General features: G+C 39.6%; 1 protein-coding gene across 1 annotated transcript; it reads right to left on the reverse strand.

Moving 5' to 3' along the window:
- Positions 1-28,085: 28,085 nt before the first annotated feature.
- On the reverse strand, positions 28,086-54,426 carry LOC124719819 (serine/threonine-protein phosphatase 6 regulatory ankyrin repeat subunit B-like). The gene is made up of 2 exons (XM_047245008.1): positions 54,308-54,426; positions 28,086-28,536 (listed from the first exon to the last, which is right to left on the reverse strand). The coding sequence occupies exons 1-2, from the start codon at positions 54,424-54,426 to the stop codon at positions 28,086-28,088; spliced, it is 570 nt and encodes a 189-aa protein (XP_047100964.1).
- Between the last annotated feature and the right edge of the window lie 17,663 nt (positions 54,427-72,089).

Raw genomic sequence — 72,089 nt, forward strand, 5'->3', positions numbered from 1 at the left:
TTTAAAACTGATACTAATCACACTTGGCTGCCCGTGACTCGAATAATACACTAGCCGGAAGGCAGAGGACGCGCCATCCGAGTAGGACTCACCAGGTAACTGCAGTCACAGATCTGCTCTTGTTTCTGCTATGGCCTTCACAAAAAGGAGCATGTCAGAGATTAAATGCGTCTGTAAAATATGCAAGATAGTTAGTGATTTCGTGTTACAAGTTTAACATCAAGATGCACATTTACATTACTGGTACGAAATTACATCGGCGTCTCAAACAAAAAGAAACTCCCATTTGCGTTATGAAGGGTCGTAAATGCCCACCTGTCTGCTGTAACAAACGTTCGAAGTCGGTGGTGCAGAGAATTGTGGACAGGTTTGAGGTATTTTACATTCCGCAACAACGCGATGTTTTAAATCATTCTGGGTTATCAGAACTTGCGCATAGACTTCTTCTTTGAGTTCGGTTCGTTGGTTAACTACCACGATTTGAATTAGGATAGTTTTTGTAAAAAACTCTTGGACCTTGTAAGCAGCTGAAATGCTCTGCAGCGCCGGCCGGAGTGGCCGTGCGGTTCTAGGCGCTTCATGCTGGAACCGCGTGACCGCTACGGTCGCAGGTTCGAATCATGCCTCCGGCATGGGTGTGTGAGATGTCCTTAGGTTAGTTAGGTTTAACTAGTTCTAAGTTCTAGGGGAGTGATGACCACAGATGTTTAAGTCCCATAGTGCTCAGAGCCATTTGAGCCATTGCTCTACAGCATCTCCCATTGTAATCAGTAAATATGATTGTGATCAACATACTGCCTTTCCTGAATATAAACTCACATAGCGAAAGTCTACTCTACTCTCATGAAAACGTAATGACTCCGAATGTAACGTGACCCAACAACACCTTGCTGATTAAATGCAACTAGATGACATCGGTCTTTCTGTCAACATTAATTAAATGCGGAAATTTTCGCTTGATGAAGAACTACAGTTTCAAATATTGAAATGTATTCCGAAAGTTTAACTGTAATAGTGTCTGTGACGAAAATGGCAACGACAGTCTACGAATTCTCGTTGTCTTGATTCTAAAAATCTTCCTGGGAATCACGAGATGTGCGGGTATGGGAAAATGGATTAATAATTTATGAAGCATGGACTTTGCCATAGGTGGGGTGGCTCACATGCCTCAGCAACAACATCATCAGAGGGACATCAACTGAGAGGCCAGACAAAAGTGGTGTTCTAGAAGACGAGCTGCAGTCTTTTCAATAGTTTCAGGGGCAACAATCTGGACGATTGACTGATCTGGTCTTGTAACGCTAACCAAAATTGCCTTGCTGTGCTGGTGCTGCGAACTGATTAAAACAAGGGCAATCTACAGCCGTAATTTTTTACCAGGGCATGCAGCACTGTGGTAAAATTATGACGCCGTCCTCTTGGGTAAAATATTTCAGAGGTAAAAAAGTTCCCATTTGGATCTCCAGATGGGGATAACTCAGGAGGGTGTCGTCATCAGGAGAAATAAAATTTGCGTTCTACCGATCGTAGCTTGCAATATTGAATCACTTAGACAATTTAAAAAGGGAAGGGGATAACTTGAAGTTAGATACAGCAGTAATTACTGAAGTTCGGCGGCAGGATGAAAACAAGAAGTTTTAATAATAAATATGAAAACAAGAATGCAGAGAGGCAAATATGAATAGCATAGTGACTGCATTATTGTAGGCAAGATAGATATCAAGCCCACACCCACCACAACAGTACAAGTTTCAGTGCCACCTAGATCCGAAGATGAAGAGACTGAAGAAATGTATGACATAACAAATTCTTGATATAGTGGCAGACGATAATTTAATTGTTGTGAAGGACTGGAATTAGACAGTAGGAAAAGGAACTGAAGGAGAAATAGTAGGTGATTATGGACTGGGAGAAAAGAATGAAAGAGGATGTCACCTTGTACAACCATAAACAGAGCCTAATTTAATTATCAGTAATTCTTGGTTTAAGACTCATGAAAGAAGGTTGTATGTGTAGAAGAGATCTGAAAACACCAAAAGGTTTCAGACTGGTTATATAATGGACAGACAGAGATTTTAGAACCAGTTTTTGAATTGTAAGAGATTTCCAGGTACAGATGTAGATTCTGACAACAATTTATTGGTAATGAACTCTAGAATAAAACTGAAGAACTTGCAAAAAGGTAGGAAATTAAGGAGAAGGAACCTGGACAATTTGAAAGACCCAGAAGTTGTTCAGATTTTCAGAGGGAATATTATGTGACAATTGATTAGAACAGGTGAAAGGGATACAGTAGATCACTGGGTTATTTTCAGAGATGAAATAGTGAAATCAGCAAAGGATCAAATAGGTAAAATGACGAGGCCTAGTAGAAATCCTTGTATAACACAAGAGATATTGTATTTAACTGATGGAAGGAGAAAATATAAAATGCAGCAAATGAAGCAGGCAAAAGGTTATACATACGTGTAAAAATTGATATTGACAGGAAGGGTAAAATGACTAACCAGGAATGACTAGAGGACAAATATAAGGATTTAGAACCACATTTCACTCAGGGGAAAACTCAAGACACTTTTGAAGAAAACAGAAGCAGCTGTATGAATATGAGGTCAGACAGAAAACCACTGGAATCTGAAAGGAGAATAGGATGTATAGAGGTCTATATAAGTGGGATGAACTTGACAGCAAATGGAAGAGGATGTAGATGGACATCAGAACAACAATAAGAATAATAATATTAACATAAACAAAAAACAATACTCAAGTTAGCAATATCAATAGTAATGGTTTGAGTGACATAAAAGCTGAAGAACAACAACTTATTCAAATGATTCACCCTATGAGTAAGAATTTAAATTTTTACCAATTACCAGGTGTTCATTTTACAACTGAAACATATGGAGATACCATTCTTGATTATATTAAACAGGAAAATCCATTTACTGAATTTGATTGGACATGTGTATCAAACAAAGATATATTATATGAAATTTTATAAGAGAATTTGATAAATTAGATTAGAATAATATATCAACATATCAAAAATTATCTGAAGTTTCGGTGAGAGAATTTCAGGATAAAGTATATATAGTATATAACCAGAGTATCAGAGATTTTCTGACGATTTTATGAGAGAATTTCAAAACAAAATAAATTGGAATAGTGCACCATGACCAAAAATTTGAGAAGTCTTGAAAGATAATAATTTGCATCAATTTCAGGAAAAAGTTAACTTGGAACATACATCTAAATTTACATTTATACTCCGCAAGCCACCCAACGGTGTGCAGCGGAGGGCACTTTACGTGCCACTGTCATTACCTCCCTTTTCTGTTCCAGTTGCGTATGGCTCGCTGGAAGAACGACTGTCTGAAAGCCTCCGTGCGTGCTCGACTCTCTCTAATTTTACATTTGTGATCTCCTCAGGAGGTACAAGTAGGGGCAAGCAATATATTTGATACCTCATCCAGAAAGGCACACTATCGAAACGTGGCGAGCAAGCTACACCACGATGCAGAGCGCCTCTCTTGCAGAGTCTGCCACTTGAGTTTGCTAAACATCTCCGTAACGCTATCACGCTTACCAAATAACCCTGTGACGAAACGCGCCGCTCTTCTTTGGATCTTCTCTATCTCCTCCGTCAACCTGATCTGATACGGATCCCACACTGATGAGCAATACTCGAGTATAGGTCGAACGAGTGTTTTGTAAGCCGCCACCTTTGTTGATGGACTACATTTTCTAAGGACTCTCCCAATGAATCTCAACCTGGTACCCGCCTCACCAACAATTAATTTTATATGATCATTCCACTTCAAATCGTTGCGCATGCATACTCCCAGATATTTTATAGAAGTAACTGCTACCAGTGTTTGTTCCGCTATCATATAATCATACAATAAAGGATCCTTCTTTCTATGTATTCGCAATACATTACATTTGTCTATGTTAAAGGGACAGTTGCCACTCCCTGCACCAAGTGCCTTATCACTGCAGATCTTCCTGCATTTCGCCACAATTTTCTAATGCAGCAACTTCTCTGTATACTACAGCATCATCCGCGAAAAGCCACATGGAACTTCCGACACTACCTACTAGGTCATTTATATATATTGTTAAAAGCAATGGTCCCATAACACTCCCCTGTGGCACACCAGAGGTTACTTTAACGTCTGCAGACGTCTCTCCATTGATAACAACATGCTGTGTTCTGTTTGCTAAAAACTCTTCAATCCAGCCACACAGCTAGTCTGATATTCCGTAGGCTCTTACTTTGTTTATCAGGCAACAGTGCGGAACTGCATCGAACGCCTTTCGGAAGTCAAGGAAAATAGCATCTACCTGGGAGCCTGTATCTAACATTTTCTACGTCTCATGAACAAATAAAGCGAGTTGGGTCTCACACGATCGCTGTTTCCGGAATCCATGTTGATTCCTACAGAGCAGATTCTGGGTTTCCAGAAATGACATGATACGTGAGCAAAAAACATGTTCTAAAATTCTACAACAGATCGACGTCAGACATATAGGTCTATAGTTTTGCGCATCTGCTCGACGACCCTTCTTGAAGACTTGGACTACCTGTGCTCTTTTCCAATCATTTGGAACCTTCCGTTACTCTAGAGACTTGTGGAACATGGCTGTTAGAAGGGGGGCAAGTTCTTTCGCGTACTCTGTGTAGAATCGAAATGGTATCCCGTTATGTCCAGTGGACTTTCCTCTGTTGAGTGATTCCAGTTGCTTTTCTATTCCTTGGACACTTATTTCGATGTCAGCCATTTTTTCGTTTGTGCGAGGATTTATAGAAGGAACTGCAGTGTGGTCTTCCTCTGTGAAACAGCTTTGGAAAAAGGTGTTTAGTATTTCAGCTTCACGCGTGTCATCCTCTATTTCAATGCCATCAGCATCCCGGAGTGTCTGGATATGCTGTTTTGAGCCACTTACTGATTTAACGTAAGACAAGAACTTCCTAGGATTTTCTGTCAAGTCGGTACATAGAATTTTACTTTCGAATTCACTGAACGCTTCACGCATTGCCCTCCTTACGCTAACTTTGACATCACTTAGCTTCTGTTTCTCTGAGAGGTTTTGGCTGCGTTTACACTTGGAGTGAAGCTCTCTTTGCTTTCGCAGTAGTTTCCTAACTTTGTTGTTGAACCATGGTGGGTTTTACCCATCCCTCACAGTTTTACTCGGCACGTGTTTCATCAAGTGAACACATATCAGAAAATTTTATAAGAGAATTTAAAGACAAAATAATTGTCATCAATTATCAGCAAGACAAACACTATATGAAAATTTTAGGAGAGAATTTCAAAGCAGAATAAATTGGGAGAATATATCACTGTTTCAGAATATATGTGAAGATTTATGCGAGTATTTCAAGAAGATATATATTGGGATAGTGTATCAAATGGTCAAGTATTGTTTCAAGATTGTAATTTAGGGATAATTTGACTGGAAAAAATTTTAACTCTCAAAATTTATCTGAATCATTCACACAAAAAACAATAAAAGTTATGAAATAATGTATCAGACTAAACAACAGAATTATTCTATATGTATAAATGATAAAGATTATCAAATTGTAAAAAATTAAATTCATAATTTTCATATAGAATATACTGGTAAATGGTTAGAACAACATTCTTCTTGTACACATTGTAGATTTTGTAGAAGTGTTGCTAAAGAGCTGGTAGGGTGAGAAGTATTGCACCTGTTGAAGACTAATTATATAATTAGTCAACAGCTCTTTTGTGTAACCCTTTAAAACCCTGAAATAATTTAGTCATTAATCAGTTCTTAAAGTAGCTTTCATTCTTTGAAATAAATGTACTGAATTAAATTTATGAGTAACTCAACATTTCTTCACTATTTGGATGTCTAAGGTTCTATACAACTCTAAAATTTTCTACCTTGTATTCTAGACGCACAAAAATTGTATTCAGTTTTCATCAAATAATTTTAAAAGAACAAACGTTGGTCTTAAATTTTCATAGAATGTTTGAGGTTCAATAGAGGTAATAATATACAACTTTCTCTGTTTCTTTCTTCTACTATTTCCGAAGTATTACCAGTTATTTCATGCAACTTTTGTATATGGTCTTCCTGAATTTTTTATTAAATGATTAATGAATATTGACCAAGTTCATTCATAAAACTTGTAAAATGGGTAAAGAGAATCATTTATGTTATTTAAGTTAACAAACAATACTGAGATAAACAGTGAACTCAATGATCTTTAAACTTTACGAATAGAGCCAGATATGATGTAAAAGAATATAAATAATGATGATAGAGCCAGCATGTGTAGTCTGAATAAGAAAATTACAAAATGGTATTATAAAACTGTGACTAGAAAGGTATAACAAGCAACAAACGCTGTATTTCATTTGTGGCGAAAGTATATTGACATCCAGATTCATCAAGATAACAATAATTGTGATGTTCGAGTTATAAATTAAGCTCATCATCATCTAAATCTAAGACTGATTATGCCTTTCAGCGTTCAGTCTGGAGCGTAGACCCCCTTATATAATTCCTCCATGATCCTTTATTCAGTGCAAACATTGGTGCCGCTTCTGATGTTAAGCCTATTACTTCAAAATCATTCTTAACTGCATCCAGGTACCTTCTCCTTGGTCTACCCCGACTCATCCTACCCTCTACTGCTGAACCCACGAGTCTCTTGGGTAACTTGACTTCTCTCATGCCTGTAACATGCCCCCACCATCTAAGCCTGTTCGCCCTGGCTGCTACATATATAGAGTTCATTCTCAGTTTTTCTTTTATTTCCTCATTGTGGACACCCTCCTGCCATTACTCCCATCTTCTAGCACCTGCAATCAACCTAGCTACTTTCATATCCTTAACCTCAACCTTATTGATAAGGTAACCTCAATCCACCCAGATTTCGATCCCATACAACAAAGTTGGTTGAAAGATTGAATGATGCACAGATACCTTAGTCTTGGTACACACTTCCTTCCTGCATAAGAGAGTAGATCGTTGCTGAGCGCTCACTGCATTAGGTTTGCTACACCTCTCTTCCTGTTCTTTCACTATGTTGCCATCCTGTGAGAATATTCATCCTAAGTACTCGGAACCGTCCACCTGTTCTATCTTTGTTCATCCTATTTGGTTCTGAATCCGTTTTATCTCTTTCCCACTGACATTACTTTCGTTTTGGAGATGCTAATCTTCTTACAATTACTCCTTACGTTTCTGATCTAGCTCTGAAATATTACTTTGCAAACTTTCAATCAAATCTGCCATCAAAATTAAGTCATTCGCATATGCAAGACTGCTTATTTTGTGTTCACCTATCTTAATCTCACCCAGCCAGTTTATTGTTTTCAACATATGATCCATAAATAATATGAACAACAGTGGAGACAGGTTGCAGCCTTGTCTTACCCCTGAAACTACTCTGAACCATGAACTCAATTTACTGTCAACTCTAACTGCTGTCTATCTATGTAAATACCTTTAATTGCTTGCAAAAGTTTGCTTCCTATTCCATAATCTCGTAGAACAGACAATAACTTCCTCCTATGAACCCGGTCATAAGCCTTTTCTAGTTCTATAAGGCATAGATACAATTCCCTGTTTCACTCATAACTCTTCTCCATTATTTGCCATAAGCTAAAGATCTCTTCTTGACAACCTCTAAGAGGCCTAAACCCACACTGATTTTCATCCAACTTGTCCTCAACTTATACTCGCAGTTTCCTTTCAGCAATACCTAAAATAAAATCACAGCATAAATTAAGGTGAGTGCATAATTTTGAAAGATATGGTTGTCGTTGTCCAAAGGATCAAGATGGAATTGAGAATGAGTCAGGTCATCCGTTCTTTACCAAATATGAATAATGATCAAGTGGAGATCCACATGGAGCTGTGGTACTTCGATGGGAATACACCAAAAGATAAAACGAATTTATTTGAAGTTCTATTTCATAGGATTGGTCAGGCATCATGTCTGGAGCACACTAATGTCTGCAGATCACTAACGTATCCCTACAGTAATAGCTGATATTTAGAACTATCTTAAGATAAGTCTGATACTATTCAAAGTTTGTAAAAAAAAAAGGTTAACAAAAGCACAGCCAATCTGGACCAAAAAATTCCAGCTGTTTCATCTGAACCAATTGAATGATTAAGTCAGGTTAATAACTCTGATCACATATTTTTGAGTATCCAAATATCTTTATCAGAAGTGGGTGTTGATAGATAGTAATGTGAGATCACAGTTAATAACTAATTGGTTAACCTTTTGACCACAAGACTTACAAAAAAATAGATGCAGTGCATCAAAGATCACGTAGTGAATCAGTGATATTTGTTGACAATATAATATACATGATAAATATACAAACACTGCAGTTATTCCCATGACAACACATAGCATTAAATAGTGTAGTAAACATTACCAGGTAGAAAGTTTTTATTCTTCAGGAATTTTCTGTGCGGAATTGGATGAATTTGATTTAAAATGTAAAGTACATGGAGCAGAACATTTTCGATATTTTCTGCAGGAATAAATTCAGACTTGAGGTACATTAATGGATTTTTGTATTTTTTCACAATTCATACTTTCTATGAATATAATGAATTTACAAATGAAGTAGTTAGAGCTGGTACAACTGATTTATCCTTATTTGGCATTGATTTAATAAAATCATCAGCACTGGTCCCTAAGGCAATAAATATATATCAGAAGCACATTACAAAAAGTAGAATATTTTTCTTTTTGGTAATAAAAATTTATTCTATATACAAGGAAGTCATCCAATGTAAACAGCGTAAATTCTCTAAAACTGGGAAGTCAATTGATAATTATACATAACAAAAACATACAACAGATACGCAATGTGTATACATGAATATATAAGAGTACACAATAGTAAATGAATTCCTTGCACACATGGAAAAAAGTTCTATATATTATTATTCAATTTCCAACTAATTCCAACTGAAGAACACTTGTCAATGAAAAATTATGAACAACGAACCTGAGACCAATAACACACAGACAAAATGTTGAATCTCAAGAAATTAAAGATTTAGATTGCTTTTACCTAAGTCGATTGTGTAAAGACAAACATAGAAGTGGATATAAAAAATGTATTGGAGAGTACATCAAAAATAGCAATCTGGCTGAGCCTTTAAAAATTCCTTAATAAAAATTTTGTGTACTAAATAATAGACTCAAATGATCAATTCACGATTGACCAGCTTCATGATTATTGTAAAAACACATTAAGCTAAGACGAATTCATATATTTTATTATATCCCATGATTCACCTTTTCATAGGACTGTCAATATCCTGACTGTAATTAAACTCAAAACTAGTGCTACCAATCTTGGTGCTACAGACTACAATAAATTAAAGAAACTATAATTAATTGATTCAGTTATTTTAGAAGATTTTCCATTTTATCAATAATTATTCGAGTAGACTGAAGCAATACCAAAATTTGTACCTAGTATATATTAGTTTTAAAGATTTGACGACGATATATTGGAAAATAAAATAATTTGTTTGAGTTTAAGGAAACAAAATCTAAATTTAATGAAAAATTTAAGGTTTGGTATGTTGACTATACAAGTGTCTAGCGACGCTACTATTAATATACTCGATACAGTTAGTGAGAAAATAGATTATGTAACAAGAGCAATTAATTCTGTGGTGGAAGTAGCTAAAAAGAGAAATTTTAGCGAAGGTAAGTTGAATATAACAACATAAAATCCAAAAATCTTTTGTCCAAATTCTATAGGATGTAAACTGCCAGATAATACTAAACTATCAGTTCAAATTTTGTGTAATAATATCGAATATACTCTTATTTTGACATCTTGTGAGTCTATTGATGTAGCAAATACTACATTTAAGATTCAAATGTTATCCAATTCCCGAAGGTAGAAAGGATAATAAACAATAAATTTAGCTGATGTAAAAAGACTAAATGATGCATTATTAGATGTAATAACAGTTATAACCTAAGTTGTCAAACTGGAATAATATACTGACACCAAAAAAGCTGGAATAGGCATGCATATTCAAATACAGAGAGATGTCAACAGGCAGAATAGGACACTGCAGTCGGCAACACCTATATAAGTGCCTGGCGCAGTTCAATGCTTCGTTACTGCTGCTACAATAGTTGGTTAACATTTCAGTGAGTCTGAACGTAGTGCTATAGTTGGCGCACGAATGATGGGACACAGCTTTTCCGAGGTAGCGATGCAGTGTTGATTTTCCCGTACAACCGATTAACAAGTGGACTGCCATATGAAGAATCCATGGAACATCAAATGTCTGACATCACTGTGACCAGAAAAAGATCCTGCAAGAACGGGACCAATGACGACTGAAAACAATCGTTCAACGTGACAGAAGCGCAACCCTTCCGCAAATTGCTGCAAATTTCAATGCTGGGCCGTCAACAAGTGTCAGAGTGCGAACCATTCAACGAAACATTATCGATATGGGCTTTTGGAGCCAAGAGCACACACCTGTATCTTCGACGACTGCACAATGAAATGCTTTACGCCTCACCTGGGTCTGTCAACACCGAAAATGTATTGTTGAATACTGGAAACTTGTTGGCAGTCTCATTTCTAATTGTATTGGGTGGATGGATACAACCTCATGAATCCATGAACATGTCAGCATTGGACTGTTCGAACTGGAGGAGACTGTGTAATGGTATGCAGCTGTAGTGGTATGGGACCCCTGATACGTCTAGATAGGGCTCTGGCAGGTGACGTGTGTGTAAGCATCCTGTCTGATCATCTGCATCCTGTCACGGCCATTGCCCATTCCGACGAACTTTGGCAATTCCAGCAGGACAATGCGAAACTCCACACGTCCAGAATAGCTACTGAGTGGCTTTTCGACATACTTCTGAGTTTAAACCCTTCCGTTTGCCACTAAATTCCCAATACATTAACGTTACTGAGTATATATGGGATGCCTTGCAACATGCTATTCAGAACAGATCTCCACCCCCTCATACTCATACGGATTTATGGACAGCTCTGCAGGATTCATGTTGTCAATTCCCTCCAGCACTACTGCAGAAAGTAGTTGAGTCCATGCCGCGTCATGTTGAGACACTTTGCATGCTTGTGGAAGCCCTGCACGATATTAGGCAGGGCTACCATTCCTTTGGCTGGCTCGTCAGTGCAGTTGTATTAACATATCACATGGATTTTTATCTTAGGCACAGAACTACTGGTGAAATTAACAAAATTAGAGGAAATAAATATAAATTTCAAAATGAGTTAATCAGTATGATATGATCAATTAAATTCAAATGAACTACCACTTAGGTTTAGCTTCATAAGAAGTGCTCTAGTCTCACTGTGCCTCTCTTGTTGTCTCACTGTTTCCAATTTTCATCTACTTACGTTTCACACAACATGATTACATGGAGTAGTAACTCATTCGAGCACCCCGCTTGATGGAACGCTCGCCTTGGTGTGGAGACATTCGTTGCTGACAACAGAAAGGTAGGTGATTGGCACTGGGCAACCGACAGGACGCAGTTGGCTACAGCAGCCACAGACCAGCCAGTTAGCGGCTTCAGGAAACTTACTTCGCTGATAGGCTGACACTCATGAGGAATGTTCGTGATATCACTCTCTCACACTAGCCTACGTTGTAAGTGGTGGATTCGAATAAGTGCTATGTGTATTATCTGACTATCACTAAGAAAGACTTTGTACCCACACTTCAGGACAATGCATGAAGTACAGCCAAATACAGAAGATACAGTCAAGCGTCCAAAGGACGATTGCTGTGTTTTGGCAAGTTTTAAAGTGCGTGTGCAGCAAAAATGAGACAGGATTGCAGTCATTGGACAATAAGTAACTTCATACAATAGTTAATGATGTGAACACATCGAACGAAGTTAGAAATTGTCTCCCCACAGCTGGCTATGGAAACTGCTAATAACTTTCTGATAAAATTATCAGGTGTCATTCTTTTTGTGCCTACAGTTTTTCGACGCAATTTCCAACTGAAAATTCCGTCCAGTGCATGTGTATAAATATTTTGTAATAACTACATATTCTCAAAATAATTGCTCTCGCCACTGGTGTAACAATCATTCTAATCCATGATTCTTAAACTTTATTCCTGGTGGCCACGAACTACATACTAACTGTATTCGGTATTTCGCATTGATCGAATGAATGTGACCGCCACTGTTCAAAGTGCCATCAATGCGAACAAGAGGTGACAGACGTGTAACCAATGGCACCCCATACCATCACGCCAGATAATACGGCAGTATGGCGATGACGAATACATGCTTCCAATGTGCATTCACCAGGACGTCGCCAAACATGGATGCGCCCATCATGATGCTGTAAACAGAACCTGGATTTATCCGAAAAAGATTACATTTTGCCATTCGTGTACCCAGGCTCGTCGTTGAGTACACCACTCCAGGCACTCGTGTCTGTGATGCAGCGTCAACGCTAACCGCAGCCATGGTCTCCGAGCTGATAGTCCATGCTGCTGCAAACGTCGAACTGTTCGCGCAGATGGTTGTTGTCTTGCAAATGTCCCCATCTGTTGGCTTAGGGATCGTGACGTGGCTGCACGATCCGTTACAGTCATGCAGATAAGACACCTGTCTTATCGACTGCTAGTGATACGAGGCCGATGGGATCCAGCACGGCGTTCCATGTTACCCTCCTGAACCCACCGATTCCATATTCTGCTAACAGTCATTGGATCTCGACCAACGCGAGCAGCAATGTCGCGATACAAAAAACCGCAATCGCGATAGCCTACAATCCGACTTTTGTCGGAAACGTGATGGTACGCCTTTCTCCTCCTTACACAAGGCATCACAACAACGTTTCACCAGGCAACGCCGGTCAACTGCTATTTGTGTATGAGAAATCGGTTGGAAACTTTCCTCACGTGAGCACGTTGTAGGTGTCGACACCGGCGCCAACCTTGTGTGAATGCTCTGAAAAGCTAATCTTTTGCATATCACAGCATCATCTTCCTGTCTATTAAATTCTGCGTGTGTAGCATGTCATCATCGCAGTGTAACAATTTTAATGGCCAGTAGTGTATTTTGATTGTCCTGTTGGTGATCAAGATAAAAATTTTGCACCTCATATTGCCTGCATAACCTGTACTACAACCTTAACCGAGTGGTTGAAAGGAAAACGCCGTGTCATGCCATTCGCTGTTCTGACCGTGTGGTGTGAGCCTAATGACAATTATTCAGACTGTTGCTTCTGTCTTAGAAATATTTCGGGACAGTCAAGCCAAATTAGACATAAAATTAAGCAGCCAAATGTGTTTTCAGTGTATTTGCCTGTGCCCCTGTCTGCAACTTGCAAAGTCACAGAAGCAGACACTATGTCAAGTGAATCATAAAGTATTGAACATATAGGTGAGTACTGCCCTCAGTATCGTGGCACTTCGCCTCAGCTCTTTGATCAGAAGGAACTGTACGATTTGCTTTGCGATCTAAGACTTCCAAAACAGCAAGCTGAACTCTTGGGGTCGAGACTGCACCAACGGAACCTTCTAGCTGAAGGGACCAAAATTTTCTGTTTCAGATCAAGAGGTGCTTACTTCACTCAGTATTCCGATATGCAGAATATAATGTGTGTATATGGAGATGTCAATGGTCTGATGATGCAGCTAGGTGGACAACATAATCCCAAGAGTGGCGACTATTTATTGACTCCAGTAAAACCAGCTTCAAAGCAGTGCTACTGCATAATGGCAATTCATTTCCATCGGTACCTTTGGCTTATGCAGTAGACATGAAACTTACGAAACCATGGCTTTGCTGCCAGAGGCAATCAAATATAAGGATCATGAATGGGAGCTTGGCTGTGATTTAAAAGTTGTTGCACTCCTTACAGGTTTACAGCCTGAATACAGGAAATTCTGCTACTTTTTGTGCCTTTGGGATAGCCGTGACACCAAGACCCATTATACAGTCAAGGACTGGCCTATAAGGAAGTCATATGTTCCTGGAAACGTAAACAATACCCCATTGGTTGAGCGCGATAAAATCAATTTGCCTCACCTTCATATCAAGTTAGGGCTTATCAGGAATTATGTAAAGGCTCTGGATAAAGGTGGTGAGGCCTTCAGTCAGTTAAAATAAAAGTTTCCCAAATTAAGTGAGGTACAGCTGAAAGAGGGTATATTTGTTGGAACACAAATAAGAAAATTGCTGAAAGATCCAACCTTTGATACCAAACTCACGGATATCCAATTAGCTGCATGGTCTTCTTTTAAAGCAATTGTGAAGTACTTTTTGGGTAACAGGAAAAACAAAAATTATGTTACCATTGTGAATGACCTGTTGCACAACTATAAGAAGATGAGGTGTAGAATGTCGCTTAAAATTCGCTTTCTACATTCTCATCTTGATTGATGGTGTTAGGACAGCAACCAGCCACAAATTTACTTTCAGTTCCTCTATTTAAAGGCTATCGTTACCAGTTTTGAATCATTGTTATTCATCCTCAGACGGTTTATATGCTTTCTTTATGACATGTTGTGTGTTTTAACAGATTAATTGTCCTAAAATATAAATAATACGTAATTATAAACACGTCACACAGACGGTTGCTTTACGGATTTTCGTTGCATGTGACTTACGTGAAACGTCGGTTTAGAGTGTTTGTTTTCATAAAATTCGTCCAGCAGATGTAAATCCATCCCACTGCATTCTTATTGTTGCACACACAAATTGTTCTCACTAAACACTTAAGATTTTTCACTGAGATGATTTCTACCACGCACCACATGTTTTGATACATACAAAGAGCTTACATACATGAGTATCACAGATGCTATGATATATCTTAACATTTGACGATGATGTCCTATGTTTGGGAAGGATCATGTTTTCATTTACATAACTGTAATGCCTTTTACACTAGTACAGACACATTGAAATTTTTTTTAGTTGATATTGCTAAAATAATTAGAAAGTTATATAGGTAAAATAGCATATTAATTGATTATATTTAGCGTCATGAGAATTATAGTAACATATAAATTTGCTACTTGATCTGCAGATAGGTGTACTAGTATTATTTGCTTTGGAGGCTGGAAAGTAATTTTGGGAAATTTTTCAGCAAAGGGGTGTTAGCTAACTCTGTTTGTTCATTAAGGATATGGTCTGGGGTGTTGTTTCTCTGTGTGTGTATTTCTATTTCTTCTAATATATTCATAGTGGCTCCTTTTACTGCTAGATGCGAAATTTTTAAGTTGTCCCCAATGTTTCCCACTGAATGGTTTTCTTCAGCAATATGGGCTGCAAATGCTGATTTGTTCAAGTTACCGAGAGCATCAATGTTCTTTGTATCTAATTTCGAAACTTCTCCAGAGCAAATAATATTAATACACCTATCTGCAGATCAAGTAGCAAATTTATATGTTACTATAATTCTCATAACGCTAAATATAATTAAATAATATACTATTTTACCTATACAGTTCTAAAAATATAAACTTTATAATTACTTTATCAATATAAACTAAAAAACAATTCAATGTCTCTGTACTAGTGTAGAAAAAATTCAATGTCTCTGTACTAGTGTAGAAAAAATTCAATGTGTCTGTACTAGTGTAGAAAAAATTCAATGTGTCTGTACTAGTGCAGAAAAATTCAATGTGTCTGTACTAACACACAATGTGTGTGGCGTGTTTATAATTATGTATTATTTATATTTTAGGACAATTAATCTGTAACAAACACACAACATGTCATAAAGAAAGCATATAAACCGTCTGAGGATGAATCACAATGATTCGAAACCAGTAACGGTAGCCTTTAAATAAAGGAACTGAAAGTAAATTTGTGGCTGATTGCTGTCCTAATACCAACATTTATCTTCAAACAACAGCCACGGTGTCCATCATGTTATATGACAAAACTGCACTCACCTTGACTTCTTCATGGAAAATTTGGGAGCCTTAAGCTATGAGCATGGTGAACGCTTCCACAAAGACATACAGAACACCGTTACCAAGGCCACTGGAACCCTTCGATGATGGGTGACTACTGCTGGAGTCATCTTACGGAGTGTGATGAAATGGCAAACAAAGAAAAAGCTTTGTCATCACATTTCTTAAAACCAAACACGATTATAGATGAAAATATCTTCTGAACCAATTCGGACCTTTTATTGGCATCATGCCTAAATATACATACAAAATAGTATTTATTTCAAACGTTCTGAATATGTATTTTTGTTTGACATAATTGTTTCTATTTTCGCTGTTACCACTTTTTATTCTGCTGATTATCTAGTAAATGTGATGCCATAGAGAAAAACTGTTTTACCAGTGCATTCAGCATCCCAATATTAGGTAAATCCACCCATTTACAAAGTAGATGCAGAAAAAAGTTTAAGTTAGTTAAATAGTGTTACTAGTTAAATTGTGGGTGAAATTATAGTGTCAGTACTTTGTTTATTATTTTGAAACTTGGTACCTACATTGCCTGTGGTACACTGCAAATTAGGTACAGCAGAATTGTCACTATCATTGTCACTATTACATTCAATACTGTTCTTGTTAAATGGTAAATTATCCATGGCAGTATTGTCATAAGTCAAATTTCATTTTTGATTTGTAGTAACACTGCACAGCATCATAAATGAAATGCAAAGCACAAATCCAAAGACAAAAAATATTGAACAAACAAATCAATGGAACACAAAGCGGAACACAAGGGTGCTATTTAACTGTGGAAGAAATTTTGTACAAGTTACAGTGTTGTGTTGCACCAAAAAATCTAACACCTACTAGCGCTAGAGTGGTTGAGAGAACACAATATATATCTGTCCATTTTAGTATCTGAGATTTCACAAGGCGAACGACTGGCAGAGCTGTCACCAAGTGTACTGTCCTGTATATAATTTTTCTTCTTATTTTGTACCACATTGGATGAATGCATTTGCATACAAATATTTATATGGTCTTACCTCTAAAGCAGCAACTATCGATCGCGGTATATTCTGATCTCGCATAAAAAAATATAAATATGTTAGCTATAGGCTCACATAGCAATGTACAATGCTGGCCATAACACTGAAATGTACATGAAATTCTTTTGGCCGATAAATGACAACATTATTAAAAATCCAAGTTCTTTGAAAAATGTATGGCAGGTACAGGAAGATGGCACTAATTGTGGTGAATTACTAACACTGCTTTTCATTTGTGCAGGTTATGTTTGGCTTTCAGAAACGTTTACCAGTTGAAGTTGGTCATAAAAATTCATCACGTTTACTAACTGATCGACAAACAATGATTTAATAAGCAAGTATTATCTACCCTCACTAAACCAGCATACATGCAAATCATCAAATTAAATATAACCCTGTTAGCAAATCTTAGTTGTTACTGAGGTCTTCAGTCCAGAGACTGGTTTGATGCAACTCTCCATGCTATAATACAGTGAAGCTGCTTGCCCTCAGGAAAAATTATGGCTGTAGTTTCCCCAAACATTACAAAAGAGAAGTATCTAATTACCCTTTTTATCAAATCAGTTTATATACATTCTGGGGTTGCTCAACAATTGACAATTATCAGCCAAATTCATCTACAGTAACGTGCTGGCAAAACCAAAATCATGATTATATAACATCTTTACCTAGTTTGTGACAAGACTTCTGCTTACATGTTCTCCTAGTTCCTACATTCATCTAACACTTTGTGACTTCACAAAGCACACCATAAATACTGCCTACACTATCCTCTTTCACTCACAGACTTACTACTGTGTATGTAGCACTCTTTCATTGTAGCACTATCTCAGACGAGAAGCAGTATCTTTAGCTCTGTCATCATGCACTGTAGCGATCTGCCTTATAAATCCTGTCAGATACATACATTGTTTATAAAATTGTAGTTCTATTTTGGTTTACGTTAATATTATCATCATATTCGGTTGCCACATACAAGTGTACCCTAGTAGACTCCTTTCAGTATTTAAAATCCAGTACTAAAGTTACTGTGATTCTTTAAGGTTGCTACATTTAGTTAGCTCACTACCATGAATCAGTTGTATGCGAAGTAAATGTTATGTACTGTTCTCTGATGTGCATGCACAGTACAGTGTCCATAGGTTTCTACCAGAAAATGTGCATAGTAATAAATTTTCTGGTAAATACATTACCAAGTGATGCTCTTCGTAATTATTGATTTGTATGCCTGGTTATATAATTTCTCACATTGGGAAACCAGGCATTCACAGACAGTAAGTTGATAATTCTATGTTAATGACATTTTATTGGATGTGTGACAGTAGTTCCAATTAATCACCAATAGAATAAGTGCAGGGCAACAGTTTTTAATGATTGTACCAAACGAAATTCTTTGTTTGCAAGCCCACTTAAAGAAGCTGTGGTAATGTATTTCACGAGAACAGGATACTAATAAAGCTGCATGAATAGAAGTGCCTTACGTACAGAATATTCCCGTCAGTCAAGTGACACTCTGGAGGCTGCAGTTCATTTGTTTAAGCTCTTCATCATTTCATTTTTCAAAAGGAACTTTAGGCAACTGTTGCACTGCGTAAAGTGTATCTCTACCATTTCAGTGAATGTTTTTTTTATTTGTCCTAAATGTACTAAAATGGAACAATATAAAATTGTTAGGTGCCTTTCATTGGAGTTCAAACAGGGCTCAAAATTAACAGTTGAGCATTTAGGACGGAAAGCAATAGGTGTAGTGTGCAGATTTACAATAGTACAGTATCGAGTCACAACAACAGTGATCATGCCAACTGAAAATGCAAAAGACAAACACAAAACACTAGGTGAATTGTGGCCACTTGGACTAATGCAGTGCAAAGTCAAAATGATACTGCTGTGCAACATATGATGTTCAAACCAAAGTGCAAAAAAAAACAAACCCCCCCCCCCCACACACACACACACACACACACACACACAGAGAGAGAGAGAGAGAGAGAGAGAGAGGAGGAAATAATATATTTATTCCTTAAGTTAATTATATACCACCAGTACCTCCCATTATCATATTAATTTACATATCTTTAACCTGTTTAGGAAAAAATATTCCTATACGATCGTTTTTAAATAGTTTTAAGATATACTGTTGTATATAGCAGCAGGTAATGCATTCTTTCATTAATGTGTCATGTACTGAACTTCGACATGTGACATTGTTTACAAACAGGTCCATTCTAAATGCTCTGATTTTCAGCTGCCATTACTTTGTTGGTCTTTAGTGTTTGGTGGTAATAAATCTGACAACATTTCATTTCACTGAGTTTCTGAGCATTATCTATATCGGGTTTCCCTTCAGTGTGGCACTTTCATGTGATCAATAGTAGCTCCTTCCATTTATTAACATTGTACCTCATACTCTTCTCAGTTGGTATTTCTTGGGCGACTGATCTATATTACTAATTTGTTGCATTGGTACATTTGACTTGCTGCAGCCCTTTCTACAAAGTTTCATTAATATTTTGTTACAGACATTGCATCGTACCACTATACTAATGTAGCATGGAAAATATTTTCATTTGAGTCGACTACTGTTGCAAAATGAGACAAATGAAAAAGTGTTTTGTGCCCATTCCGAGTTTCTAGTTTCGACTATAGTGCACATTCTTATTATATTCTGAAAATTTTAGAAAAAGTGACAGCCCTTTGTTACTCTATTTTCTTAGTGTTTGTGATCAACAGTGTAAATATGCAGTAAATAACATTTCTTTTTTTGAAGGGTAGTTGGTTTTATAAATAGTAATTACTGGCAATTATTAGATTCGTATAGAAATGTTTGATAAAAAGAATTTGTGATCATTTGGCATGCTGTGCCTGACAAGTGGATAGCATAATACTGCAAAAACACTTTCGTATATCATTTGAAGAGATACAAGACGGCAAAAATAAAACACACAACCCTTGTTAATCAATGGAGCTGCACATCACAGAATAAGCCGAAAATTTGTATATATCAGAGCCCTGCAAATTTAATCAACTGTTGTCACCACATGCCTGTCTCTGAACAATTTTTATTTCCCCTACCCTGTAGTGAATGGGTCTCCCTGCCACATCAGACTTGCCCAACATTTTGTACTTCTCTTCCAGATTGTGTTCTGCTACAGCAAACTAAATGCAACTCCAGTCTGATCTGTTCTCAGTATGAGTGCATCAGGTCATAGAGCTATTTTGCTAGCATAGAGCCTTAAAATTAATTTAGCACATTATACACTCCCAATCATAATAGTACTGTATGGATACCCTACAAATTTAGATAATTTTAAGTAAAAATTCTTTTACAGTTTATTCTGTTCATTATATAATTTCTATGCATTTGAATTAAGATACTGCTTCTACGGTCCGTGACGAATACAGTAAGTTTTATACCTTGCAGCAGTGAAGCTTTCTGTCATCTGTTCAGACCATTTTCTGTTACCTAGGATTTCTACTGTTTTGCTGTGAAACATTGGCTACAGGTACTAATACTTGTTTAGTGATAAGTTTGTAGTTGGGTTAGTAATAGAAATGTTAGAGATAATATAGCAGAGGGAGAGATGTTTCAAAGGACTGTGGATGATAGGAAAGACTCCATTGATTCTTATGCAGTTGACAGGTTGTACCCAGTTAGTTGGTAGGATGTCCACAACTCCAGAAAAGATTTTGGAATTGATGTTGAAAAATACTGTTTGTAAGGACTCAACACACTATCAATGTGTATGTGTTTGCTTGTTACAATATTGTTGGTAGATGAGTTTGAGAGTGCATCTCAGTGACCATTTGTATTTCAAATAGAGGAAATAGTGGTCGTATGCTGTCAGAGCAATGGAATGACATACGTGTATGGCACTTTCAGATGGAAGTCCCCTTCTGGGGAGTGCAGTCTACTGGTGCATATCATTTTCATTTGGCGCCACTTCAGTGACTTGCACATGGATGATGATTAGGCACCAGCTGCTGGTACTGCTGTTACATAAAGCTGCAATCTTCAAATCCACCACATTTATGTCTGATGACACCAACACTTGGTGCAGTGAAAGGACACACGGAACGGGCCATATGGTAGGAATATCTAAGGAATAAGCACATTATACTGAGTATGTTTAGAGCAGCAAACTGAAATAGTCATGTGGAGCCATTATTACTCAGTTGTTTCCATTTTGGCTCAGACTCAAACTTGAACACTTGTTTGTCCCAGTTTTAAACATTTACGTATTTTTTCTAACAGCAGTAATGCTTAACTGTTGCTGCCACAATGAAAAATCTAAGGAGCAAAAGTTACTTTTGATGGGTAAGCACCTCAAAGGTCCAGTAAATGTTCTCACAGTAGTAAGAGGTGTTTTATGCGTTGAAAAACATCGACACACAATGTTATGAAGTATTAATATGATAGGGCAAATTTATGTGGCTGGGCATATATTTTCGATACAAGTTCAGGATATATTATGTAGTGTGGCATTTTAGTGCCGTCAATGCATTGAATGTGTACATATTTCTATAGTTTTCACCCGCAGATAAGATTTATGCACAACAACGAGTCATTGCCTCTTATCATACAGGTCTCCAAATCATTGTCTTTATTTGAAAGAAGTCTTAATAGCGAACTACCAAACCATTGCCTATATCAAGGAGAATGAGAATCTACATTTAATACTTCAATTCCAAAAGAATTAACAAAGATTAAACAAATGGCAAAGAAAAATAAAAATACCTGAAAGATGTAGTCACTACAAATATTTCAGTGAGTGATAAATCTTGAATTTTTCCATATATCATAGCCCACAATTTGATATACTTCTCGGGACACTGTGACGCACTAGCAAGCCAATTCCATATGTTGCCACAGGGCATTCTGTCCAAACGCAGAACCGGCAATATCACCAACTGCAGTACAAACCCTGAAAACAGCAGTGATCTTCCCTTCTTTTCCTGCACAAAAAGGATTGCGACATCTCGGCACTTCTCACAGAGCTAGCGAAATGATCTCGCATTTATCTCTCTGTAGCATTAGGCCAAGTTAGATGCAGTAATCGAATGCATACTTCAAGATGCAAATGAAACACGAGAGAAATACAAGATACTTTTCAATAGGATAACATTCACAAAACTGCAGGCAACCTTGCAAGCAAACCTTGCAGTAAACAACATAGTCATGTGTGAGCTTTGGAGCCTTTTGCACATATGTTGGTGATAAACATTCTGTTCACTACAGATATTCCCGTCATCCTGCCCTGTGGCTACACCATACCACTTGCTCCCTCGTGCGACCAAGGCGCAACTGAACTGTACTGTCACAGTAACCTGTTTCATAACAACGAACATACTGCTGGTTTATATGTTGCCCATACGTCATGGGAAAGCACAAAATAATGGAAGCAGGCTAATAGAGTGGCGGTGACACAGGCACATTTTGGAGCCTCATAGGCTGGAAAGGAAACCAATAATCACTCAGTATGACTGCAGGGGGTCTCTTCTAACATGTGGAGCTTGCTGGTGGCTATCGAGCGTGCAGGGTACAGTCGTATGTAAATTGTGGCTCACATCGGTACGAACGACACCTGTTGCACGAGTTCTGAGGCGATCCTCAAGTCATACATGGGGATGACAGAAGGTTAAGACTGCTGGCCTCGCCCACGGGATGCAGTCTTCGTTGCAGATTTCTGTACCTCCATTATCGAGTGGAGATTTGTAGGTTGAACTCCCCTTGATAGGTCAGGGGTGCACTACACAAAGGAAGCAGCTACTCAGGTTGCAGAGTATTTGTCGAGTGCAGATGGGATTTTTAAGGCTACACAGTAATCTGAAGTACTCTAATGAACACTCGGCAGTTTATTCACAGCAAGGAAAGCCAAATAGTGCTCAGAATAAAGACACTTCGACAGTCAATTTTATCAAACTGTCTAAGTATTCGTAACAAACTACCAGAATTTACCGCCCTCCAGGAAAAATTCTCGCACTGAAATTATTCTTTGCACTGAGAGCTGGCTGAAACCCTAAGTGGAAAGTTCTGAAATATTTAGTAAGTGGTGGAACTATATCGGAAAGACAGATTAGGGCCATAGGATGGCGAGTTTTCATTGCATTCGACAAGGATATTGCCTCTCTTGCCCTCAAAGTTTAGTGTGACAATGAAGTCGTCTGGTAGCATATAAGATGTATATGTGAAATGAATTGCTGGATGTTTTTACCGGCCTCCTGATTCCACTGTGGCAGTTCTAGAGTAATTGAAAGAATTTCTGCAGTCAATAGTGTGTGAATACTCAGATCATATAATACTAGTAGGAGGCGACTTTAACCTGCCGAGTATAGACAGACGTCTAAGGATTCATTGGGAAGGGTAGAGAGAGGTAGAGGCAGAAAGTCATGCGAAACACTTTTCAACACATTTTCTGCAAATTGTCTTTAGCGGCTAGCTCAGCAGCCCACACAATGGAAATATCTGAGATCTTGTAGCTACAAATAGGCCAGACCCTACGACACTGTCCGTGTAGGAACTGGGATTAGCATCATAATGTTATTATAGCACCTATGATTACAAAAGTTAATGTTATCAGTCAAGAAAGTAGAGTGTTTCTGCTAGATAGAGCAGATAAGTAGTTATTAATATCTTACTGAGACAGTGATTGGCATCACTTCGTTCCAATAAGATGGATGTAGAGGAATTATTGGCAAAGTGTAAATAATTGTAAATCGTTGTCTGGGTAGTTACGTGCCTAGTAAGTGGATAAAAAAATGGAAATGAACCACCATAGTTCAGTAATGAAACGATGAATGATGCTGAGGAAGCTAAGGCTGTTACGCTGTAGGTGGACGCACAAACGACGACAAGTGAAAGTTTAGAGATTCGTGCGTCTGTGAAAAGATCTATGTGCAAAGCATACAAATACAAGTCACATCTAGCAAAAGATCTGGCAGAGAACCTGAGAAAATGCTGGTCGTACGTAAAATCGCCAAGCAGGTGTAAGGCTTCCATTCAGTCCCTTGTTTACCAGTATGGTGTGGCATTTGAAGGTAGCAAAAGGAAAGTCGAAGTTTAAAATTTCACGTTCAAGAAATCATTGATACAGGAGAACAGTACAAACATAGTCATTTGATCTTTCGACAGACTCCCGTATGGACGACACAGAAATAGGCATACATGGCTCAGAGAAGCAACTTAAAGATTGAAAACAAATAAATCGCCAGGTGCGGATGAAATTCCAGTTCGATTTTACAGTGTGTACTCTACGGCATTGGCTCCTTACCTAGCCAGTATTTACTGTAAATCTCTCGCTCAGTGCAAAGTCGCAACTGACGGGAAAAAATGCGCAGGTGACTCCACTACATGAGAAATGTAAAAGAACGGACCCTCAAAACTACAGACCAACATCCCTAATTCTGTTTGCTGCAGTATCCTTGAACTCATCCTCAGTTCGAATATCAAACTTTCTTGAGGATAAGCATCTTATGTCAACGAATAAGCATCGTTTTAGGAAACATCACTCATGCGAAACTCAGCTTGCTTTTTTCTCACATAATACACTGAGAAATATGGATGAAGGGAAACGCATATATATCTACATTTCCGTAAAGCATTTGCCATGGTGCCCCAATGCTGGCTGTTAACGAAAGTACGAGGATATGGAATAAGTTCACAGATACGCGAGTGGCTCGAAGACTTCTTAAATAACAGAACTCATATGTTGACCACGACAGCAAGTGTTCATTAGAGACAAGGGTGTTGTTTGGAGTGCCCCATGGAAATGTGATAGGACCGCTCTTGTACTCTATATACATAAATGATTTATATCTAAAAACAAAGATGATGTGACCTACCAAACGAAAGTGGTGGCAGATCAATAGGAAACAAACACAAAGATACACACAAAATTCAAGCTTTCGCAACCAACGGTTGCTTCATCAGGAAAGAGGGAAGGAGAGGGAAAGACGAAAGGATGTGGGTTTTAAGGGAGAGGGTAAGGAGTCATTCCAGTCCCGGGACAGGAAAGACTTACCTTAGGGGGAAAAAGGACAGGTATACACTCGCACATACACATATCCATCCACACATACACAGACACAAGCAGACATCTGTAAAGGCAAAGAGTTTGGGCAGAGATGTCAGTCGAGGTGGAAGTACAGAGGCAAAGATGTTGTTGAAAGACAGGTGAGGTATGAGCGGCGGCAAATTGAAATTAGCGGAGATTGACGCCTGGTGGATAACAGGAAGAGAGGATATATTGAAGAGCAAGTTCCCATCTCCGGAGTTCGGATAGGTTGGTGTTGGTGGGAAGTATCCAGAAAACCCGGACGGTGTAACACTGTGCCAAGATGTGCTGGCCGTGCACCAAGGCATGTTTAGCCACAGGGTGATCCTCATTACCAACAAACACTATCTGCCTGTGTCTATTCATGCGAATGGACAGTTTTTTTGCAGGTCATTCCCACACAGAAAGTTTCACAGTGTAGGCAGGTCAGTTGGTAAATCACGTGGGTGCTTTCACACGTGGCTCTGCCTTTGATCGTGTACACCTTCCGGGTTACAGGACTGGAGTAGGTGGTGGTGGGAGGGTGCATGGGAGAGGTTTTTTTCCGCTCCCGGGACTGGAATGACTCCTTACCCTCTCCCTTAAAACCCACATACTTTCGTCTTTCCCTCTCCTTACCTCTTTCCTGATGAAGCAACGGTTGGTTGTGAAAGCTTGAATTTTGTGTGTATGTTTGTGTTTGTTTGTGTGTCTATCGACCTGCCAGCACTTTCGTTTGGTAAGTCACATCATCTTTGTTTTTAGATATATTTTCCCCATGTGGAATGTTTCCCTCTATTATATACATAAATGATTTGGCAGACAGGGTGAGCAGCAGTCTGCTGTGTTTTGCTGATGATGTCACGGTGTACGGTAGGGTGTCAAAGTTCAGTGACTGTAAGATAATACAACTTAGACAAAATTTACAGTTGGTGTGATGAATGGCTGCTAACCCTAAATGTGGAATAACTTAAGTTAATGCGTATGAGTAGGACGAACACATACAGTATTGTCCAGCTTGACAAAGTCAAGTTTTTTAATTATCTGGGTTTAACGTTGCAAAGCAATATGGAGTGTGATGAGCCCGTGAAAACTACGGTAGGGAAGGTAAATGGTCGACTTTGGTTTACTGGGAAAGTTTTAGGCAAGTGTGGTTCACCTGTAAAGGAGACCACATACAGGACGCTGGCGCGACCTGTTCTTGAATACTGCACGAATGTTTGGGATCCGTAGCAGGTTGAATTGAAGGAAGACATCGAAGCAATTCAGAGGGCTGCTCAGTTTGTTACTGGTAGGCTCGAACAAAACTTACGTGTTATGGGAATGCTTCATGAACTCAAATGGGAATCCCTGGATGGAAGAAAGTTTTCTTTTCGGGAAACACTATTGAGAAAATTTAGAGAACCAGCATTAGAAGCCGATTGCTGAATGATTCTGCTCTTGTAAACATACATCAGGCTTAAGGACCACGAAGATATGATACAAGAAATTAGGACTCATACAGAGGCGTACAGAGAAACTTTTAGCCTCGCTCTATTTGCGAGTGGAAAAGGATGGGAAATGACAAGTGGCGATACAGGGTACTCTCTGCCATGCACCTTACGGTGGCTTTCGCAATTATCTATGTAGATCCAGAAGTAGATGCAGATTTCTGAGAAATGGGAAGAAATCACACTTAACTAATGTACCGTTCTACACTCCAAGTTCCATTTCTAAATGTAGAATTTCAACTCTGTAGTGTACACATAGGAAGGCAGTCACAGTTACATGGTACAGAGGGGTTTCATGTTACTGACTCCTCAAATGCACGACTGCAACAGAATGTACAAGACCCAAATTGCAGCATTAATTTCTGCGCGTGCGCACACACACACACACACACACACACACACACACACACACACACAGTCACTCACGTGTGTGCAGTGACTGTTTCCTGCAAAATAAATTACTAGTCCCTCCACTTTTGGACCACACAGATGCTCTCCAGCTGTGTACTGAAATGATGAACAGCTAGTTGCTTGAAGTTTCTTTATTCAGCACAATGACCAGCTTCACGTTTTATATTCAAACCATATCTAGCTAAATAAGAAAACAGTGCTGTGATGAAGCAAAGTCATAGGAGAACTCAGATTCTAAAAAAAATGGCCTCAATTAATAATACGAACAGTTAATGGTGTAAACTAAAGAACTTTTACGAAATTTGAGTTTTATTCAACAAAATAAATTACAGTGTGGACTTTGCTTCTGAAGACAGTGTGTTAATTGGCCAGTAGGTTCAAATTAAATGTGCAAGAGATCTCCAGTGTCAATTACCTTACTTATAGCTAATTAAAGTTTGCACCAACTTCTGTTCTGTGCGATTTGTTTTTGGAGAATGTGAGCAAAACACAAATTTTCTAGTTCTTTTTATTAACCAGGCAGGATCCGCAGAATTTTCAGCATTGCCATGCAGTGTTTTATTAATTTCATACGAAACAAGAAAGACGCTGCTTGTATACATATTAATTCGAGTTTTTAAAACGGTAATTACATACCTGAAGACCAGGTGAAGATTTGTATATTTATGTTGTTACCACGTAGTGGATTCTCTGGAGTGTTACGTTATTTAATGCAGTTGTTGTGTTCCACAATTTGTCGTCTGTGACCACATACAACTTAACTGAGAACAGTGATTTACTTGGAAATTTTACAACCGGGAACGATACGGTTATGCCTTCCTCTAACTAATTCTACGTTGAAATGTGCGCGTGCACGTGTGTGTGTGTGTGTGTGTGTGTGTGTGTGTGTGTGTGTGTAATAAAAATGGAAATTGTGTTTCGATGAAGGCAGAGCCCAGACCCTCTCCAACAGTAAATCTGTTTGAAAGCAAACACGAACAGAAGATTTTTAACCTCATTATGATTACTTCAGATCCTATTAACATGTCCTGCCTTAAATGTATTGTGTTTAATTTACATGGTACTACAATATAATTTAATGAAGTTTATTTACTTGGCAAAAGGTGGCATGTGAATTTACCACCTACTCCGTTGCACGCATACTGGCATATCAGTAGCTAAGTATAATCTGAAAGCCATACCAGACGCACTTGTATAATCTTATATTGTTCCTCGTACTGTGTAGGTACTTTTCCTTTGTTATCTTTTATGTCCTTTCTCACACCAGCCAGATGCAGTGCCTTTGCTGCAAAGAAACACCTGCCAATGGCAGCCAGATGGAGTGCAGTCTGCCCCGCATTATCCTTTACATCAATAGGTGGTGATGCTGCCAAAAGCATCCATATTATGAGCTGCTCGCCAGGCCTACATGCAGCTATGTGTAGAGGTGTCCTCCCAGTGGAGTCCTGGACACAGACGCCTGCCCCAACATCGATCAGGAACTTGACAACAGCTTCATGATTGTTTGCCACCGCCAAGGACAGGGCAGTGCGCTGCTCGTCACCCCTCGCATCAAGTGGTGCTCCTATGCGGACCAGGTCAAGCACCTGGTCTGTCTGGCCCTTGATGCTGCAATCCGCAACCTCTTAACGAAGAGCCGTATCTGCTCGTCTGTGAACATCCTGTAAAGTCCATCATAATTTACATGTGGTTTACTGGTGGTGATATATGTACGCACAGACGACAGAAATGCACTCATACAGAATGTATAGACGAGATAATTAGACTTATCTTTCATATACCACCCATTAGAACACAGGTCATAAAAATAATGCAATGTACCGTTAAAGCTTGGTAACAGACATACTGAATCAATATTGGTGTTGCTGCACAGGAGAGGTCATTGTTAGTACATTTTTGTGGTATGTGAGGATGATATTGCAGCTTACGGCCAGCAGACCGAACCATTAATGTAATATTTGTAATACACATCACGTTAACATGTGTGGCTAATACTCAGTATTGATTTTTCTGTTCACTGCAGTACTGCCCACACGTTTACATGACCTGTATTAAAAATATTACATTACTTAGTCACTATGCTAGCCATTAACAGTAATACTATCTTCATATGCCATGTTGTAGACTTGTACATGTTTGGCCGTTATGGCACACTGTCTTATCACATGAAGATGGTTCATGTCCAGCTGAAACCAATAATCAGACAAAGATTGGTTGGCGATATAATCCTTGATGTGTATCTTGCTTGTTTTAACTTAAGACAAATAATCACAACGCACCATACAGAATAACTGTTCTGTCCGTGCTACAATTGGCTACTTCCAACCCACCCTTCCGGCGGGGTCAGGGTCAACTTCGTATTTTGAAACTGAAAACCCCATTTCTATTGCAGTTTCGGATTTTACACAATAATTAATGTTGTTGTTGTGGTCTTCAGTCCTGAGACTGGTTTGATGCAGCTCCCCATGCTACTCTATCCTATGCAAGCTTCTTCATCTTCCAGTACCTACTGCAACCTACATCCTTCTGAATCTGCTAAGTGTATTCATCTCTTGGTCTCCCCCACAATTTTTTACCCTCCACGCTGCCCTCCAATACTAAATTGGTGGTTAACAAATTTCTCTTCTTCAGAAACGCTTTCCTTGCCATTGCCAGTCTACATTTTATATCCTCTACTTCGACCATCATCAGTTATTTTGCTCCCCAAATAGCAAAACTCCTTTACTATAAGTGTCTCATTTCCTAATCTAATACCCTCAACATCACCCGACTTAATTCAACTACATTCCATTATCCTCGTTTTGCTTTTGTTGATGTTCATCTTATATCCTCCCTTCAAGACACCATCCATTCCGTTCCACTGCTCTTCCGAGTCCTTTGCTGCCTCTGACAGAATTACAATGTCATCGGCGAACCTCAACATTTTTATTTCTTGTCCATGGATTTTAATACTTACTACAAATTGTTCTTTTGTCACCTTTACTGCTTGCTCAATATACAGATTGAATAACATCGGGGAGAGGCTGCAACCCTGTCTTACTCCCTTCCCAACCACTGCTTCCCTTTCATGTCCCTCGACTCTTATAACTGCCATCTGGTTTCTGTACAAATTGTAAATAGCCTTTCGCTCCCTGTATTTTACCCCTGCCACCTTTAGAATTTGAAAGAGATTATTCCAGTCGACATTGTCAAAAGCTTTCTCTAAGTCTACAAATGCTAGAAACGTAGATTTGCCTTTCCTTAATCTCTCTTCTAAGATAAGACGTAAGGTCAGTATTGCCTCACGTGTTCCAGTATTTCTACGGAATCCAAACTGATCTTCCCAGAGGTCGGCTTCTACTAGTTTTTCCATTCGTCTCTAAAGAATTCATGTTAGTATTTTGCAGCTGTGGCTTATTAAACTGAATGTTCGGTAATTTTCACATCTGTCAATACCTGCTTTCTTTGGGATTGGAATTATTATATTCTTCTTGAAGTCAGAGGGTATTTCGCCTGTTTCATACGTCTTCCTCACCAGATGCTAGAGTTTTGTCAGGGCTGGCTCTCCCAAGGCCGTCAGTAGTTCCAATGGAACGTTGTCTACTCCGGGGGCCTTGTTTCGACTCAGCTCTTTCAGTACTCTGTCAAACTCTTCACGCAGTATCGTATCTCCCATGTCATCTTCATCTACATCCTCTTCCATTTCCATATATTGTCCTCAAGTGCATCGCCCTTGTATAGACCCTCTATATACTCCTTCCACCTTCCTGCTTTCCCTTCTTTGCTTAGAATTGGGTTTCCATCAGAGCTCTTGATGTTCATACAAGTGGTTCTCTTATCTCCAAAGGTCTCTTTAATTTTCCTGTAGGCAGTATCTTCTATCTTACCCCTAGTGAGATAAGCCTCTACATTCTTACATTTGTCCACTAGCCATCCCTGCTTAGCCATTTTGCACTTCCTGTCGATCTCATTTTTGAGACGTTTGTATTCCTTTTTGCCTGCTTCATTTACTGCGTTTTTATATTTTCTCCTTTCATCAATTAAATTCAATATTTCTTCTGTTACCCAAGGATTTCTACTAGCCCTCGTCTTTTTACCTACTTGATCCTCTGCTGCCTTCACTACTTCATCAAAGCTACCCATTCTTCTTCTACTGTATTTCTTTCTCCCATTCCTGTCAATTGTTCCCTTATGCTCTCCCTGAAACACTTACAACCTCTGATTCTTTCAGTTTATCCAAGCCCCATCTCCTTAAATTCCCACCGTTTTGCAGTTTCTTCAGTTTTAATCTACAGGTCATAACCAATAGATTGTGGTCAGAGTCCACATCTGCCCCTGGAAATGTCTTACAATTTAAAACCTGGTTCCTAAATCTCTGTCTTACCATTATATAAACTATCTGATACCTTTTAGTATCTCCAGGGTTATTCCATGTATACAACCTTCTATCATGATTCTTAAACCAAGTGTTCGCTATGATTAAGTTGTGCTCTGTGCAAAATTCTACCAGGCGGCTTCCTCTTTCATTTCTTAGCCCCAATCCATATTCACCTACTACGTTTCCTTCTCTCCCTTTTCCTACACTCGAATTCCAGTCACCCATGACTATTAAATTTTCGTCTCCCTTCACTATCTGAGTAATTTCTTTTATTTCATCATACATTTCTTCAATTTCTTCGTCATCTGCAGAGCTAGTTGGCATATAAACTATTACTACTGTAGTAGGTGTAGGCTTCGTATATATCTTGGCCACAATAATGCGTTCACTATGCTGTTTGTAGATGCTTAACCGCATTCCTATTTTCCTATTCATTATTAAACCTACTCCTGCATTACCCGTATTTGACTGTGTTTATAACCCTGTAGTCACCTGACCAGAAGTCTTGTTCCTCCTGCCACCGAACTTCACTAATTCCCACTATATCTAACTTTAACCTATCCATTATACAATAATTATATACGTATGGATTTCTCAAACAATTCTTTTCCATTCGTGAACAATGTCGCTGTAATAGACAAAGTTCAAGTGTGCCTGTTTCTGCAATTTAGAACCGAAATATTTGATTCTATGTTTCATTCGGGATGTGTACGTCTACCTTTATAATCTAACGCTTGATGTTTAGGTTTGAAATTTAAATTAGTGTTGAAAATTTGATTGTACAACACAGTGCGGTTATGAAACTTCCTGGCAGATTAAAACTGTGTGCCTGACCGAGACTCGAACTCGGGACCTTTGCCTTTCGCGGGCAAGTGCTCTACCAACTGAGCTACCTAAGCACGACTCACGCCCGGTACTCACAGCTTTACTTCTGCCAGTACCTCGTCCTTTCTTTCAGGAGTGCTAGTTCTGCAAGGCTCGCAGGAGAGCTGAGTACCGGGCGTGAGTCGTGCTTCAGTAGCTCAGTTGGTAGAGCACTTGCCCGCGAAAGGCAAAGGTCCCGAGTTCGAGTCTCGGTCGGGCACACAGTTTTAATCTGCTAGGAAGTTTCATATCAGCGCACACTCCGCTGCAGAGTGAAAATCTCATTCTGGGGACAATGCGGTTAGTCGTCACAAGAACTGGTTAGATACTACGTTTAGCATGATCCAAAAACGACGACATCGATGTAACACACTCAAGAACTAAAGAAACTGGCCAACCTGCCTAATATTGTGTGGGGCCGCACGAGCAAGCAGAAGTGCCGCAGCACGACATTACATGGACTCAACTAATGTCTCAAGTAGTGCTAGAGGGACCTGACACCATGAATCCTGCAGGACTGTCCATAAATCCGTAAGACTATGACTGGGTGAAGTCCTCTTCTGAACAGCACGTTACAAGGCATGCCACATATGCTCAGTGTTCATGTCTGGAGAGTTTGGTGGCCAGCTGAAGTGTTTAAACTCAGAAGACTGTTCCTGGAGACACTCTGTAGCAATTATGGACTGTGGGGTGTCCCATTGACCTTTTGGAATTGCGTAAGACCGTCAAAATGCACAGTTGTTACAAATGAATGCAAGTGATCAGAAAGGATTCTTACGTACGGGGCACCTATCAGAGTCGTATCAAGTGTCCCAAATCACTCCAACGACACACACCCCACATCATTACAGTGTCTCTACGAGCTTGAACGGTCCCTTGCTGACAGGCAGGATCGATGAATTCGTGAGGTAGTCTCCAAACCCACAGACGTCCATCTGCTGGATACAATTTTAAACGATATTCTTCCGACCAGGCAATATGTTTCCAGTCAGCAACAGTCCAATGTCGGTGTTGACAGGCCAAGGCGAGACCCAAGGCTTTTGTGTCATGCAGTCATCAACAGTACACCTGTGGGCCTTCGGCTCCGAAAACCCATATCCATGAGCTTTCGTTGAATGATACTCCTGCTGACGCTTTTTGAAGGCCCAGAATTGAGATCTGCATCAAGTTGCGCAAGGGTTGAACTTCTATAACATTCAACAATTCTCTTCAGTCGTCATCTGTCCTTGCAGGATCTTTTCCAGCCTGCAGTGATGTCAGAGATTTGATGTTTTACCGGTTTCCTGATGTTCACGATACACTCATGAATTAGTTGTACGGGAAAAATCAGCACTTCATCAGTACCCCGGAGTGGCTGTGTCCCATCGCTCGCACTCAGACTGTAACAAAGCCTTCACACTCACTTTAATCATGGCAACCTGCCATTGTATCAGCAGTAACTGATCTAACAACTGCTGATAACACTTTTTGTCTTATATAGGCGTTGCCGAACGCAGCGCCCTATTATGCCAATTTACATGCCTTTGTATTTGAATACGTATGCCTGCATGTTTCTTTGGCACTTCAGCGGATTTTTCTGTTCCCATTGGGATATTCGATGTCTGTGAGTACCCTTCCCTCTCACCATTGGGGTGCTTGATTTCACGGAAATTTTACTGTATTGCAAAGGTTGTCGTTTACATTACACCTGTAGCCGGTTAGCGGTCAGCACGAGTTATGATGATTGCATGGAAACACACATCTAAGTCAGTCACCCCTTGCTGGGATTCGAGGGTGGCCACCGAGTTCGATGTTTTCTGTGGTTTGGGGATTTACGACAATCAACCCCGTGGGATAGAGAAAAGTAAGTTACCATAAAAGTGGCTTATCTGCCAGAAATTTGAATGTCTAGCCATATTATTTGTTCTTTGCAGTCACATTTGCAACACCCCAAAAAAATCTGAACATCCAGATCAACCGTTAGGACACAAAGGTTTTTAATTGCATCATAAATGAAGCTATAGAATGAAATGTGTCGCTTTGTATACAGCACCACCTACCACAAATGCTAAACAATGGTTTGAGTAAGATTTACGTATTTTTTGTCGTAGAATACGAATAGGCAATATAAGTAGGGGGTGCCACCCCAGCAGGGGTAGACCGGATGTGGCCTGTTGTAGCGTAGACAGATCTCCCCTTAACTAATATTAATTTCTCACCCAGAACATATATTTCTAATGATGCGTCGTTTTCGGGATATGTATTTATCGTTCCAGAACGACAATTTAAAAATTTGGGGCCCGCTTCGTTATACAGAAACAAGAAATGAAACCTCCGTTGAACATGACCTCTAAAGTTCAAGTCTTAAGAGCTATGAGCACTTGTCCATCCTCGATACTGTGAACCAGCTCTTCTGAAGAATCTCTCTGCTTTCCATATTTTGGAGTAGGTACTGTGGACAAAAACAGTAAGAAATATTCCTAAACATGGGCTCTAAAACGCATACCTTTAGAGTTACAAGCACTTCATCTTCACTGTAGTGAAATACATATCTTCTGCTGCATTGGTGGCTCTTAGGCCTTAACGTATGCATTTTGAATCCCATGTTTCCTGGACATTTCTTGCTTTGGTCCATACTACCTCCTTCCAATATATGGAAAGCGAAGAGCTTGCAAGACAAGAGGCGTGGCTCACAGTATTGAGGATGAACAAGAGATCGTAGTTCTTAAGTCATGCATTTTATTGCCCATGTTTACTGGACATCTCTTTTTTCTTGTTTTGGTGTAAGGAACCTGTCCCCAAATTTTTAGAACGTCATTCTGAAACACTGTCTGAAATGATGTGGAACTGCATCTTACTGTCAAGTTATCTGGACGCGTGTAGGTGAATTCAAGTTAACTGTCGGATGTTGTTGCTGACCACCAGATTTCGAGTGACAGTTGCAGAGTTCTTCAAAGAAAGTCCATGCTCGGTAGTGCGGAAATACTAAAAACATACAATATTATTTGCAGACGACTTCAATCTGCATGTATAGACTGGAACATCCATGGATTCATTGCATGTGATACAGATAGTTTATGAAGTACTTTTCAACGCGTTGTTTCGAAAAGTGTTTGAGCAACTAGTTCGACCACTCATGCGCAATGGAAATATTTTAGGTCTTTTAGCTACACACAGGCCTGACCGTAACAACGATACCAGAATAGAGAGAGAGATTAGTGATGCAGATGTCATCATAGCGACGATGGTTAATAAAGTTAATTAATCCATCAAGAAGACTAGGAGAACATTCTTGCAAGAAAGAGCACATAAATAGTTGTTGGCATCCCACTTAGAAAACGAAAGAACACCATTTAGTTCCAACATAATGTAAGTTTAGAGGAATTACAGGCTAAGTTTAAACAGATTGTAAACAGCACTCTTGTGAAGTACGTGCCGAGTATGTGGAAGAATCCAACAAACCACCACCGTTATATCTAAGTTAAAGATCTTACGGAAAAACCGAAAAATTCTGTCCCCACGCAAATTCACTAAGTGGGTCAAAGGCTTCCAGCCAGTCACTCGTCAAATAGTCTGGTGTGAAGACCGCGAAAGGAAAGCCAATGTTTTGAATTTCGCATTTAAGAAATTAGTCATGCACAAGGATAGTACAAACATACTGTAGTGTGGCCGTCTCACAGACTCGCTTGTGGTCAACACAGTACTGGGCATTCCTGGCGTTGAGGAACATTTTAACAGAACACGCCGTGGCATTAGCCCCTCACTTAACTAGCGTTTATCCGTTTTTGCCGTCTATCCGCAGGTGGTGTCCCTCTGACATCACCACTGGGCTTCTCTTCACGGAAACAAGCTCTGGGGAATCAAACCTCTCCCACCGTCCTGGCCAACCTCACCTTGGCTCTCTCGCCGCGAGATCATTTTAGCTAATTTGCATATTGGACATAGTCTTTTATGCCATAGCCATTTGTTAAGTGGTGATCACCTGCCGTTTTCTACTCATTATGTTTAACTTTTGACGGATCGTATTTTCTGACTGAAGGCCCTTTTTTAACCACTTACTTCCTCATTTCTTTTCCGTCTGAGTTATTTGCTGTATTAGCGAATGACGCGTTAGGTGTCTAATGCATTTGGCGTTAGATCTGTTGTAGCAATACGGCGGTGGATGTTTATTCTTTGGTTTGGACCTCCGCTCTCTCTACAACGTAGTTAACAGACTTTTCTACACAACGAAGTCGTCCTTGTTCGCTCGCTCTCTTTCCATCTAAGACAGTGCTGCCAAAGCAGAGTTACTAAACACAGTCTTATGAAATGCCTTCACAAAAGAGACGAAGTAAATGTTCCAGAATTCGAATCGAGAACAGCTGTCAACATGAGTAACGTAGAAGTAAATATGCTCGGAGTAGTGAAGCAACTCAAGTCTTCTGGTCGAGACTGTATACCATTAGGTGCCTTTCCGAATATGCTGATGCATTAGCTCCATACTTATAATATACAACCGTTCACTCGACGAAAGATCCGTAACCAAAGACTGCAAAGTTGTACAAGTCACATCAATATTCAAGAAAGGTAGTAGGAGTAACCCACTAAATTACAGGCCATGTCGTTAACGTCGACATGCAGCAGGATTTTAGAACATATATTGTGTTCAAACATTATGAATTACCTCGAAGGAAACTGTCGATTAACACACTGTCAACATGGGTTTAGCAAACATCGTTCCTGTGAAACACAACTAGCTCTTTATTCACATGAAGTGCTGAATGCAATTGACAAGTGATTTCAGATCGATTCTGTATTCCTGGATTTCAGGAAGGTTTTTGACACTGTACCACACAAGCGGCTAGTAGTGAAATTGCGTGCATATGGAATATCGTCTCAGTTATGTGACTCGATTTGCAAGGTCACAGTTCGTAGTAACTGACGGAAAGTCATCGAGTAGAACAGAAGTGTTATCAGGCGTTCCCCAAGATAGTGTTATAGGCCTTTTGCTGTTCCTTATCTATATAAACAATTTGGGAGACAATCTGAGCAGCCGTCTTCAGTTGTTCGCGGATGATGCTGTCGTTATCAGAAGATCAAAACAAACTGCAAAAGGTTTTAGAAAAAATATCTGAATGGTACGAATAGTGGCAGTTGGCCCCACATAACGAAAAGTGTGAGGTCATCCACACGAGTGCTAAAAGGAACTCTTAACTTCAGTTACGCGATGAATCAGTCTAATCTAAAAGCCGTAAATTCAACAAAATACCTAGGCATTACAATTACAAACAACTTAAATCGGAAAGAACACACAGAAAAAATTGTGAAGAAGGCTAGCCAAAGACTGCCTTTTATCGGCAGGATACTTAGAACATGTAACAGACCTACTAAGGAGACTGCCTACAATATGCTTGTCCGTCCAATACTGCTGCGCGGTGTGGGATCCTTACCATATAGGACTGACAGAGTACATCGAAAAAATTCAAAGGAGGACAGAACGTTTTGTATTATCGCAAAATATGGGAGAGATTGACACAGAAATGATACAGGATTTGGGCTGAAAATCATTAAAAGATAGGCGTTTTTCGTTGCGACGAAATCTTCTCACGAAATTCCCATCACCAACTTTCCACGCGCTATACGAGATTGGAATAATAGAGAATTATAAAGGTGGTTTGATGAACTCTCTGCCAGGCACTTAAATGTGATTTACAGAGTATCCATGTAGAGGTAGATGCAGATTGCGCTTAACGTACAGTCGATTTTAAGCTCTTTTACTTCTTGATGTTTTAAGGTTACGACATGGGTGTCTATGACCTAAGACGAACAAAAGAAACAAGTGCAGGTGATTCCTGTGTTCAGGAAAGGTAAAAGAACTGACAAGCAAATACAGACAAATATCCTTTGCATCTGTTTGCTGTCGAATTCTTGATCATATTATCAGTTGGAATATAATAAATTACGTCGAACCGAAAAGCTGCTCTCCACAAATCAGCACGAATTTTGTAGGCACCTTTTGTGAGAAACATTGCTTGCCATTTTATCACATGATATACTGGGATGAATGAATAGAGGGCTACAGGCAGATTCCATATTCATAGATTTCCGAAAAGCGTTTGAAACCACGCCCTGCTGCAGACTGTTGAATGTACGAGCACACAGGACTGATTCCAAGGTTTGTATCTCGAAGACTTGTTAAGTAACAGAGCTCAGTACTTTATCCTAAACAGCGATAATGTTCACCAGATATAAGGGGATCATGAGGAATGCCCCAGGGAAGTGTGATAGGACCGCTGTTACACTGACAGAGAAAAAGAAAAAAAAAAAGAGAAAAAAAACGCAACACCAAACAATGTAGAGTCACGTAATTTCAGGAAGATTAATGTAAGCATTTTAAATGTGAAATTTTGGTACATTAATGAACGACGTAACCGTCAGAATATTGAATGCAAGCTTGCAAACTTGCATGCACTGTGTAGTATAGCTGCTGGTTGGGCTGGAGTTTTATACCTGTAGCATTTGGTCAGCCAATACAGGGACAGTAATGCTACTTGTGGATGACACTGGAGTGGTCTGCTGACGTAGCGTATGTGCTCGGTTGGAGACAAATCTGGCGATCGAGCAGGTCAAGGCAATGTGTCTGAACTATGTAGGGTAGGTTCGATTTCGACAGTGGAATGTAGGCGAGCGTTATCCTGTTGGAAACACCCCTTGGAATGCAGCTCACGTAGGGCAGCACAGCAGATCGAATCACTAGACTGACGTTCACTGCACGCCTACAGAGACCGCATCCCGGACCATACATCTAGCTATAGGTCTGGTGTGTCTAGCATACAGACATGGTGGTTGCAGGCCTTCAACTGGCTATCTTCTAACCAACACACGGCTGTCACTGGCACCGAGGCAGAACCAGCTTTCACCAGAAAACACAACACATGTCCACCCAGCTCTCCAATGGGCTCTCGCTTGACACCACTGAAGTCGCAAATAGCGCCGATTTGAGGTCAGTGGACAGTACGTCCTTGAGACCACAGCTGCCATCAATCATGTACACTGGCTTCATTCCTTTCAAGTCTTCCTGCAATGGCACAGAAGGAACCCCCAGTTTCTTGCAGTCCTGTTAGACGATCTCGTTCAAGCCCACTGAGGCATTGATAATGGCGTCTTTAAGCAGGCCTCATTTGCATCATCACAGAGGCGTTAGACACACCACTTTTATGCCACTGGCACTAAATTAGAACAGACATAGTCTTTTGACTGTAGAAACACGCCTTCCAACTTCCGTTTGCGTCGCACAGTGCCTTTCTTGTGTTGTGATTTATTTCTGTCAGTGTAATTTCAATATACATAAATGATCCGGTGGACCGGGTACGCAGCAGTCTTCGGCAGTTTTCTGATAACTCTGTGGTGTAGAGGTGTCATCGTTGACTGACTGTAGGACGATAGAAGATGAGTTTGACAGATATTCTAGTTTCTGTGACGAATGGCAGCTAACTTTCAGAGTAGGAAACTGTATGCTAACACAGGTGACCAGGAAAAACAATCCCTTAAAGTTGGAATACAGCATTAACAGTATGCTGCCTGACAATCACGTCCATTAAATGTCTGGTTGTAACGTTCCAAAGCAATATGAAGTGAATGGAGGAGGTAAGAACGGCTGTAGGAAAGGTGGAAAGGTAAATGATCGACTTCGGTTTATTGGGGGACTACTTACAAAGAGCAGTTCAACTGTAACCGAAAGAGCATATAAATAATTAGTGCGACCCATTGTTGAGTACTGCTGGATCCCCACTAGGTAATATTAAAAGGAGACAGACGAGCACTTTAGAAGCATGTAGCTAGATTTGTTACCGGTATGCTCAATCTAGGGAACCGGCATTTGAAACTGACTACAGTACCATTCTATGGCCACCAACATACGTTTCGCATAGCGACTGCAAAGACAAGAGAAATTAGGATTGGTATGGAGGCATATAGACTATTTTTCGCTCGCTATATTTGGCAGTAAACAGGAAATGAAATGACATAATCGTACAAGGTACTCTTCACCATGCACTGAAGGGTGCCTGGCGGAGTATGTGTGTAGATGTTGCATCGTGGAAACCTTAAATGGGCACAAACATGCTGATAATGTAGTGTTTTCATTTTTATGGGACATATTGATTATAATTTCATTCTTTTGTGAGCTTATTTTTCAGCACAGGCAAAAGCCGTTGCTGCAGTTTCAAATGGTGTGAGTACATGACGGGTATTGTGTATCTGTAACGTTACATTTACATTCGTGTGCAAACTGCAACACAGCATGCCCTGAGGACGTGCACATGGAGACTTGAGAAGTCGAATCATTGGCTTGATGGACATGGATGTGTCTTACAGACAGATCACACAGCGGAATCTAGTGCAACAACTGCAGAATAAGTAGTGGTAGAATGAACTCAGGACAACCAAGTTGCACGGAGAGCAAGAATGGCTGTCTACAGTAGAACTACACAGTGAGTATATTTTAGAATTGTTCAGCTACCTCTGACAAACTGACGGACAAAAGTTTAAAACTGGGCAGGGTTCATGTGCACTGTTTCATCACAGATGGTTGGGAGCAGGTTACTGTATGTTGGGGTGATATATCAAGTTGACATGTATCAGTTGCTGTTGACACCGTGACTGGTATGATGTAAATGCAGAGTGAGTTTAGACACAGAACTATTCTATGGTATTCAGCAACGAGTCTTTCTTTTGTATGTGCTGGACAAACTGACACAATCCATCTGTAGACAATGTGGTGAAAAGTCATAGGAGGTAGAGATTCTCCAAATCAATGCCTGTCCCATTCGTGGAAATTGGCATGGGGAGCTATTAGATATGGCAATGGGAATGGCTTGGTAATTCTTGAGGAGAGTTTCAATGCTTGGCAGTATGCACCAAAAATGTTATGTCCTGTTGTCATACACTTCATGACTATGTACAAAATGGCATATACCAACTATACAATGCAAGACACCACACAAATTATGTCCTGAGCCATGTACAGATCCTTGCCTGGCTGGTCCAGTCCACTGATTTGTGCCCCATGGAGCATGTCTGCAGTGCAGTGGAAATACGCATAGTTTCATACCAGTCTCCAGCCAGCTACCTTCCTCAATTCAAACGGCGGGTGTTCCAGACATAGCAAGAAATTCCTCAAGATGGCACTAGAAGTTGTTTGCTTCCATGAAATAATTATAGAAGTGTATTTTTGGCCATGGGGTTCACACTTGACACTGATGTTAACTATAGACATTGTTGTGGATGGCAGGAGAGCCAACACCGTGTTACTAGAGGAGGCCGAAAGGCACACATGTTTTAGCTCACGCAGGCTGCCGTGAGGTCTGGAACAGGACAATGAAATTAGAATTTAGAAAAACGGACGTAGCTGGTGGAATACTTAACTTTAATCCATTAATGGTGAACGTCGCTCTTGACGGTGCATGATTCACAATATCAATAGTAACTGAACATGGCGCCTTGCTAGGTCGTAGCAAATAATGTAGCTGAAGGCTATGCTAAACTATCGTCTCGGCAAATGAGAGCGTATTTTGTCAGTGAACCATTGGTAGCAAAGTCGGCTGTACAACTGGGTGAGTGCTAGGAAGTCTCTCTAGACCTGCCATGTGGCGGCGCTCGGTCTGCAATCACTGATAGTGGCAACACGCAGGTCCGACGTATACTACCGGACCGCGGCTGATTTAAAGGCTACCACCTAGCAAGTGTGGTGTCTGGTGGTGACACCACAGGTATCAGTTCCCCAAAATGGAATGAAAGTGTAATTATTTAGTGTAATAAATATCAGACTAATATTTTCAGTATACATTCATGGGTCTCTCTCTCTCTCTCTCTCTCTCTCTCTCTCTCTCTCTCTCTCTGTGTGTGTGTGTGTGTGTGTGTGTGTGTGTGTGTGTGTGTGTGTGTGTGTGTGAGAGAGAGAGAGAGAGAGAGAGAGAGAGAGAGAGAGAGAGAGAGATAGATAGATATTGCCACTGTTGCGAATTATAATGCAGACTACATAAGTAACAAGGAAGCAAGGAATTCCCCTGGGTGTTCAATAAGTAACGGTACACACTTTTTTCTCGACCTATTTCAGTTCCAAAAACGCCTCAGCACCCATAGTTTCATGAAGTTCAGTTAGATGGTGACACTGTATACACCCTTCAAAATGGTATCTGTAATGGAGCTGCATTTTAAGCACAGAGTTCTTTGAGTTTCTTTTGGCGGAAAACGAGAGCATCATAGATATTCGTGGGCGCTTGCAAGATGTCTGCAGGAACCTGGCAGTGAGAAAAGCATCGTGACTTGTTACGCGAGATGTTTGCTATCACCGTAACAAGGTTACGCAGACCTGTCTGATATCCTGCATGCTGGTCGGCCACACACTACAGTGACTGCTGCACTGTTGGAACGCGTGTACCATCTCATTCAATGTAATCAACGGATCACAAACACCTCGCTGTTCATCTGGACTGTTTAGTAGTACTGAGATACTCGTTCAGCAGCTAGGGTACCTCCAGGTGTGTGCCCACTGGCTTTCTCGCCACCCAAAAGAAGACCATGAAGACCAATGAAGGAAAATCTGTGCCGAATTGCTTGCCCGTTATGTGGCTGATTGCAAAGAAATTTTTGTCAATCATTGCCACCTGCGATGAAACATGGGTTCATCACAGGAAACCGGAAATAGAATGGTAGTCCAAAGAGTGTCGTCACACCACCTCTCCTCCAAAGAAAAAGTTCAAAGCCACACCCCCAGCCAGTAAAGTAGTCATTATGGTGTTCTGGAAATCTGAAGGGGATTATTCTGTTTGATGTCCTCCCTCATGGTGCAATGATAAACTGGGAAGTGTACCGTGCAACCCTCAGGAAACTGAAGAAACAGATTCAATGTGTTCTTCGTCCCAATAATACAAACGAACTTCACCTTCTGCACGACAACGCAAGGCCTCAAAGAAGCCTGCATAGGTCAAATTTCAATAGACTCTTTGCTCACCCCAGCCCAGATGCCGCATCTTTTGACTCTCATCTGTTTGGCTCAATGAAGGATGCACTCCGTGGGAAGCAGTGTGAGGATGATGTGGAGGCATGACGTTGGCTCTCATGTTACCCAGTGGAATTGTACTATGTGGGCATACAAGCCCATGCAATAGGGTGACATAAGGCCGTTGCATTGAACGGACATTATCTTTAAATATATAGTTTTATAACCAAAAGAGTAGGAAATAGTATGGAGTACTGGAATTGTGAAGAAACCAACCCGCTTACGTATTGAATACCACTCGTATTGATGTATGTTCCATACATCAAAGGCTTATTACACGAACACTACTCTATGTATCAACCTTTCTGAGGTAAAAATTTTTGGATACACTGATTTCCTTTAGCAACCATATTGCACGATACTCCTATAGAGAGCTCAGTGGAACACTAGGTGCAAATATATGGCTCAGTTCGGGAGAGTGGAGTAACTCTTTGTTATTGACTGTCATCCCCTATCCCTCCAATATAAACTGTGTCAACATGCCAAAAACGTCTGTGAATTTGACAATTTGTTTCTATCAGTCCTTAGTACATCACTTTAGCACTGCTTCCAAGAAATGGCAGTTTAGGAAAAAAACATTCTTTGAAAAAAATGTTGCCCGACTCATGCAATTTGTTGGAGAGCATTAGCAGTAACCATCTTCCAAAACTTCGACAATGTCATAACTTACAAGATATCAAAATGTGCACTAACCCTTATCAGTATTTTTCACAGACTAGTGACTAACACAGTTCGGCAAGCTATGGCTGTAGGAGTGTTTAAATGGTGGCAAGTGTTGTTTGTTTCAGTCTCTACTGCCAAATGAATGTGGCTAAAATTCCACAAGTTTTCCATCAAGCAGCCCTTGGACACTGTCAAGTAGAAAGGCTGCCAATAGGCTGCTAGTCACCCTTAACTTACGTAGCTACCAGCTGCGACATCACTAGTACTCAAGTTTTCAGTACACACTGAGGTAACAAAGGTCATAGCATACCTCGTACCATCATGTCGGACCTCCTGTCGTGGCATGAACTCAACAAGTCGTTGGAAGTTCCCTGCAGAAATACTGAGCCACAGTGCATCTATAGCCGTTTGTAATAGCGAAAGTGTCATTTCAGAATTTTGTGTAAGAATTAACCTCTCGATTATATCCCGTGTGTGTGTGATTTGGTTCATGTCAGGCAATCTGGGTGGCGAGATCATTCACCTGACTTGTTCAGAATTTTCTTCAAACCAATAGTGAACAATTGTGAAACAGTAACATAGCACATTGTCATACATCAAAATCCCATCGTCTGGATTGAAATGGTCTCCAGGTAGCCGAACATCACCATTTTATTCAGTGATCAATTCGACTGGATCAGAGGAACGAGTTCATTCCCTGTAAACATTTCACACACCATTATGGAGCCACTGCCAGTTTGCACAGTGCCTTGTTGACAACTTGGGTCCATGGCTTCGTGGGATTTGCGCCACGCTCGAAACCTAGCATTAATTATCACTAACTTTGGAGCAGATATATCCCGGCTCCTTGCATCCAAATTGAGGAAGTGAAAAAAGGATATATTCTCGAGGTGACTCAGTGCATTTTCCACAAGCGACCTTATAGTAGAACATCTTGTGGATTTCTTTACCAGGAAACTTCTGCTTCTTGTAATACCCACTGAGGGAAACATAATATTGAAGCATAAGAATGTGCACCATTAGGAGCGTTGAGATTTTGTAGTATATAATGACTTTCAGTGCCTCCTCGCTCCTGCGACTTACTGTGAAGGTGATCCTACAACCTCACACACCACCTTCACAGAAATAAGGACCATCAGGACTGTATAATTGTAAGATTCAAGTTTAAGCCATCACAAACTGTATATATTGGTGACAATCCTGTGACTTGCCTGATCACTGTTTTTCAAAAATCTTCATGAGAGATACATAAGCTTTACAGTACCAGCATTCGTATGGCCAGGACAAAGGAGAATTATGATTTATACAAAAAGGCGGTTGACTGCCATATCTGTGGTCAGCGAAAACTCAAGTCTAGGGGACTGATGACCTCAGAAGACAAGTCCCATATTGCTCAAGGCCATTTGAACCATTTGACTAGAAGAGCAGCAGAGGAATTGCAGTTAGATGTATTGTGCCTCCAAGAACCGTATATGAAGGAAAAAGATCCCCAGTATGCCAATAACTGGAAAGATATTCACACACGGACAGCGCCCTATAACAGCAATCATAATACTTAACAAGGCCATAACTCTGACAAAAATATTACAATACTGTTCATTACACGTAATCTGTGTGGAAATGTTATCCGGAAGGAAGAGTTGCATCTTGGGTTCCACGTATTTTCAGTTTAGTGACGAGATCAAGTATCTGCTAAGACTAGAGGATATTAGTCACCTCAGTCGAACTAAGCCTCTCGTGTACTCCATTGATACAAATGCGAAGTCAGTATTGTGGCATAGCAGCCTACCTGACGAGCATGGAGTACAACTAGAAGAAATCATTATGGAACTCAACCTACAGGTATTGAATGCACCTCACAATCCACGAACCTATGAAGGGAGGACCAGAGTAATGTCAAATATTGGCGTCACTTTGGCGAATATGGCAGCACCTCGCCGAGTGAAAGGCAGGAAGATTGAGAGTGGGATGACATCGAGTGGCAACAATATCATACACTATACTATCATTGGAATTGAAATCCAAGACAATACAGAAAACGTGCACCAAAGGCCTAAATATGAGATCAAGGATGCTAACTACGAACAACTAAGGAGAGTGTGTCCTGGAAGTCCATTGCCGGATAATAATGTAGATGTTAAAGCACAAAAACTTACAGTGACTATACATAGACCAATGTAGGCATCGATATCTATCAGCAGAGTACCACCTTCCATCTGGACGGAGGTGCTGAAGAAATTAAAATGTGAAACGAGATGGTACAGGAAGCTACACTACAGCAGCTGCATCATCATCATCATCATCATCATCATCATCATCATCATTTAAGACTGATTCTGCCTTTCCGTGTTCAGTCTGGACCATATTCCCCATTATAAAATTCCTCCATGATCGCCTATTCAGTGTTAACATTGGTGCCTCTTCTGATGTTAAGCCTATTACTTCAAAATCATTCTTAACCGAATCCAGGTACCTTCTCCTCGGTCTGCCCCGACTCCTCCTACCCTCTACTGCTGAACCCATGAGTCTCTTGGGTAACCTTGCTTCTCCCATGCGTGTAACATGACCCCACCATCTAAGCCTGTTCACCCTGACTGCTACATATATAGAGTTCATTCTCAGTTTTTCTTTTATTTCCTCATTGTGGACACCCTCCTGCCATTGTTCCCATCTACTAGTACCTGCAATCATCCTAGCTACTTTCATATCCGTAACCTCAACCTTATTGATAAGCTAACCTGAATCCAACCAGCTTTCGCTCCCATACAACAAAGTAGGTCGAAAGATTGAACGGTGCACAGATAACTTAGTCTTGGTACTGACTTCCTTCTTGCAGAAGATAGTAGATCGTAGCTGAGCGCTCACTGCATTAGCTTTGCTACACCTCGCTTCCAGTTCTTTCACTATGTTGCCATCCTGTGAGAATATGCATCCTAAGTACTTGAAACCGTCCACCTGTTCTAACTCTGTTCCTCCTATTTGGCTCTCAATCCGTTTTTATCTATTTCCCACTGACATTACTTTCGTTTTGAAGATGCTAATCTTCTTACAATTAGTCCTTACGTTTCTGATCCAGCTCTGAAATATTACTTTGCAAACTTTCAATCGAATCTGCCATCACAACTAAGTCATCTGCATATGCGAGACTGCTTGTTTTGTGTTCACATATCTTAATCTCGCCCAGCCAGTTTATTGTTTTCAACATATGATCCATAAATAATATGAACAACAGTGGAGACAGGTTGCAGCCTCGTCTTACCCCTGAAACTACTCTGAACCATGAACTCAATTTACCGTTAACTCTAACTGCTGCCTGACTATCTATGTAAAGACCTTTAATTGCTTGCAAAAGTTTGCCTCCTATTCCATAATCTTGTAGAACAGACAATAACTTCCTTCTAGGAACCCAGTCATATGCCTTTTCTAGATCTATAAAGCATAGATACAATTCCCAGTTCCACTCGTAACACTAAAGATCTGGTCCTGACAACCTCTAAGAGGCCTAAACCCACACTGATTTTCATCCAATTTGTCAACTAATACTCGCACTTTCCTTTCAACAATACCTGAGAAGATTTTACCCACAACACTGATTAAAGAGATACCTCTGTAGTTGTTACAATCTTTTCTGTTTCCATGTTTAAAGATTGGTGTGATTACTGCTTTTGTCCAGTATGATGGAACCTGTCCCGACTCCAACGCCATTTCAATTATCCTGTGTAGCCATTTAAGACCTGACATTCCACTGTATTTGACGAGTTCAGACTTAATTTCATCCACCCCAGCCGCTTTATTGCACTGCAATATATTGACCATTTTCTCCACTTCCTCAAATGTGATCCTATTTCCATCATCATTCCTATCCCATTGTACATCGAAATCTGAAACATTACTCATCGTATTTTCACCTACATTGAGCAACTCTTCAAAGTCCCATAGCGCTCAGAGCCATTTGAACCATTTTTCTCAACAGTGGGAAGCAAGAAGGTGCTTCAAACATCAATGTAGGCCTGTGCTGTGATAGTGCCACGCAAAACAGGTGCAACGCCCCTCAATGAAATACATGACCACATCATATCACCGCCTCCGAATGTTACTGTTGGCACTACACATGCTGGCAGATGACGTTCACCGGGCATCCGCCATACCCACACCCTGCCATCGGATCGCCACATTGTGTACCGTGATTTGTCACTCCACACAACATTTTTCCACTGTCCAATCTTCCAGTGTTTACGATCCTTACACCAATCTAGGCGTCATGTGAGGCTCATGAGTAACCGCTCGACCATGAAATGCCAAGTTTTCTCACCTACCGCCTAACTGTCATAGTACTTGCAGTGTATCCTGATGCAGTTTGGAATACCTGTGTGACGGTCTGGATACATGACTGCCTATCACCCATTACAACCCTTTCAACTGTCGGTGGTCTCTGTCAGTCAACAGACGAGGTCGGCCTGTAGGCTTTTGTGCTGTACTTGTCTCTTCACGTTTCCGTTTCACTATCATATCAGAAACAGTGGAGCTAGGTACGTTTAGGAGTGTGGAAATCTCGCCTACAGATGTATGACAATTGGCACCCAATCACCTGACCACGTTTGAAGACCATGAGTTCTGCAGAGCGCCCCATTCTGCTCTCTCTCTCTCGATGTCTAATGACTACTGAGGTCACTGATATGGAGTACCTGGAAGTAGGTGGTTGCACTATACACCAAATGTGAAAAACATATGTTTTCGGAGGTGTCCGGATACTTTTGAGCACACAGTGTACCTTGAGAAATCCACTTTAGCTGTGTATGCTCTAGAAAACGTTTTATCGGTGGGTCAAATTTACGAAATCTGGTGTGGCTCGCACTAAAATGTCTCCTGCAACAGTATACTGAAAGAAGCCATCGAAATAGAAGTGACTGCCAAACAATACAGACAGTATCCTACAGCTCAGGGTAGCGTGCAATCCAGTGGTCGTGAGCTAGAATCAGATGCATCGAAAGTGGAGTGAACAACTTATACCCTTATGTCGGCAGTCATACGACGTGGCAATAGCCAAGGCGTACTTGGTCAAATGCTTGAGGCATTGACCAACTGATGCAGCTGGGAGCACTCATTTTATTTTGTGTCACTGTTGCGAGTCTCTCCACACTTTCTTTTCTGCCGGCATTTGGTAAGTCAGTGTTTTTACCGTTTTTCGCTTTCTGTCTGTCCTCACTCCGCTTTCTGTGGTCTTCTGGTTATGACTGTAGACTCAGAACCATGTCGGATTGTCGCTGTCGGCTGGTACGGTCAGCTAATGAGTGGGGCCTGCAAAGTTAGCTTTCAGACCACAAGCACGTCCATGTGAGCCAGTCGTCAGGCGAGCAGCTGGAACTTGTCCTACGTTATACATTGTTTTCAATTTCTAGATTATTTGCCATTTTTGAGAGCCAGTGTTTTCATGCTACTGTAGTCTCCAAAAGTTGACTAAGACATTAGCAAATCGATACATGTAACAGAAAAACCAAGATAAACGCTTCAAGCAAAAAGTTCTCTTCAGCAGGGAGCTCTCATGACCCTCTCTAATGTCTCCCCACAATTCAGAGGGAAACATAGCAGCCTTAGACAGCCCATAACATACTACTCAACCTAAATGTGAAATGAATAATCTAATGCATTTGTACTATTTGATCTTTTAACTTGTCATTTAAAGCTTTTTGTGCTAATATATAATTATGAGTAGGCAACTGACATTTATGGCTGGCAAAATGAGAATTATGCATAATTTTTCAACAAATTATTATTATTCCTGCAATTAATCTTGTTCCATAAAAACACAAATGTATGTGATAATCAAAGATCATGTTAAGCATATTTTAAATTTATCAAAAATTATAGCATTAGCAAGGATATCTAAATTAATTTTATATCCAATTTATATTAAATTAATATAATTTATATTAAATTAAAAACATATGGAATGTTGACAAATCTGAAGACAAATAACAAATTTTATGAAAGAAAAATACTACAGCTGTAATATTAGACTGATCGCATATTGGTGTAAGAGATCAAATTTGCAAAAGAATACAACGTTAGAACATTTAACAGAAAATATTAAATAGTTTACCACAAAAAGTCTCACAGAAGTCCAAATGTAGACTTTCTCCACATATTCCACTAAAGAAATTTTCTCAGGTTATCAACCGTTGTAGTGTCATGTCGCAGCAATATTTTAACAAGTATACTATTAGTCATGTTCAGTCGAAGTTAAGTAGGACACTCTTCTAAGCATTGCGAGAACGTGTCATAGTGACTTGCCTGATAAACCAAGAAGATTTCATGAATTATAAATGTGATCATGGCTGTGACAGCATAGCTCAGCATTATTTCATTCTTTGTGTGAGTAGCAGTTTTCATTTTCTTTTGTACAAATTGTTATGATTTGCTCTTGTAAATTGTTTGAGATGTCTTAATATAATTTTAAAGTGATATCTGAAAGACATGTATTTATATCTTTCACCATGCACAAAGTTCCCACAGTCCAAATCATCCCCTGATTGATACAAGTAAACTAAAGAGTTTATGTTTGAAAATGTGAGTCCGCAAATAAAATAACACATTAAATTATCAGTTCCATTAATATAGCTAACAAATTTAATTTTAAAAAGTAATGTTCTCAAAAAACATTATTAGGGCAGTAGTTAGCTCGTCTCAAAATACAGGCAAAAATTAAAGACACGTACTGTCCATCTGAGATTGCTGTGTTTCACGTAGAAGGCTAGTGATTCTTTATTGAATATGGCACACTCAAGCAACCAAAAGTACTGATTGTGGCTGCATGTAATGACAGGCCCTGTTCACAGTTCAGCCAAAGCAGTGCTCAATGTCAAAGAGACAACATAGTGGGTAAGCTACTTGATTACATTGGAAATCAAGAATGCGAATTCACACAGTTTAAACGACTAGGATAAACATCAATACTGTGAATTACTTCTGCAGGTGCCATTGCATAATACACAGCCAGTGATTTAGAAATAGGTATGCAGAAAAGTCAGCTACTTTTCGAGGTGTCACTATCACACTTTAAAACTCAATAAAAGTAAAAAAACAAGGCAAGAAGTTGCAGGGACAGCAGAAGAAGCAATTTTGAGCGCAGGTGCCGCAAGTACTGATCTTGTTGAATTCAGTTTGCTTCTCTTATAACTTCAGGAATGCGGTTTACTGGTTTGCAAAATAATACCTTTATACACGTATCTACTACACTACTGATCCCATTTCTTCTATTCAGTGTGATTTTAAAGTGTTGAGTCAGTGCGTAGCACACAGGACCGAGTACACTGAGGGCAGGCACTAACGAGTCACGGCACTGACTATGCTTACAAGGGAACCTCCCCATCGCACCCCCCTCTGATTTAGTTATAAGTTGTCACAGTGGATAGGCCTTGAAAAACTGAACAAAGATTAATCGAGAAAACAGGAAGAAGTTGTGTGGAACTATGAAAAAAATAAGCAAAATATACAATCTGAGTAGTAGATAAGCAACATTAAGAATAATGTGAGGTCAGGAGCGCCGTGGTCCCGTGGTTAGCGTGAGCACCTGCGGAATGAGAGGTCCTTGGTTCAAGTCTTCCCTCATGTGAAAATTTTTATTTCTTTATTTTCGCAAAGTTATGATCTGTCCGTTCGTTCATTGACATCTCTGTTCACTGTAATAAGTTTAGTGACTGTGTTTTGCGACCGCACCACAAAACCGTGCGATTAGTAGACGAAAGGACGTGCCTCTCCAATGGGAACCGAAAACATTTGATCGCAAGGTCATAGGTCAACCAATTCCTCCACAGGAAAACACGTCTGATATATTCTATACGACACTGGTGACGGCATGTGCTTCACATGACAGGAATATGATGTCAACCCACCTAACTTGTACACTTGGCGAATGGGTAAAATGATTCTTGTACCTTGCCCGATTTAGGTTTTCTTGTGGATGTGATAATCACTCCCAAAAAAGTGATGAAAACATAAGAGTTTGTCACATAAACTGCAACAAATGAATGGAACAGTTTCACAGTCGCACAGTTTTGCCTGTGCTCTGTCAAAACATATGTTTTTAACGTTTTCAAATTTATCAATGTGTAGACCATCAAATCCTGCATATGTCCAAGCAAATCTGAACATGTCCTGGAATTTTGGAGAGCGAAGTTAATTATGTGTGAGTGCCTGAACTTTGATAATTGTCTGAAAACAAAAAACTAAACTTTTCACTCGCTCCGCAGGTGCTCACGCTAACCACGGAACCACAGCGCTCCTGAGCTCACACTATCCTTTATGTTACCTATCCTGCGCATGGACTACTCAGTTTGTATACTTTGCTTATTTTTTTCATAACTCCACACAACTTCTTCCTGCTTTCTCGATTGATCTGTGTTCAATTTTTCTAGGCCTATCCACTGTGCCAACCTATAACTAAATCTGAGGGGGGTGTGATGGGGAGGTTCCCTTGTTAGAAGCATGTCGCCCCACTTTTGGAGCACAGTATGGCAGCGATTTAGCTCGGCATGAACTGGACAAGTACTTTCTGGGTTTCCAGAGGTATGTGGCACCAAATGTGTACTTGCAGGGCACACCATTCATATGCACAAAAACTTGCATCACAAATATTGCGGAAATGGAAAGTGATATTGACGAATGGTTTTCACAGAATGAATTGGTAGTAAGGGTGTCTTACTGTTAGCCAGCATTCTTTGTGCTAACATACACCTTTTCAGATGTAACAATGCCTATCGAGACAAACGAACTAAAAGTAGGGTAAATTAGTATTTCATAAGTGTTTCTTGCAGCAGTTTAGTTTGAGTCATGTACAAGATATCTTATTTTGAAAAGTTTTCACACTGACACTTTGGTGCGCCATTCAACCTGCTTAATTGCTAGTATGATGATGTTATGTTTGAACTGTGTACGCATGCCCTGCCTGAGTGCACTTGCTAGTCGGTTAGTGTCTGACAGTCCAAGCAATAGATTGTGCGTGAACAATGCAGAAAAACCGACATGCTCATGGGGTATGACGAGTGTAGGAAGAAAGCAGTTCGTTCTTGTACATAGTATGTGGTAAGATTTCCTACTAGAGGTCAACCCTCTAGGCAGTTATTCATAAACCTCTTCAAACAGTAACATGAAAATGGTAGTGTAAATGCTAGACAATGTAACAGAAGGAAACAAGTGACGATAGAAGAGGGCGACTTAATTTTCTTGCTGCTGTTACAGCTGAGCCGCACATTAGCTCCTGCAGAAACGCACAAATAAGTGGCACGAGACAGGCATGTGTCCTATGCATTCTCCACAGACATAGGTTGCATCCCTATCACATCTCTGTCCATCAGGAGCTGCCAGGAAATGATTATGAAAATTGTTTTAACATCTGTGCATGGGTATTAAGACAGGATACTCCAGATGTATCTTGTTTGGTGACGAAGCCACATTTACCAATAATTCCCATGTAAACCTCAGAAACATGCACTATTGGTGTGTTGACAACATATGTTGAGCTCCTCGGAATCGGGGGCGGGGGGGCATCACTGCTGTTTCGTTGAAAACTGACATTCTGAGCCCCTGAATGTGTACAAATTATTGGCTGACTCTTACATAGATCACAGCAACTAGCCACTTTTTACAACGCTATTTATTTATTCAAACAGCGCCTTTAGGGTTTCGAACAGACAGGCTCATCTTCAGACGGCTACTTCACATTTTATATGCCCCTGAATGTGTACAAATTATTGGCTGACTCTTACATAGATCACAGCAACTAGCCACTTTTTACAACGCTATTTATTTATTCAAACAGCGCCTTTAGGGTTTCGAACAGACAGGCTCATCTTCAGACGGCTACTTCACATTTTATATTAGCTTTCGCTGTTTGTTTACCTGACAGATGAAATTTCTGTGGTACCCTACAACCAAAACAAGTTGCGAGAATGTCTTTCTAGCTGTAACTGTGCCTCAACCATTTTAAGTGGTGTAAACAAATTATTTAAGGAGGATATTCCGGTTACTTACGACAAAAAATCTGAGCCTTTAAGTTCCATTGCACACTACTTGTCATATTGGAGCATCGGAAACTGTATGATACACTTTGTTACGTACATATATGCACATATTATAAAGAACCACGTGAACAGCTAAACTTCTTTCTTATTTCAAAGTGCTCATTCCCAGGAACCACGCCATAATAATGTGCCCTTTGTCAGTCCTTTATGTGAGGGGATTTCTCCATTTGTGGCCCTTATCATTAGGAGAACGATTACACGGTTTTCGTGGCCCAGTCTCGTATTTTCCTTACCATGTCAAGTGCCTATAAAGTCAACAGACAGGATTTAGACTTGTCTGACAAACAGTCACAATGTTGTAATCAGTGTGCCAATCACCCTCCCCCCACATCCTCCCAACACACACACACACACACACACACACACACACACACACACACACACACAAATCCTAACCTTTCCTCTGATACTTCTTCGCGTGGAAGGCATGCAGCTTCCTCCGCCACCTGCTGGCATATCTCCACCGCAGCCTCTGCGCTGTCCCGCAACATTCGCGCCCAGCCTTCAGTGGCCATCACTTCCAGGTGCCCCGCTATGAACTTCACAGCGGTGTCCCTCAGACCTGGGCAATGGTGCAGCACAGCCAGGGCCGCAGCGGAGCCGGCGTTCTGCACGCTCATGTCCCGCAGCATCTTCTTCTCACACTTCTCTTTAAGCAGTGGCACGTCATACTTGTCAGCGGCAGCTAGTAACTCTGCTGCCATGCTTCCCAGCTCCGGAGCCGTATCCGTATAGATGAACATCAGCATCTGAAATATAATACATAACAGACAAACCAAAGTCCTGTAAACACTCCTCAATATGTTTGCATACACGCAGCGTGATTTCACCACATGTTTACATAAGTGTGATAAGCTTTTCAGATTTTTAAGTACTTTAAACTGTTATCACATTTAACAGTTTCTCAATCCTGAAAAACTTGATGCCAGCTGTCTTGTGTACGGTTAATTATTAGGCTGATGCTTAAGTTCATAGCGCTTTCGATTTGCCTGTTGGTATTCCTTTCCCTGTGTATTTATCAATTGTAGTTTTTTGTTTGTAGTGAACTGTTACTATCTGAGTTCATATTGTCACTTTGTCATTTGGACATATGGAGTGGAGCTGTGGACGCTAGAACATGGAGTGCCACCTGAAGAAATAGGAACATTTCCGACATATTCTGCTGTTTGAGGTCAATAAAGTGGTGACAGCAGTGGAAATAGCCACAGACATTCTACGCAGACAAGGAAAAAAATTCCGGATTTCCCAGCTAAAAGTACATTTTCTCCCGGATGAAAACACACTTTTTCCGTGTTATTAGGTGACAGTATATTTTCCCTCAGAACTGTAAAACTTATTAGTCCTTTTGAATGCTTATGTTTTTATACACGGGCGTAGAATTTCCCGGCACTTTAGAAAACGAATCACAGGGAAGAAAACCCGTTTTCGAAATATTTTTTATGTGCAGCAACATGTATGCTACATATTTTCGTACTATGAAAGTATAAATTCGAATTCCACCAAACACCGCATGTTACTTTCCGAACCATTGTAATCGAGATTGTGATGCGCTTTTGTAAGCCAGTCATAGCTCATGTAACATGATCTCGCCAGCCCATGACAGTGGATATTTAGACCCCAGGACACGTGATGTAGTCAGCTAATAGCAACATCACTGTTAAGTAGTGCGGATACACAAACAGCAAAAGTTAATGTTTTAAATTAATATACATAGTGTTGCTACAAGAAAAGAAAAGCTTTCACATAAAATATTGGTCTAAGGTTAATAAGCTGCAAGAGAAGCTAAGCTTTTACATATAATGTTGACATTTTTTGTGCATGTTATACCTTAAGATAGATCACACAAATGTGCCAGGAAAATTTTTAGCAGAGTCCAGTGATTTGTCCTGAAAGTTTTCCACAAATAAATTAGCTACTGCAGAGGAGAGAGAACGTCCCGTAGCACTACATCAATTTGCTCATAACAACAACATGACTGTCTCATCATCTGGGCTCGAAACAGTTCTAAATGGCTCGGCATCAAATGCTCTGTGATTTAAGAAATTCATCGTACATTCTCACACAGAGTTCAACTTGCGTAAAAGGAAATTTACTTTGAAAGTAACGCTTTTCAAACCACTATTCCCAATATTTTCCCGCGACCTGTTAGAAATAGGTTCATTTCAGTAGTTGTCAGAGAGCAGCAGGTAACAGGTGACACCGCAATTTGGCAGCTTCTATGACGCTGAAAGTCTGTATGTTTGTATGTATAAACCATTACAAGATATTCCATTGTGCCATAAAAGAAACAAGACATCAGAGGATACTCCAAGAGCATCGGAATTTCGTGAACCATAATAAATTGGCACATTTAAAGTGCATACTTAAAGAGCACATTGGGTATATGCACATTCCCAATGAAGTAGGCCTCGACCTGATATTAAAGCTTTTCAGTATGGGTTTCGGGTTGTAAATTTTCTTGGATTATCAGTACTGTATTAACTCATTTTTGATTCTTTATTGTGGCATAATGCCATATGTGCTAGAAGATGAAAACATGCACTTGAAATTAGCCAATAGTGTGGAACTAAACACTTCCATTTTAAACCCACTGACTGCCTCAGCGTAAATGGTTAATAAAATCCAAATTTCTTTTGCAAACTGACAAAAATAACTTCACTGTTTTACAAGGCAATTGACACATCGGTCAGAAAAGTGGGGGGAAAAAAAAATCTGAACAATTAACATATATTAGCCTTCCATAGTTATGTGAACGTATTTTAATTCACTTGATAGCTCCCGGCCACAGAAATCCATTTTGTTTTCAATTGACGTAAGAGCAGTAAACGAAGAGGAAACAGCAAAATCACTAAATGTAAACGCAGGTCACATGGAGGCTACACACTTCCCAACTGCTCTGCGCATCAGCCCCCAATCTACGATATTTCCGAACTGGGGCAATACTAAGATGGTGCAAGGAGAAGGTACGTCTCATACGCCACTCAACTGCGCATGCACGAGCCCACTCGTAACTGCTGAAAAGAATCTAATGCAAACAGTTGTGACATCACGCTCATCGGAGGCAATTTGTTGTTACAAAGCATTCCATAGTCTTCCTAAAGCCTTTGACACATTTTGCTGTTGGCGAACAGCTTCTATAAGCATTGTGTTTTGCTGTTTTATATGGCACATTTCCTTTGCAATTCATGTTTTATTTTCATGTTTTTATCTCGTTCTCGTTTTACTGCTACAGTATTATTCTGCAGTAGCAGGATACAGTAATATCCTTTGTTAGAGTATCGATTTTACCAGTCAAAATTACAAAAATTTAACTGAAAACTAAAACAACAAAAATTCTCGGAATTCTAAAAAATTCCCGGCTTTTCCCCTGGATGAATAAATTCCCGGGTTTTTCCCAGATCTCCCAGTTGTCCTGGGTCGTATACACCCTGACCATGTATGGGAAAAATTCCATTCAACAGGTTGCATTAGTGACACCATATCCAGGAAAATCTTCAAGTTTTCATGAAGATCGTTTAAATGCATTAAACCACAATCATCCAAGTCGCCGTATTCGAAAACTGGCAAATGTGATGAACTGTAATCACTGCACCATCTGCTACATTTGCTTGCAATGGGGAAGGTTCAAAATTCGGATGTGTCGGTACCGCATGTTTCAAGACAAAGTCACAAACATCGGCAAGTGGCCTTATGTCCATCATTGCTTTCTCCTAATTAATTGGCTAATGGATAACACCGACCATTCCTGTCACTTATCGTTACTGGTAACGAGAATTGGTGCCTTTATGCCAATACAAGGAGAAGAAAGGAATAGTTGAGTTCAAACATAGCAGAAACTTCCTGTGGAAAGTCCTGCGTGCATCCACAAGAGATATCTGGCGCAACAGCAACCATGTCTGTACAATGAATTGCTTCCCCAGGGTGTACCTATTAGTGCTAACATTCGTTACCAGCAAGTGAGACGTCTTGCAGACGCAGTGCGACCACAACGACAAGGAAGACTGTGTGAAGTGATGCTCCTCCACGATATCCTCCAACCACGTACTGCTAGACTGACAAGAAACACTATGCAATAGCTGGATTATGAAGCGGTTCTGCACCCACGTTATTCACCTGATCAGAGTTTCACCTTTTGCACTCTCTATCGCGCAACCTTCAAGGAACTCCTTTTCTGGATAAAAGCAATCTCAACATGGCTCGACAAGATCTCCATCTCAAAAACACATTATCTCTAATGTTGTGTAATCGGAAAGTTACCCAAGCGTTACTGAACTGATACAAATAGTGAAAGAGAACATGAAACGGTATGAACTTAAGCACCAAAGTTCAGGGCGGAATTCATAATTTGAAGATTCTGTAAGTGTATCTCTATGCAGACTGTGCATGCCGAAATTAAATATTCAGAACCACGAAATAAATAGTTTTGCAGCCTACTTTTTGCCGATCCTGAGGAAGTAACAAGTTTCTTTCAAAATTCCTTACTTCAGAAGGTTTTAGCTTAATAATATCTCATTTTCGTAACTCCACCAATTCCTATATTATGTCTCATTCCTGAAAATTGTTTCCATGCAATTGTAGCTCAACATTTTTCGAGTACAGTCGTATTTTTAGATGTATACATTATACTTGTAGGGTGATATTTTCAAATGCATCCTTTATTTAATAATTTACAAAAGGCAGATTTTGCATATGAACTACAATACGAATAAAGTGGTGTGCTTTTTACAACAAAATACGAGCAGAATCATTAATCGTAATAATTATTAGTCATAGAAACCAGTGTTGCTGACTGTGATGTTCAGTTTGTGGAAGTATTTTCCAGACCATCGAAAGGTGCTGTCATAAACTTATGACGTCGTGTTGGAACACAGTAGTGGCAGGGTTCTTAGATGCATGCAGGCTATGTTACATGTGCTGGTGAAACATTATTGAACAGCATAATATGTCACGTGTATCAGTACTGTGGCAGAATATAAGTGGCACTGTATTACAAAGACAATAACAGGTGAGCTTTCTTTACCTTGTGTGTGTATCAAGTCAGTGTCAAGTAGTACCTGGCACCAATAAAGAGTATTTTCAGTGCATGAAGTACCCATAAGCAGCCCTTTTCTTGGTTTCAATGTTTCCTGTTAACAACGAAACAGTAACCAGCACAGTATCCCACAAATGCTGTCATTTTGCTCTTCTCTGTCCCTCGTATTGACAGACTGTGACACAAGGTACCATAAGGAAAGAACTTGTTTCACACCTGTTTCAAGACATCTTCCTCCACATCGGTTATCTCAATCCGGCGGCTGCGGGCTTGTCGCATGTCATTCCGCAACATGGCTGCAAAGACAGGGCTCCTCGCTGCCAGGATTTGACTGTGTGCTGGAAGTTCCAAGCTGCCGGCTACTAGAGTCACATCCGCGCCATCTGAAGATTCCAGGATCTTGGCTAAGTCGCTTCTGACACTGCCTGCCTTGGCCTTAGTCTCAGACATTGCAATCACTTCTGAAACATACGTAACACATCAGTAAAATAAGTCCCGCTGCTGGAGACAAAAATATAGAGGAAAATAGAAAAAGCGAATGAGAAAAGAGGGAGAGAGACGCTTGTGGAAGAAGAAGGGGATAGCGAGTAGAAATCCTCAGTTTATTGCCAATCGTCATCATGTTGACCGAAGCGCTGGTCCTCTGTGAAGAATGAAAGTGGAAACAAAATTTTCGTATAGATATAGAAAATCAGACACTGAATGATAACCCGTGGACTGGAAGAGTCTTCCATTTCAGCTCTGTAGCCGAGCTGCAAAGAGACTATGGAGGGAAGAAGATCCTTTACAACCGGCAGCATTGTTGCCAGCTTTCAGCTGTGCTGTGCTGTGCTGGTAGCAGTACTGAGAGACTGGCATATAGACAAAAATCAGAAATCTAATTACATGACTGAGGGAGATGTGTGAAGGAGCTGCACCAAGGCCAGTGCTGAACCCTACTCTATGTCCACATCAGCTATATGAAGCTTTTACTTACCGACATTTAGCCTGATTGGTTGGACATGAACCACGACTTGGGTAGTCAACTTTGTTAGGGAGAAGTATCGTATCTTATTTCAAGGAGTTGTGTTTGACGTTAAGGGACTCTCAGCAGACCATTACTGGACACTGCACGAGCTATGAATGCCAACATAAGGCTTTTCATGACCGGCACCCAAATTTATATAATCCGCAATTCCTGGCAAGATCGCAGGATAGTTTATTTGTCAATGGATGTGGCCTCAACGAGATGAAGTCCTGCGTCTCTTTGGGCTGGGAGTTTGTGAGTACCTGGATCAGGCGTTTCCTGAAATGTTTATAGGCAGAGGACGTTGTTTCGTGGCCAGCACGTTCACCTGATCTCAACCCACTTGGTTTCTTCTTGTCATGCCATGTGAAATGTCTGGTAGACGAGATGACTCGAGACTGACGAGGGTATCCTGCCAAGAATTCCTGGTGCCTGCAAGATTGTTCAAGCGAGTGATTATATTAGAAATGGTACAACAGAACTATGTGCTTCCATGCCATGCCTGCACTGACTGTGATATGAAATTCTGAACAACTATTGTTAACATATCAGCTTGTTTAAACAGAGCAGATTAGTGGAAATCATTGCTACTGTCCCACAAACTTCATAATTTTTGTCTCTCTAATATCGGCTCATGTGTGACCTGAGGGTATTTTGCAGTATACATCAGGAATTCTCTACATTATAATTAGGTTTTGGAAGTTGGGGCCCTTAATTAGAGCACTGTGCGAGACTAAGGAGGACTTTAGCAGATTCCCACTATTACCTATAGACTCATTTCCTGAATAGCTTCCCTTACCTCATACAGATATATTTACTCTTCTCTGTCATCCCTGAAAGTTTGTAATATCATAGAATCACTGTCTGGTGGGAAATTAAAAACTGGAATCCTCTTTCCAGACTCGAACCCATGTCCTATTGGGAGAAAGCCCAAAGGCATCCCCAACACATGGAAACTTCCCAGACACAGGAGAGGTAGATCGGATTAGTCAACTTACTTTTTTTCCTTGGGAACCTGAAGTAAAGATCGGTCCTGATAACATAATTACTCATACATATCGGTCCTAATTACACCACTACATACATGCATAAGGCTCACGTAACAGTTTCAAAACAAATAGGCACAAATGACCAAATATTACTTACTAAAAATTTTGTATTCTCTCGCTATTGTAGTACGTATCAGTTTTCCTAAATCGTTAACTAGATGTTTTGGTATATTACCACCAAATGAATCAAAAACATTTGTTATGAAACTTCCTGGCACACAGTATTAATCTGTCAGGAAGTTTCATATTAGCGCACACTCCACTGCAGAGTGAAAATATCATTCTGGAAACAATTTTTATGTTGTTGTTCTTATAATAATAAATCCAGTGAGTACTAGGATGATCAGATGTATCTTAATTAACTATTCCACATTCATATTCTTTTGGATGATTCGGTAATTCATCAGTCATGTATGCACTATGAAAGTGTTTAATTTTCAATTGTTTAGCAAGTTTTTATACATCGAAATTACTTAATGCATTGGGATATTTATCAATTACCTTTTTGGAAATTTTTACTTTCTTCAGTCCAGCGCCAGCTTTCTTCTCCATTGCTTGATTGTCTTCTGTGTTCTAATTCTTTGTCAGCTTTCTTCTCGTTTATGACTGCATTTGCGATTGCTGCAGATCCTCCAGCGAGTGAACCAATAGTTGCTAGATATGGTAATGCAGCCAAAAGTCATGGTAGATATCCATCTTCATGTTGTGTTAGTCCTTTTCCTTCCTTTATTTTTCTTAGATATTCAATAATTTTTTCACAACAAGAATAGCTAACGTAACAAGTAAATTTCCACCAACTTCCTTTTCTTTCTTTCTCTTTTCAACATAAGTTAAAATGGTTCAGTTGCATTTAATTGTTCATTACTCAACTTTAATTGATTTTGGTTTAGTCTTGCCACTAAGTAGCAAAGTATAATCAGTAGTAAAATTGTTCATTTACATAGATTAAAAATTTAAGAAGTTGGAATTCTTATACTCCCCATCTCTAGTCATCCACACCTAAGCCAGTGCCAACTGTGCCCATTCCTAATTTTTATTTGCCATACATCATTCGTCGAATTGCAGTTGCAGCTATTATTTCACCAGTTGAAGCATCACTCGCATGCATTCTTTCTTTCACAGCTAGCTGAAGTTCTTTATCAGCTTCATGTCTTTTTTCTAAATCTTTACGATCACGATAAGCAATATCGTGCTGTTTACAAGCTTCATCTAATGAATTTATTCCTGGATCACCATGTGCTAGTCTTTCTTCACTTAGTGAAAGGCCTACAATAATTAAATCCTGGTAAATGCATCTCAGACATTAGTACATTATTTAAAACCCAAGTGACTAACACTTTACCATGTTTTCACTCTTCCAACATGTACAAGGAAGATTATTCAAAATTCTAATCAAATATGGAATGCCTTTTGGATTGTTGACAACTTTTTCATTACGATAATTTTTATTTCCAGCTAGTTCTTCACCATGAATAACTGCTAATCTATGAATTAATAACCAACCATCATCCATCCAAACATATTCAATTGGTTTTTCTGTATATTTTTTAAAACTAAGCCTTCGCCTTTTTCTCAGGTGAACTCTAATCTATATTTAGTCTTCTTAAGTTTAGAAAATAGTCATGAACAATTGGTTTTATGTGATATTTATATTTATTACCTCCACTGTATCTTATTTTATTCGAATTATTGTCAGAAGACAATGCTCCTGAATTGTATAATGTATCTGCATAATTTGATAAATCTAATCCATCAAAGTTTCCTCATGTATCATCCACAGTAATTTGTTTTTCAGTAAAAGACTCATTAATCCAATAGTTCCTTCATATGTCTTTTCACCAATTTTTAATTCATCTCCTTCAAATGTTACTGGTAATCTTTCTATATATTTAAAGGTACCAACAGGCCTTAATCTAAAAGTGGTATCTTCACTATAGTTACATATTTTAGCATTCTTTCACTTATATTTACTCCTTTATAGCACCTTGAGATTTTCTCTCTTTTTCATATTTATTCCATGCATCTTGAATTTCTGATTCACTTAGTGTGTAGTCATATTTTCCTGGAATATCCTCAAACCAATCTTGTAACTGTAAATCCTCATGATTACGATATGGATCCATTTTTTTTCAGCTTCTCTACTTTCTTCAGAACATTATCACCTAGTCCTTCGATTCCCTGCTTAACTTTTCCTATAGCATCAATAACAGGTTGATCTTTTTTAAATTTTACTTACTCTGTTCTTGGTTGTTTTTCCATTATTTAAACTATTAATTGTTGTTTACTCTCCTTTTCTGTCTAGCTTTTTTAACGATACTTGGGTCACATTTTGCAAACATTTATTAAGAATAAATTAATAAAAAAAATTACATTTGTGTTATTATAAAATGTATTGTATTTCTGAACTTTCCATCGATTGATTTTCTAGCCATGTCTACACGAAAATCCAAACTGATCATTCCAATATTTGCTCACATTTCTTTAAATTCAGTAAACTTTAAATCTCTTCCAACAAACTCTTGGTAAATATTACTTAAATTTGTGTCTTGTCTAAAGATATTTAAAAAATTCATGTTTCCTCAGACTGTTTTGGTATTTTTAGTACATTTGAGCTAAGTAAAAATCTATTCCTTTGTGTCTACCTCTAGTAAAATTTCTCTAACGATATCTTGATTTTCGAGAATGAAGTCATGAAATATAACTGGATTTTCTTCATATTCACCTAATGGAATGATTTGTTCGTTGTTTCCAATAAACCTAACCATTTTTCGTTAATTTTATCGTCAGTTTTTTCACATCCTTTCATAAATTCTGATTATTTTGGTTGATCTAAACTTTTTGAGTAAATGTAAAAATGATTAATTTTATTCCAATTTTGCATCCTGGAGCTAAAATATATTTATCAATCATTAATGTTGTATTTCCACATACGCTCGGCCAATTATTGCACATCAAATAGAATTAGGTAAAAGCTTACCATATTTATTTTTCGACTTCTCTGGAAGTCGTATTTTTTGTCCGCAATCAGTTTTGCTCATTTGTTAATAAAATTTTTAATAGTAAATGATAGATTATTCCAGATTATTTCAACTGAGTGGTAAGTCATTTGTTCTGAGAAAACGATTGACTGTGCCAATACAAGACAGCTTTAGTATTGTTGCACTGGTTGGATTTCATTCAACTTTTCTAATGGAGAAATGACAGAAATTACTAAAGGTCAGTATAGTTTGAAAATCTTGGAAAAATTTATTCATTCGAAGAAACCAAATATTCACATCACGGCAGATGAAATTTTTAACAGAATTGTTGTCGAAAACGATGTAAAATTGTACATGGACATAAAAGACAGCATTGAAAGTGCGCTTGGATTTAGTAGGCACATTGGTGAGGCTACAGGAAAGACTGTTGCTGAAGATGTTCCTAAAATTAGTCCATTCGAGTTAATATAAAATTCAATCTTGCTGATGGAATGTTTGGAAAGCATACTGGCACCGATCATTTTCACAGAGAAACGAATATTATTGTTTAATTCAAGCCTAATGCAGAATTTGGTGGACCAATAATTCACAAACCGAATTATACTACAAATATTTCTATTTTTGATCCAGTTCAGGACTTGGAAATTACTGTAACTGACGAAAATGATAATTTGATTGACTTTAATGGTGCTTCTGTAACAGTTATTTTAGAAATTTGTTAATAAATTTTTTCCTTAATAAATCAGCGAGAGCTAAGGTCGTCTTAGACTATATCATGAACTAAGTCGAAAATTATCAGTTTTACGCATTCCCTGTGAATGAGAAGACTAAAAATAACTTTAATCCCCCAACAAGAACACAGAGATTAATATAAATATTGGAGATGGTTGGGTTCATCCTAATCATGCCCAATAATACATGAACTTCAGGATTATTGGAACTGGTGCTACAGGTTAGTCAACTTATGATGTAAAATCCAATAAACAATTAATCGATAATTATGTAGCAAAGCTCTTCAATGTTATCACCATATAGAAATGTAACAATATAAAAAATGGAAATTCCATTCTAGACAAAATATTGCCTAGGCTGGAATTTCCATTTATTTCTTCATCCTCTCTTATTCGATGTACTTCAACTCTAGCGAATGAGTTAACCATGGAAGGCCATTTTCTTAGTAATGGGAAGATAGAAAGTAAGAAAAATGAAATATTTTATCTATTAGAATTATTTGGAGGGTTTTTAAAGATTATAAAGAAACAATGTGGGAAGGAGATCTAACAATTTTTACATGGTCATAGAGTGCTGGAGATCAGATCGTAACCAAGCTGGAGTTGAAGATGTGAGCAGACTTCCAAAAGAGGGAAAAAATATTGTAGAATCGATGGAAATTCTTAAGCTTGTTATTCAATTTGAACCAGAATATTCGCTTCAATGAGAACAAGATTGACTTAAAAATCCAAAAATTCCCATATCTTTGTTTGAGCCACTGACTGTGGAGATTGGTGGATTGGATGAAAAAAGAAATTTCGAGTTATATATTACGAATTTCTATAACTCTGCAGAATTTGATCTGCCTTCTTTCATCTTCATTGTTTTCCAGACAAAAGGGAAAAATAATCAGATAGTTGACTCTTCCTTATTCGATCATCTTAAATTACGGAGTATCTATATTAAAAATGGAAGAAACGTGATTTTCCTCAAGAAACGTGGAATCTAGATGCGCCAAATAATTATCTAAAAGCATACAATGCTTTCATAGATTTTAAGAGAACTACACAATGTGAGTCCATTCACACTTGTTGAAAATTATCCTGTCTATGTTATAAATATGTCTAGAAGAATGAATGTAATGAATGTGTTAGCTACGCAGAAAACTACAATGAAACTATGTGCAAATTTTAATGATAAAATTCCGAATGAAACTTATGTATGTGGTAATGTATGGCAAAAAGAATTTGATATATGAATCGTAGCGTAGAATTTTGGTTGAAAATTTTTGAATATTTTTATTTTTGTGGGTGTGTTGGTAAGCATCCATTTATAAAAAAGTGTTAGTGAATAGGTGGCTAGTGTGCTCAACCTAGCGGTTTATAAGAAAATAAAAACATCATTAAATTATTTGTGAGTGCACTCAACGTACCCACTTAGTACGCATAGACTTCCACCCTAGGTAAAATTAGGAAAAAGAAGCTTCCACTATTTTGCTCCGAAAATGAACGATCACTACAAAATGCCATCGTTATTTTGAAACCATCATCAGAGTAAAATAAAAGCGAGAAGTTTGACTTTGAAGAAAATAAACCTGTGTTACGCAATTTCTTTCTGCTTGATCAACACATTACAAAAACTGAGAGCATCTCACGTTCAAACCAGTGTCTGTAAATGAACTGTCATACACGTGTGTGTTACAAACATTTCAGATGCGTGAAATTACATAAGAGAATATAATGTTTCACGCCGTTACCTTACATGTCGGGGAAAAAACACAACATGCTATAGTTGACGAGGACTTTGCTGTTTTGTACACTATTGCAAGTCCAGTTTTACCAATGCCCACTGTGTCACACTCATTTACGATACAAATCGGGAGAGCTTGTCTTGTAATAGAACCTCCTACAAGATTTTACCGTGTCTCTCGCTGTTTGTCGTTGAATCTAATCAAATACCGCCTGTGTGCCTGCATTTGATATTTTTGCTCAATAACTCGCCTTTACGGACACGTCTGTAAACTTTCTGTTATACAGTAGATTCTTGTGTTTTGGTTTCGTACACAGTTTGATCATCACAGCCTGTATCACACGCTCTACTGACATGTCAAATGAAAAAGAACACTATCATTTCTAGAGTCCAGAACGAGCCATAACTCATGTAGGTAAGGAACGAGGGTTGGTTTGCCCTCTAATACCTTGTGCAACTACTTTAAGATCATCTGACTACCCACATACCAAACAAGAAGACCATCGTCAATAGCGGTACTTTTCTTTGTATTTTGTGGCAGGGTAGAGAGAATCTGAAAAATAAATATGATTGTACAAAATCTTTATTAGCGTCGACATGTATATTTATACATTAAGGCAACTTTCTTCATTTTCACTTGGCGCAGTTCTGATAAGAGCCATCTTAGTTTTTATCTTAATTTTAAATCTACATTTGACTCCTCTAAGTCTATTCAACCAGTAATATGACAGGCACCAAAAAAAGTTCTCTAATTCCAAAACATGTCGCATTCTTTTGCTGTAAATTATGCTTTTTTATGGCTTCAACAATCAGCTTTATTCGCTCCCATCAGCTCTGCTAGGCGACAGCATTCGGAGATTTTAATCTTGCCTCTTATTTCTTGCATAATTCTGTTATAGCAAACCACATATTCACGGATTTACACTACCAGTCTTCTGCCGCACATTTTTGTGGAATTTCCGTACGAACACGGTTTACGGTGGCGTGATTGTTGCTGTTAAAAGTAGTTTAACTTGTCGCGAAATTGAAGTTCCAATGATCCAATTTCTGAAACGTTCAAAGAAAACTTGCGTTTGATTTCAAACGCGTACCCAACTCATACGATGAGTTGTGGTGACTAATTTACCCTTGACATGTTTACGAAAATACATGTTTAATTCCTGTGGTATGCATGAAACATGAGCCGAAATTGTGTTAAACGCATTCTCCGAATATTATTTCAAGCAGCTAGTTCGTGAGTCCACATGAATAGTAGACTGTTGTGAAAACACGCTTGACCTCTTGGCAACAAATAATCCTGAGTTAATAACGAGCATCGAAATGGGTACAGGGATTAGAGAACACATGGTCCGTACAGCCATCGTGTGGATGCCAGGGGATATGCGTGCAGCTTCCAGCATGGCCAATACACGTGAAGGTCTCTCCTGATGGGCCACCATGAGATGAAGCCATGCCCATGGCAGTGGCGGTCAGTGTGACCGCAGCTGCCAGCAGTCTGTCGCCACACTCTTCATGGCTGTGACAGTGTTATTGGTTGGATGTTTCCACCACATATGTTTAGTGTAAACGTTATGGTGGTGGAGGCTGCGTGTGTTCTCTAACTTCAGTGCATACTATACCAAACATATATTTAGTGCTACAATCAATTTGTGGCGACAGTTTAATTACTTCATTTGTGTAATGTATGTGTGTGACACTCAGACATTGAAAGTATCTTTTTATTATGAAGGAGGATCATCGTGGGGTGGTGGTGAGTGTTTTAAGCCATCGGTCTGACATCTGTAAATTGTGAAACAGTTAATTTGATAGGGTAGTGCAAATGAAGTGTTTCCTCTATTTTCGATATCTAAATTGCCTCAGGTCTCCCTCTGCCCCCAGAGTTAGCCGACAGAAGCCAGAACACTGAGGAGAGATAACCTCTGTCAGTGTGTTTGTAGACGTTGGTTCAGACATACAGAAGTAGCATTTTGGGAGAGAAAGAGAGAGACATGATGCGAGTCTGGAATTTCCCAATGAAGAGAATGCCACCATTCAATGCTTTCTTTGGTGATGTGGAATCAGGGAAGATCGATATCTCGTCTGTGATTGGTGGTATTTAGTATTGTGATCTGTAATTACGACATTGGGTGGGTTTTGACCTCCATAGCAGTGCCCAAACGATACACACACGTGGGAGACCACAAACGGTGACTACTATACTGTACTTCATTCCATTCCTCAGAGCCTACAATTATGTGATGGAAATCTGAGTGCAGGGCTCAGACATGAGCTCTACCCAAGTGGGGGCACCTTATCTCCTGCCAACTGATTTAATGAAGTATGTATCAATATATTATTGAAACGAATTTTAATTTCGTGTCATGAGATGGTTCCTCTCCACCACAGATGAATCTTTTCCCTGCCAATTTTTACGGGAGGGACAGGGAAGGACAGAGGGGTGAGAGTGGGATGTCCTATGGTGGTGGGCCCAGTTGATCCCTCCATTTCCATGTGAGCACACACACAATTTTCCAACATGGCAAGATCTCCAATGTGTAACAGTGTAATTAGGTAAGTAGGACATGCAGTTGCTGGATGGGAACCTTTCCCTCCAAATATAGTGGTTCAGACTTTGAAAATTATATTCCATAAATCAACAGTATGTTTATTATGTTCTCTGCTATGTAACTGACATTGACATCAGTTTTGCATACCATAAGATCCCTCCCCTCCTGTACAGGTTGATTCCTCTTCTCACCAATTTCCAGACTGGCGAGGGGAGAGGGAGTGGGGGATGGGAGGAGGTCTGGGGAATTCCCCAAGGGAAAGGGGTCAATTTATTGATACATTTCATTAATTAGTCAATTTGATCTCAAAGGTGGGCTTGTATCAGAGTGGGGTTTCTCAGAAGTGTGGGAGAGGGGAAAGAGAGGGGTAGGGCGTTTCTCAGGAGGACAGTTTATCCCCAGGCGGTCATAAATCAGCCCCAGGGGCCATAAATCAATCAACAGAAGAATAGGTTAAGGGGAAGGAGAGGGGAAGGTGTTTAAAGAGAATCCACTTAACAGAACAATAAGTTAAAGTCATAAATCAATCAGCTGTGTCAAGTTATTAATTTGCGTATTAGTTTGATATCAAAAGAGCACAAGAAGAAAGGTTGCCCTACTACTAATCCCATTGGCCAACTGTGCACTGTCCAGTTTACACCAAAGTTCTCAGTCGAATGGTGTCACTCCTTGTGAGGGAAATACAGAGAAGCACCATCATGTTGGAAACATGTGCACTCGCATATTGTGAGGAATGCATTCCAGTAACTTTCGCAGTGCCTTCCTTAAGAATTTAAGTGTGTGTGTGCGTTCAATCGTCCAGGGAGCACAACATTATCGCCTACCACATCAGCCCAAAAATTGATTGCTAAGCGCTCTTGGTGACAACGAAGAAAGGTGGTATGCGGATTTTCCCATGCCCATACGTGCTAACTGTGGCTGTTGAGCGCACATCCTTGTACACGACACTTCAACTGTAAAAAGTGCACAGTAGGAATTCAGGTTGAATTGCACACTTCTGCAAACCCCCTGGCAGAAGTCAGTGTGATTCAGAAACCTGGGTTAAGGGCTTGATCTTTCTGAAGGCAGTATAGGCGCAAGTTGTTGTGACGTAACAAGACTGTTACGCCACACTGAAGTAGCTGAAAGAAAGGCACGCGTACACACACGCCGACTGGCGTCAAGTCTGGAACAAGATACGTTATGACTGCTATCAAGAAAATAAGTAGCTTTGGAATATACTTAACTTTATTTACTCCTTGTGATACATCTCTCTTGACTATACAAATGCGACTCGTAAGATACATGCACTGTTACAATTGGCGCCTTGCTAGGTCGTAGCCATGGACTTAGCAGAAGGCTATTCTAACTGTCTCTCGGCAAATGAGAGGAAGGATTCGTCCGTATGGTCGCTAGCAATGTCGTCGTACAACTGGGCGAGTGCTCTATCGTATATCGAGACCTGACTTGTGGTGGCGCTAGGTCTGCGATCACACAGTGGCGACACGCGGGTCCGACATGTACTAAATGGACCGCGGCCGATTTAAGCTACCACCTAGCAAGTGTGGTGTCTGGCGGTGACACCACACAAGTCATCTTCATTGAAGCTAGACTGTGGAATCCTTTACATCCGCTTCATTAGTAACATTTCATGAGATCGTCGACAGCGCATATTTCAGCATTTGAAGCGCCTCCTCTTCAAACTCTCGCACATGCATTGTGCATTGACGACCACGTCTGTCTGGCCTTCGAACGTGCATCACAAAATGAATGCATTAGGTTGCAATGAAGGCCTTAAATGCACATGCGCCATTACGATGTGTTGTCAGTGGAGAACTCACCTGAAGTGTACATCTCTCTCCTAAGGACATGTATAATACCCCTGAACACTGGACGTGATGGGGAAACAAGACTGTCCGCAGCTCGTGGTCGTGCGGTAGCGTTCTCGCTTCCCACGCCCGGGTTCCCGGGTTCGATTCCCGGCGGGGTCAGGGATTTTCTCTGCCTCGTGATGACTGGGTGTTGTGTGTGTCCTTAGGTTAGTTAGGTTTAAGTAGTTCTAAGTTCTAGGGGACTGATGACCTTAGCTGTTAAGTCCCATAGTGCTCAGAGCCATTTGAACCATTTTGAAACAAGACTTGTCATTTATTTTTAATAACATAATACATTAACAAAGTGCATGAACAGTATGTGGAAATTTAAGTATGTTCTGGAATTCAGCACTTAACATTAACCAATGATAAAAATCAGTGGTAGAATAAGGGAATAAAAAAGTCGTTATTTCAGAAGAAAATCAAACTATCGCAGCCACTAAGGTTGTAAGTTCAACGGTAATATTTAATGAACTGTTCTGTAAAACACATTATATTTCCGCAAGTATTAGCGGATTTCATGGCCGTGTGTTTTCGTGAAGCAGCGCTGAGACAATTTTATCACTTACAAAAGACACTGCAATTATCTATGTAATTAAAGCGAAGGACTCAACTTTTTTTTGTTTTCTCTCTTTCTCGTCAGCTTGGTCATTCTGAAAAATAATTTTAATTTCATTGTATTTGTTATTATGACTAATCATACCTTTTTTGGTCGGCTTTTTTCATAAATTTGATAATTAAATGTGGCTTACTTTGTGTGGGGATGTCTGATAGTGAATGATCGCGTATTAGTGGCACCAATCAGTCTAATACGTTTCGTTTGCTTTCAGAATAGAACCTCCTTCTGAAGTTTCAGTTTTCACAAAACGAAGTCCGATAGCTTTTGGGCATAAATCGCATCCCAAAATTATTCTCGCCAACAGACAATCCCAGTAGAGGATAAATATCGATCGTTACCTATGATGCTGGTATTTAAATTCCAATTTCAGTATGTAAAAAACATTTTACACGATTTTACACAGTGGTAGGGATGTAGTCCTACGTCTTGTTCTGTAACACAGAATACCCTCCCCACACTTCAGGCCACTAGCTCACCATAGTTTCCACAGGGATCAAATCTACTGCTGGTACGAATATCATGAGAGAACACCGACACATTTTATGCAGCTATCACAGATTTTGCACGTGGACCAACACAGGGCTGGTTCAAGAACCCTTTTCCACACAACCGATGTATCATTCGGTGTCTCCCCGCCC

Source organism: Schistocerca piceifrons, chromosome 11 (genome assembly GCF_021461385.2).
Source record: "Schistocerca piceifrons isolate TAMUIC-IGC-003096 chromosome 11, iqSchPice1.1, whole genome shotgun sequence".
NCBI classification, from domain to species: Eukaryota; Metazoa; Arthropoda; class Insecta; order Orthoptera; family Acrididae; genus Schistocerca; species Schistocerca piceifrons.

Coding starts and splice junctions, on each gene's coding strand:
- LOC124719819 (XM_047245008.1), bottom strand. CDS start 54,426: ATGGCCACTGAAGGCTGGGCGCGAATGTTGCGGGACAGCGCAGAGGCT. Junction 28,537..54,307: donor GAAGAAGTATCAGAGGAAAG/GTTAGGATTTGT, acceptor TGCGGATTGCAG/CATCAAGGGCCAGACAGACC.